This window comes from Zosterops lateralis (genome assembly GCF_965231275.1).
Source record: "Zosterops lateralis genome assembly, chromosome: 8".
NCBI classification, from domain to species: Eukaryota; Metazoa; Chordata; class Aves; order Passeriformes; family Zosteropidae; genus Zosterops; species Zosterops lateralis.
In genome coordinates this window covers 9,575,298-9,647,138 of record NC_139768.1, presented here as the reverse complement: position 1 = coordinate 9,647,138, position 71,841 = coordinate 9,575,298, and the positions used below count along the sequence as shown (strand labels likewise).

Here is a 71,841-nt window from a genome sequence, read left to right as displayed (position 1 = left end):
TGTGCATTTTATAGATTATTACTATTATATAAAAGTGCCCAGTGCTTTACGAGACACAAAATACAGATAATCTCTGTCATGAAGAGTGCACAATCTAAACAAAACAGACAACATAGACAGGGCTCCCTGAGAGGCACAGAGGAGTGAAGATTAGTCTTGTTTCGGTTTTATAAATATACTGCTAACATTATTGGACAAGAAATAGACATGTTTTCTTCTTCTTCTCCTTCCATCCTCCCATTTATTAATGCTTCCCTCTCATTCACACAATAGAATTATGATGCAACATGAAATAAAGCCTGGTTTAGGCTTCTGGCCCCAATTCAACAACCCTGAATCCCATCCTTGCTCCCTGGCGCTCACGTGCTTAAGATTTCTCTGGATTGGTGCCTTAGATCATGCAGTCTATTGACAGCTGCCCTTTTGCTTACAAATGAAACCGACCCTAGATCAATAAGAAAAAAGCGTTATTCTCTTCACCTGTTTAATGCCACGGCTGTGGGTTGCTGTGAGATTTGTAAACAAGCTGATGTCTACAGGGAAAGCTGTAAGACAAAGAACACCTTCCCTACCAAAGGGAGCGGGTGTTTTGTGTTTACATACAAATCACCTACTGGGGCTTTTTTCAGTGGGCTCCAGAAATTTGCTCTGTGGACTGACAAGCAGGGGCTGTTTATTGTCTGGTGGCCCTCTGCCTGATGCACAGACCCAGCACTTTAAAAGGGCACTTGCAGCTTGATCAGTTTTCATCAAGGCACATTTTGGAAAGAATCTGCATTTGAGGAAGGGGCATTTCTAAAATATTTTTATTATTCTCTCTCTCTTTTTTTTTTTTTTTGCCTCCTTCCTCCACACCCACAGTTACCTCTCCTCTTAATAATTTAAAGGATTTAGGCTTGTAAGAGCAATAGAATTCTATGATTCAGAGGAAATAACGTGTGCAGTCCTGGACAAAGACAGTGGAAGAGGGGTTAAAGTTGGTGCCCAACCACATCAGGTACAGGTCCCTGGAGTAGAACTGTCTGGATGCAGGGGGCTCACCTGGCAAGTGGCTGACAGATTTAATTGCATTGTGACCCAGGTCCAAGTCACTGGATATCTTCTATGGCTCAGGTCCCTATATGGAAGATAGAAATGCGTTGTGAAGTTAGGGAAGTTCATGTGCACAAAATAAAATCAAACATCAGTTGAGATGCTCTGCACGTGTTTCTCATCTCAGCATACTCAGTTACTCAGAATTACATTTCCTGGGTAGTGTCTGGCGGGATCTCCCCCCTAGGCATCAGTTACAGAGGTTTGGAGAACTGAAGAAGGTGCTAGGAGAGCCCCCATGGGTATCCCTCAGTGGAAGGAGGACACTTCAGGAAGGTGTCCTGCAAAAGGCAGAGATGAGGCCAGGATGTTTCCTCTTGAGCTCACCAAGCCAGACACAGCGAGGCTGAAGGGCTGACTGGGGAGGTGTGAATGGTGGCCACAACAGTGGTTCTGCACTGACCTTGGAGCAGTCTCTTATGCCTCTGTACCCTCTTTCCTTTTCGTTGCCTGCGCTGTTGGTCAGCATTCTGGGACAGGCAAGTCCTCTCCTTTGGCCATCTACAGTGCTTGATTGCTTCTGAAATAACTGGCGGCACATCTGTGGCCCAAGGTCCCCTCCCTCCTCCTCCAAGCAGAGCACAGTGGGTCACATTGCTGGCATGCCATGGCCATGATTCAAACCCTACAGATGACCCACATTTGCTTCTGCACTTAAGTTGTGTCCTGCATCAGACCAGTCACTTCGGCAGGGGGCTTTGGCTACTGCTCCAGAGAGTTAGATCGCAGACCCTGTTGGTCTGATGCTGAAGGGCCTTCTCCCTGGGGGTATCTACACTATCATGGCTAACCTGGCTGACTGTTGTTTTTACCAATGCACAGTTTCATTCCCAGCACATTCTTCTTCTGAAACCGATACATCAGTTTTAATTAGTTAGGTTTTCTTTTTCTGTCTAGAGGAGCCTCCTGCCTTCAAAGACCAACTTTCAAACATTAACTCATCTAAATGTTTCCCCCCCCACATGAACCCCTCCCTATCCTGCCTTGTAAATTATGTCCAGTCCTGTCCTTTTAGCAGGCAGGTACTTAATGTGATAAATTCAGCTTAGTGTCTGCTTAAGTGTATGTATGTGTGTGTTTATCTGTGTGTATGTGTGTGTGTGTGTGTGTGTGTGTAAAGAAGGAATAAAATAAAGTTGTATCAAGCTATAAATTACTCCTCTAGCCTCATAAATTGCCAAGGGAAAGCTCAATTTTTGGACTTTTCTTTCAACTAAATGAGATAATTAATGTAAGAGGAGAAAAAAATGGAGGAGACCTTCCTCCTCCCTAGAGCCCTTAGCCTTGATGTTTGGCTATGAAACGCCAAGGTTGCAGTGGGGTGGAGATCTCAGTTCTGGATTGGGGGGAAACAGTGAAGGAGACAGAGATCTGGGAGGGTGAGTGGGGGTCATGGGGACGGGCGAGTGTTTTCATTTTGCCAGGGCCGTGGGAGGGACTGTAATGCGGGCTGTGACCCTATTTAATAAAGTGGCTAGGAAAGCAAGGGGCCAGAAGGGGGGGCGAGAGGGAGACGCAGTGGCTGGGGCTGGCAGGAGACTGTCATGAGATGAAAGTGTCCCTTCGTCCATTCCTTTCCTCCCTCTCTGCTGTCAGCACTTTTTAATGTCAAACGGTGTGAGTGGTCGATGGGGCTAGTTTCTGTCTTCTCATATGTACTTTTTTTTCACTTTCCCCAGAACCTCAGCCAGATGAATTCAGTGCTTGGGAGCAACTAGAGAGCGGTGCGGGTGGCCCTGCAGGCGTCCTTTTCACTAGGACCTTGAGCTGAACTTTTTTCAAGTCTTTCTCTGAGGCAAAAGCTTGTCAGGGAATGTGTCCTTTCTGCCCTGCCACCCTCAAGTCCTAGACCACCCTGGGTGTAAAGCTGGTCTTACAAAGCTTCCCCTGAGACCAGTGTGGGCATCACAGAGTGAATACTGTCCATGTGATAATCCAGTCCCTTCACACTGTGCTGAAATTTAGCTTTGGTGTCTCTTTGGTCCCTGCCACCAGTCTGTTGGGAGACCCTGGGTCATGCATCATGCAATACCTCAGCTTCCCCGCCTTTCAAATGGCACTAATCACCACCACTTCATTTGTGATGAACCTGGAGGTGTATAAAATATACACAGTGAGAAACTGTTGCTTTTATCAGGTGTGATAATCCATAGGTGAGCTGGTACCACAGAGCCCAAAAAGGCCCTGTAACAAGGTGACTGGCCTTGCTGGGACTATGGCCACAGGGCTAGGTCATAAGCAATGCTACACCTGTGACATCAAGATCTGCATATCTCTGCTGTGCCTGTGGACCTTGCTCAGCAAGATGGGCAACTATGGGAGTAGGTTAAGTTTTGATTGTCTCAGGGTATTTCAGAAGGCCCAGAGGTGACAGTCCTTGTGAGTAAAGAAAATTCATCTTTGCAGTGAAGCTGAGCCACAAGACCCCCAAGAAAAGTGATTTCTGCAGTTTTGCTGATGGGAGCTACCTGATTAAAGTGTGACAAACTGATTGCTTATGTTCATGAGCCTGAGCTGTGCTTTGTTCTGCAGCTGCAGGTGAAGATACTTTCTGACACTGATGAAATGAAACTATCACCTTTTTTAAGTTTAAGCTCAGGTAACCCAGCAGAGACAATTGCACTGTCTGTCATTTGTCCCCATCCTCTCCATAATGTTTAACCTACCTGTCAATGTCAGCCATACCTGACACACGGACAGAGACCACGAAACTATTCTATGCCTACAAAATGTGTTTAAATTAATGATGGGGTAAAGAATCAAGGTTCACATTGATGCCAGCACCAGGACTACTCCATCTTCTCTGCTGCCCAACCACCTCTCCATGCCCAGTGACCAAACAGCACATGGCTTGGAGTCAGCACGCAAGCTGAGGGTCCCTCTGGGGCACTGGAGGAGAATTTGTCCTCTGCAGTTATTGCAGTGGTGATGGAGGGAGGACAAAGGAATCAAGACACAAAGCTACCAGAAAACAGGCTTCACTAGTCCTGTCAATCCCAAGACTTGCTTTGAATTCTCTTTTTTATATCTATGGAAAATCTTGTACCTCCTCTCTGGCCTAGCCATTGGGTTGTTTGATTGAGACAACCTAAAGCTGCAAGTCATTTTCTACCTGGAAGGGTGCAGATGGGAGGGGAGGGGAAGGGTTTGAGGTGGGCACCTCTTCTGGGGTAGTCAGAAGTCCAGGTGAGCATGGGTGGAAGCTTTGATGCCTTGGCCATGCTGTGGTGCTGTGGGGCAGAGGGGATGGTGCCCATCTCTCGGGTGTGCTGTGTGAGGGGCGGGGGGACTGGGCTGCCTCTCTGCAGCCCTTGGGCACTGCTGTGCTGCTCACAGCAGTCTATGTTTGGTGAGGAGCTTTGGCTGTCTTAAGCACCTTTCGAATACATTGGGCACAGCTCATTGAATCCTCTAACAATCCAGCTCCTGTCTCCTCTCCCCCCTCTTCCCAAGAGCCAGTGCCTTTTTTCAAGAAACAGCAACAATGCCTGTGCCCCACACTCCTATGGGCTCTGTCCCTACCCCTCCCATGCATGGACTATCTCCCCTTGCTGCCCCATGACACAGGGCACCCTGAAAGGAGGAATTTGTTGCTGGCAAATGGTTCCTTGCTGGTGAGGATTTTCCAGAATTCAGCATTTCTCAGGCCCTACTCCTGCATGGAGAGAGCTAGTTAATGAGCCATTAACCAGGGGAAGGGAACTCTCTGGTGGCTTCAAGCAACAATAGCAACAAAATAACCCAAAAACAACAAAGTACACCCAAGAAAAATGCACCAAACATCAGGAGGAGTTTCAGGAAAAGGAGAAGGAAAAAAACAAGATAAATTCAGAGAGATGTGATTGTAATAGCTTGGCTAGAAACCCAATCCTCAGTAAAGTAACAGCCTTCTCTGGTGGAGAGAAGGGTTTACACTTGACTCACACAGCCCCAGTGGCTACCCTTCCCCCTGACCTCTACAGCTCTGTCCTAAACCTCTCACTTTGGACTGGGCACACAGCAGGGTGAGAGTGAGGAATGGTGCCTTGGGACCCAGCATGTCTGCCCAGGGTAGTGGCCTGGGTCTAGGAAAGGTAGGAGGCTGTGTAGGAGGGATGAGGGAAGGAGCAGGTACAGGTTCCAGAATGTGGGTAGTTAGGGAGAGAGTCCTCTTTGGAGAATGCATGGATGTGTTAGAGCTTGGGGAGTGAGAAAATGGGGAGCAGGGGTGCTGAGGGTGTGCAGATGGCAGCTTTGCAGGGGTTTGAAAATGAAGCAATGCAGGAGCAGACTTGGTACATGCAATAGCCACAATGTCCCTGAGCTAGCTCATGGCAATGGCTTGTAAACCTTTAATGGCCTACCCGGAGAGCTGAGCTGCGCACCCAATAAAGCTCTCTGGGCAGGGAATAAGCACCCACTTGGGAATTTGACCCATGTTGCTAAACTGAGGCACTTATCTCACTAGCACATGCTGGGGAGAAGCTCTTTTGCAGTAGGATTGCAGTAGGAATGCCCAGGAGATCTCCAGGGTGCCTGCAACCTCCAGCACTGCTGCAACACCAACAGTGCAAGTCATTTTTTCCAGAACTGCATCCACATTTTCACTGTTCTCATCACAAACTTGCTTGCTTTGCTCTCCAGCTAAATACTTTGCACCTGGAAACATGCACGTGAATGCTATTTTGGTGGTGTTTGCTGGTTGGAAATCAATATTAATTTACTTGTGCGTGTAAATACAGAAATGTATTTATAAGTTTCAGATCAGTTGCAAACACATGCAAATTCTGTACATAAATTCTCACTCATTTATGTAATCTGTTCAGTAATATCATTAAAGAGAGCACATCTACTGCCTGACTAGAGTTACATTTGCAATGTGCTGAGATCAGCTGTGCCTATTCACGTACCACACTCCCTTGCCCATGCGGCTCCCAGCAGTGGGTGATGCTCTGGCTCCAGGTATCTTCTGCTGTTCCCCTCTGATGTGTTATTACTTTTTTCAAGGGCTCTGGGTTTTGGGGTTTTCGTGTGTGTGTGTGTGTGTGTGTGTGTGTGTGTGTGTGTGTGTGTGTCTTTTTAGCACATGCAGGTTTGAGTTATTCTGAGGTTTGTGGCATAGGGAGGGAAATGTGGTTTCTTTCAGACTATACACCTGCTGCAGAGTGATTGCAAATGCACTGGACTTGCTTGCATAGCTGGTCTCCTCCAGTCTTGTGTCTCTCCAGCTACAGATCACAGGAAGAGTAGGAATTATTTACAATTCTACAAAAAAGAAACATGGTCAAGCAAGACATCATTAAAATACACTTTTAACAAGACATGGTGTGTGTATTTCTCAGAGTTGTCATTTGAGAACTGCCCACTAAATTACTGCTCAAAGAAGTAACTCTGAGTGAAAGGAAAAATCATCTGGTTAAACATATTGTATGTCAGTGCTGAGAAAATCATTAACATATATATTCTGTTGAGAAGAGAATGCACCAGCTAAAGTCTATCAATAAAGATATACCACATTTTTATGATACTGGAATTAAAGAGACCTGATAGAAAAATATCACACTCGTTTTATTAAAAAATATGATCTTGTCAAAGCTGTTTCCTTTCCAGGATAAATGAAACTCAGCCATATCAATATTACTGATTTTAAATTGTCATTTTTAAGCTTAATGCTTTATTATTTATAATTATTTAATAATTCCAGAAGATGTGAATTGGTCAAACGCCTGATTTCTTGTTAAGCCATTCTGACTATTAAAAATACTACAAAAGCAATCCTGAAAAAAGGCATTGCATTTTAAAGGCACAACAATATATTCCATAACATTGCCACTTTTCACATCAGAATGTTTCTGAAGAAGGCCTTCAGTTCAGTGAATAGTCCTGCATTTAAAATTGTAAAATAAAGCACACAGGAACTAAGATTCTTCCTTGTATGTACCGAAAGTGTATGCCATGTTGAATTATTTGATAGGTAATATATGGTTATAGCAGCTGACAGTTTTACCCCAGGGCAGAATTAAGGCTAAATATTCACTTTTGGAATTTTTACTTCCTGTTGCATAGGAGTCCGCATTGCATGAACATAAATCTTTGCATTTGTTTCCTACAGTTTTAAAATAGGAAAAATGAAACAAAGATGAACAGAAGCAAATAAAATTCAAAGAAAAAGTACATGCTGATGGTAGCTGATTGCAACAAAAAGGAACTGCTTCAGTCAGTCTATATTAGATCTAGATACTCAAGCATGTATCTGTGGTAAAAACTTCAAGGTGATTACTTAGCCCAAGGAGATGTACCGACCCTCCCTGCTAACAGAAAGCTGGAGTTCTCTTTGCTTGCTGTGGTAGGTCCAAGATTGAGTTCAAGATAATGTATGTCTATATAGGGCATATTGGTATTAAAATAACTGTCTTGCAGGTATGTTTTATTGTGCAGTGGATACACAAGATCTTTGTTGCATACATGCTGGCTCAGTTTTTCTGAGCTGAGGACATGAATCATCCTCCAAACTGCCATCAGAGTTGATGAGAACTGGGTGGCTATTTGACTTAGATGTCTCAGTCGATGGAAGTAGATCACACTGGAAAACGTTGCGGAAGCACACTCACATGGCAGGCTGGGGTTTGGCATTGGCCTGTGGCTTTGCTCTGCAGCCAGAGGGAAGGCAGCCCTGGGCAGGATGGTGGAGAGGTGTGGGCAGCGTTTCTTTGCCCACACATTGCACTGAGGCTGCAGGGCTGCTGCAGGCACAGGGCTGTGTGTCGGATACACTCCGTACGCACGCACTTGTTAGTGGGTAATCTGATGGCACACGGCCGCCGTGGCTGGTGCAACCCAATGACTCCGCACCGGGGGCTGGGTATTAATTACACGCTTGAGAGCTGTGAGCCTGTGTGTGCAGCCGTGGGCCTGGGGAACACCCCGAGCTTGTCACGCACTCCGTGTGCTCGTGCAGGAGGTGCAGAGCCGTGACCCTGTACCTGCAACCTCCAGGTTTCGCTGCCCTGGCCAGGCGGCCCCTGTGTGTGCTGGTGCCACAGTGTGTGCAGCAGGGTGGGTTTGCTGCCCACTGGGTGGGTTTTATGGACTCTGTGTGTACCATCCTGAGCACAGCGCTGAGACTACAGCCAGCTGCTGAACTCTGGTGGTAACAAACAGCCCCATTAATGCAGTGTCACAGATTTCATTAGGGCGTCAGTCCCGACCAACATGGCCATAAATCAGGGAGATGGTACAAGGGCTTGCAGGCCCTGGTTTCAAGGGCCACATAGCCAGAGACTCATAACGCTCAAGAGGAAATGATCATGAATATTATTTAAAAAAATCAGAAATGTATATTAGAAAATCTCTGAGCTTATCAGATGGAGTGAGGTTGGGTAATAGCTGTTATTTATACTGCTTGTGCAGAGTGATAAAGTGGTGCTTTATGACCTGTGGTTTATCACTTAGAATAAGAGTCATGTGACTCCATTAAGGATCCTTCTGTAGAAATGAAAAAGGGTAAATTAATGTGGTTTTTTTATTGTTAAATATTTGCACTCTCCTAAACCCAGTTTTTATTTTCTCTACTTAAGAAGTAGCATATAAGCACAAATAAGTTTAAGTTTTGATTGATGAAGAGGTGGGGTGAAAACTCCCTTTATGTCAAAGGCTCTCTGGAGTGAGCCAGCCTCCCACCCACTAATGCCTATCAGCGGGGCTGGGTTCAGGGAGGAGGGAAAGGCAACACAGTCAGCGCTGTTACACCCTAAAAGTCGCTCCCTTGGCCTCTCTGACCCACCATCTTCTGCAGAAACACAGTGTAGTCCTGCTGCTGTCTCAGCCTCACTGCTGCTCTGGGAAAGGAAAAGGGGATCTGTGGAGACCAAGGGTGGGAGCAACCCTGGGCAACCTGGGCAAAGAGATGAGACACTCTCAGGAGAGGACAGGCTCTGCCTGAGAAAAGAGAAATTGAAATCCTTCGTGATGTTTTAAACACTAGAAACTGTCCTTACAGACCTCCATATGAGCCCTGCCATGGCAGTGAGCTCCATATAAACCATGGATAATCTGCAGGACAATGCTGTCACTGGAACTTGAATGGGGGAGCAAAATCACAGCAGTGCTATTCAAGATGTCATACAATTGCTGTGGGAATATGACCCACAAGACACGTGAGATGAAGCTACTGGAGAGGCAGTGGGCACACAGTACTGGTAGGCAATGGCCACGTTCACCAGGGCACAGGAAAGGAAAAGGAGACAGAGGAGACTAGCAAACTCCAAGGAGTTGCTGGAATGCCACAGGAGTCTCTCCCAAACCTTCCTGGCTTAGTCTGAGATGCTCAGAGATGGGGTTTCCAGAAAGAACCAAGACTGAGGTGCTCAGGAAGAAAGAAGGAGAGCAAGCAGATGCAGACAGGGACTTTGCTGAGGGACAATGATGGACACACTCCTCTATCACCTCTGGTGACTCCTGTGTTCACAGCTCTGCACCACCTACATGGTGCCTCAGGGCACTTGAAAGGTCTGTCAGCTTCTTAAGGGACTCCCTTTAGTGAGGTGACAAGTGTGGGTCAGCAGAGCAGTGGAAGTGTTGGGTTATTAACAGCACTTTACAGCCCCAGCTATACAAGTTGACCAGAGCACACTGTAGCTAGTTATGGGACTCTGCAGTAAGAAAGAAGATTTCTCAGGGAGGCAGAAGCACTATATTTGGTTTTATCGGTATCTGACTCAGTTTTCCTGCTTGGAAAGTGGGGTTTACCATATTTATCTTCATCAGAACATATGTGGAAAGGATTACTTAAAAATTACCTGTGGAGATAAAAAGGACTGCAAGCTTGCTAAAATTTTTGATAAAATTTTCTTGAATATTCACTCTCAAAATCTGGATCTTCTGGATTCTGTTTTGAAGAATAAAAATATTGTTGACTTATCAGACCTGGAGGAAAGAAGTTTCAGTAAGCTAAAAAAAAAAACTGTGAGAGAACTGTCAGCATATTTTTGCCATCCTTTTCCCTTCTGAGTTTGAAACAATGAGTTTGGATTCTTTGTTCTTATTTTAAAATCCAAGTCTGCAAGAGTGCTTGCAGGGCGGTAGCAGCCTGGAAGTGAGAGTGATGGCTTGGGAAAGAAAGCAATAGACAAACCTGAAAGAAAAGAGGAGGATTATCACTTTTTTTTTTTTTTTTTTTTTTTTTTTTTTTTTTTTTTTTTTTTTTTTTTTTTTCCCTCCAATTTGTTGCTTATGTTTCATCTAATAGTAAAACCTTCTGAAGCTGGAAGTCAAGTCTGTAGCCTTAAGGGCAGTTGCTATAACTCTTTCCCAGGCTGAGTTACAACTTGGGATCCTATTGTGTTAAGAGCACAGTGTCACAGTCACAAAAGGGCTCAGATTGGAAGAGACCCTTGCAGGTGTCTGGACTCACTTCCCCCTGAAGTGGGGTCAACTCCAAAAAGGCAAGCAGAAGAAGCTTTGAGGGCACACACAAAATCAGTGGCATAACATGCAGGAGGCTGGGGTCCCTTCCTCCTGGCCAGCTTTCCAGAGGACTCTGCATTCAAACTGCACCCCATGATCAGATGTGTCCCAGAGGTGGTTCAGTCCATTTTGTTGTGTGTTCTGCTCAGTGATGGAGGTGGCTTTTCTTCTCCAGGTAAGGAAAGCATGGGTAGTGGCTTTCAAGTGACCTTGTGTGTAAGCAGAATTCAGCCTAATGTCTAGCTCTCACAGCAGATTGCCTGTGTGTTCCTCACAGTCATTTCCCATCATGGTTATGTGCTAATTGTCTCTAGGGGAAGTGAGAAGAAGACTTATTAATCTGTGCACTCAGGAAAGGTTGTAAATCACTGTATGTTTCCAGTGATAAAATTGGTGAAATAAATTAAAACAAGCACTAATGACCCAAAGAGAGCTCTGATGTAGTGGGAGTGGGCTGGGGCATATAGCTGTGTTTGGGTATAGGGTACACCTCTGTCATATACTTTGTTCTGACAGCACTCTTGCATGTCTCCAAACACAGTCCCTTGGCCCCAGCCAGTGCATTATCAATATTGCATTTTGTTCTCTGCTGCAGTGATGGCCTTAGATTTTTAGCTCAGTTGTTCTATCCCCTTTGCTTTTCAGTCCAGCAGAGCTTAGAGTTACTATATGTGGTTCTCTGACACTTCTCAACATATGCAGTGAACTTTTCTTTAATACAGATACTCTGAGCAGCTTCAAAGCCAACAGAAACATATATCCATTAACAATTGTATAACTTTCCTTTTAGATATTAGTGTGAGAAGTCCATTCAGAAAGATTTCATGCAGAAAATAAAAAGGGAAGTTTGCAAACAGCCTTTCTGGTGATGAACAACCAGGGTGGAAAAGCCACCCCACAGTCCTGTTTCCCAATAACCTCTTTCATCTGGGAAGCCTGCAAAATCCTTCAGTGACTATTCATCAAATGCCACTGAAATGTCTGATCTCTCTCTCTAGAGGAGATGTTAGTACCAGACAGTTCTATGTTTTCTATGCAGCAACTGTCCCTACAAGAATTCTTCTGAGAATATTCTCCAGTATTTTCTGGGATGATTAAATACTACCTGATTTGCCTCACCATCCAGCTCCAGCCTCTGGATATTTACCAGGAATGACTCATTTTATACCCACCAATGTAAGAGCTACTTCTCAAACCAGGAGTAGTCTGCTACTGCTCAGGATTGCTCACCTGCTTGTAGATGTACCTTGCTACCTTCCTTGGAAACCATAAGGGATCACAAGGAAGAAGAATTTTCTTGGTTATGACCTTCACAGCGGATGCACTGAATCAGTGTATCCCTCAGCCCCCGTAACCTCACCAAGATGCAAATCTCTGGACTTTCCCTAACCAGCAGAGACTGAAGGAGTGCTCCTGCTGCAGTTGGCTGCCTCTGCTGGGATGTGCACAAATGTCAACACCAGAATTGTGCTAAAGAGGAATGTGAGGCACTGCCATGTGAAGTCATGGTTGTGAGCAGAGGCTCCTGCTCCACAGTGCACTCTATATATTCCAGAGTTGTCTGTTCCCAGGACCACTTCACACCAACTTCTCATTATTTCCTGCTGGATTTGGTCCTTCTAGACATCACAGACAGAGAGGCAAGACACTGGAACCAAGGGTGGCAGTGCCTGGGCTCCCTTGTCTGCCTGGACAGAACCACAAATTTCTCCAGGAGCCGAGTCCAGCAGCATAACTAGACACCGATTAAAAATGCTTGCAAGGAGCTCCCTAAACCAATGTGTGCCTCTGTCACACAGGAGGTGAGAGCACCAGCTGTCTACTAGCCTGAAGCTGTACTTGGGCAGCACCTTCAAATTAACATTTCTTTTCTTACATCAATTTCCTGAGTCCTGTGGCCTAAGCTCTGGTTTGTATTTGTATCTTATAAGAACTGTTAGGAAAAGTATTTTTGTAGTGGTCAAAACAATAAATTATGTCTTTCTTTCAGTTACACTTTCTGTGACAAGCATATAAATCGATGGCACCAACCCAGCCAAGCTCAGAAGTCTGAGAGGCTTTTAGTCCATGTGGTATCACCACTGCACCAGTCCATGGTAGACACCAGATCAGTCTCTTGGGCCTTGCTACAGCTCTTTTCTGTGTTTCCATACAGCAGGTTGGCTGAAAATTTGCTCTTGAAAACATAAACCTTTTTGTAAACAATTTTCCTCTTCAAGATTTTTCCATATCCTCAACTCAAAATACTTTCTCTTTTCATTAAATGTATTTATTTTTCTAATTTTTGCCTACTTAACAGTCTTGCCCCTTTTCCTAATTCAAATCAAAACCAGTAGTGCTGAAGGATGGTAAAGAGAAACAGAAGAGATAATCTCCTAAGGAAAAAAAAAAAAAAAAGATCCATTCAGAAAGCCAGGAAACAAAATCAACAAGGAGAGCTTTGAGTGTTCCGTTTTGCTCGGAAAATTGTCGATTCCTTTTGCCTCAAGTGCTGGACCTGATTCTTCTCCGACAGAGTGCAGCCAAGAATTACAAAGCGAGTCAACAGACAGTGGAACTGAGTTCATCTGAAAAGTAGCCAGAAAAAAAAACCCTCGGTCTGTGTTCGAAGTGTCCATTTTTAGAAGAAAATTTGCTTAGGCAGAGGAATACCAGCATATTCAGGGTGAGTGGCTCTGTGTGTGTATGTGTTTTGGATCTTAGCACAAGGAAGGGATGTCTTGCCACCCCCAGAGGTCGGGAATAGTGCATGCATGGGGAGGACCTATTATATTATTTTTCTTCCACCTTAATGAACTCCTCTCATGTCCACCTCTGATCAGTGGAGTATGACAGAGGGTGATTGAAGGCCAGTCTCCCAGGAAATGAAGTTTGTTCACACAGCCCAAGTATGCTGGCCCTACTCCTGCCTGCCTCTGATTTATAGGACCAAAAATTCCTTCCTCTGGTAACAATAACGCTCTTAAACTCCAGACCCCTCTCCCTCACAGAACCTCCAGACAGGGCAGCCTGAGCCCAGGAGAGACGGGAGGCACCCAGCAAATATATCCATCAACACAACTCAGGTTTCAAAGGAATATGAGACCCCACAGGGTTAGGCTCACAAAGGTGGAGAGCGGAGGAGTGTGGCCACCACCCTACAGCACCTCCTCCTGGGAAGGGGCAGCAACAGGAATGACTGTGCCATGGACAGGGGCAGAAGCCACAGCATGTCCAATAAGCCAGATGGCACAAGTGCAGGGTAGTGTTTCCAAAGGAAATTTAGGCCCTCTGGCTGATGCTGTTGATGCTTGATTCTAGGGCTGGGAACAAGTCTGTTCTCAGGTCTCCCAACATCAGAAGTTTCTTCCTGCAGTGTCTCCTCTGAGATGGAGTTGGCGACTTGTGTGCACTCCAAACACTTCATCTTTCATGTTGTACTTGGTTTTGAGAAGTTTTCTATGGGTTCTTTGTGTTTTGTAACTCTTAAAGACAGCAGTAATGGCTGGGACTCCTGGTTCTGCAGTACTGTGGCTCCTGTGTGGCACTGCATGGCTCATGCTGAGAAAAGGCATCACAGAAAAGTGCCACACTGCATCTCAGGAGCATTACAGCATGATGGGGCCCCGGGGTGTGGCAAGTAAGGGTGTGCAGGGGTGCAAGGCATGCTGGATGGTGCTGGAGGTTTTGTCTGTGCTGTCTAGTGGGGCTGGCTGGTGTCACAGGCTGTCGCCATGCACTGTCTGAGAGACAGAAACATCCCCCAGACAGGGAGCCTGTAGTTAAACAGTAGGAATGATCTGAGGGCATATTGTTTCCTGCTTTGTTTTGTTTAGTAACATAGACAAGGAGATACAGTGGGGCCATCAGGGCAGCCTCTAAACTGGCAAGACCTGTGCATACACACAAACACCCTTTTTGGAGCTGTGGATCACATGTTTGTGCTTAACTTTACTGTCAGAGTTTTGAGTCAAGGAGAGATAAAAAGAGCCCTTTTGCAACAGGACAGTTGTGGTTGCCAAACTGCAAGGCAAGTCCTGGAAAGAAACAAGTTCATTCTGTAACTTTTTTTTTTTTTTTTTTTATCATTTACTTATTAACAGCTCTCTCTGGCTCTCACCTGAAGCTGCTGACCTGTTCCTCCTAGACAGAGCAATTAACAGGGAGACAATGATCTGCAGAGGGCAAGGAGCAGCCTGTGCTGGGGAGGGGGCAGAGGTGGGAAAGGGCTGCGGGAGGCCGAGGGTCACAGAGGATAGAGCTATTTACGGCCTTAAGAGGGAGGATCAGTAAAGGGCCATCTAGCTTGACTTGACTTCCTCTTGACCTATCACTTCTGGGAGATACTGATGCAACTCTCTGCCCCCATGGGCTTCCAGTGTCCCCAGTGCTTAGGTACAGGGATAGACTGGTGAAGATGGTACTGGGCAGAGCAAAATGTGGTGGACCATGTATCAGCTCCATTAAACTTGTAAGGTGGTATTTTAAGCATGAAGGAAGAGATCTTGCTGATGTCTTGTACTCTTCTCCAATACAAGCCCCTGTAACTGCTTCTGGAAAGAGAGACAGGAAAGTTTTTTGCTCTGTCCGTTGGCAAAGCACAGTTTCCCCTGCCAATTTTTCCTGTGATTACTTGGACAGAAGGTCTATGGGACAGTAACTCTGTGTTCATGCCGGTAGGTAGCACAGAGGGCTCTGATCTCTATCTCACAGTCTGTGCTAAATACAGTGCAAGTAATTGCTTGACAAAGAGAGAGCAAGTCTGGCTCATACATTTGTATCTGACCTCCACATCTGGGCCAGTCCCTTGCCATCCTGCTACGAACACTGTTTTGGAACATACCCCTTGTTAATTATGAGTCTTTGAATATTTGTGTCCTTCAGACCACCTTTCCTTCTTTGCTGGAATGTGCCGAGACTGGTCACAATTGCATGGGGGATTCCCAGGCAACATTTTGGCAAGAAATTAGCTTTGTGTTGTAGCTGAGTGACATAAGAAGAACCCTTCCTCTAAATAACTGTCTCCAGAGAAAAGGGTTAAAGGCATGATATTATGTTAGATAACCACATTAAATTGCATCTAAAAAGGAAGTCGGTAATTCCTAATATATTTTTGATGAAACATGAGCTTTTTTAAAATGAAGAACATTTTTATGGAGCAATCCTATGAGATGCCAAATGTTTTGGCCCTGATCTAGCTAGATATTTAACCATGCACTTAATTTCTTAAGCTGCTCGTGTGCTTAAATATTTTGCTGGATCGAGTCCAAAGCTCTCAGCATTCTGTGGTGTGTCAAAGGACCAGGTCTGTGTTTGCAGCAGCATTGCTGAGCTCAGCCTATAATGAAGTAAATCTTCACACAGAATGCATTTTCAGTTAGTGCACTATCCAACAAAAGAACTTAAATTTTCTTGGAATCTCTCTCTTAGGTATGTGTTTTCTGATTGTGTTCTAGTAGCCAAGTTTACTAGCCAGAGTATTGGTGGAACAAGGCACTTTTAAGTAAAATTTAGTGGGATCTAATGGAAAATTATTTTGTCCTAAAAATTCCAGGATTGTCACCCAAGACCTGACTTTAAAAGGGACTGAAGACTCATGAGGAAAGAAATGGAGTGTGTAACCACTTGGTCAAAGCTGACCAAGATAGTTGGAATCATTCACAGAAATGATTTAGAAAATAATTTCAAACAACAGATGGGGAGGAATTATCACCTGATGGCAGTCAACCGGTGAGCAGAGACCAAGTTCTTGAGTAAAGTAGTTCTCTGCAGATGGCTGGGTTCAATAAGAAAGAATAAAAAATGAACCTGACCATTAACAAAAAAAGTGAAATGAACAAGTGGGTTTCATTGGTCCTACTGAAGGGAGTACAAAGAACAAGAAGAAAACAGTCCTAGACGGGAAAAGGTGATTCTGATTTCTAATCTTGTGTGCTGTAATTATGGTGTTAAATGTGCAAGTGCAAAGTGAATAGATGAGATGGCATAACTAGAAAGAATTTGTGGAAGAGAGCTGAGCAGAAAAAGGCTCTGTCAAAGCCAAAAAGGATGCATGCCAACGTTGTTTCTCTTGGCATAGGTCAAAAAGCAGACTGTGTGACAAGAGAGAAATTTGAGAAGACTGAGATAATGCCCAATTAGATCATGCAGTTCACCTCCCTGGGGCCTGTGACAGACTGGTAAGGAATTTTTTTTTAATTTTTTTTTTTTTCTGAGGAGGGAAAAAGTTGTTAGACATTTGAATGTTTTTTTCATCCTTTCTCCCAAAAGCTTAACTCAAACCAAAACATCACTAAAAATATCCCTTTCACCTTAATATGTTCACTTCCCTCTACTGTCTTATATAAAAAAGAAAATCAAATACCTACTGTGAAAAAATGCTTAGTAAGTTCATGCTGCAATTTCCTGCAACAGCAAAATTTTAGGAAGACCTAATCATCCCTTTTGTTATCACTGAAATCCTTCTCAGTCACCTGTAATCGTGAGTGCCACTGTGTCAGACCATCACAGATATGTCATTCCGTAGAGTGCACAGCCAGAGCAGAGCCTGACTCACCAGTTCCTGGGTTAACCCAAGCTGGGATGATCCATTCACCCCACAAAATTTCATTTTGCCACAAGTTGCTTCATTCTTGTGGCTCCTTTGCATATATTTAAAGACTGCCAGGCACTCTTGCAGCTCTGGAGGGAGGCTGACCACCTCCATGGCAGCTTTCACATGAATTGTGAGCCTGCCTCAATTTTGAGAAGACTTTGTGGAATTAGCATTCTCCTGAGCCCAGAAATCATGATGCTTAGGTTACCTCTAACCAAAAGCCTGACTGGCAGTGCTAAATTTGGCAAGTGACTTCTGTATGTTGGCAGTTGGAGAGATGAGTGAATTATCTGAACATGTGCCAAATTTAATGTGGTGAGGCTGTACTACAAACTGGTATGGAGACCAAGAATAAAACTGTGATCCCTCAAAGCTCTGTGTTGTACCACAATATCCACTCAGGCTCTTCTGGCACCCCTGTTGCCCTTTTCCTCAGTGCAATTCTCTTAGAGCTTTAAATAGTGAAGATTCCTAGTGACTTTCATTGTCAGGAAGTTTCTCCCTTAATTTTATTCTGCTTCATTTTTATTTCCTTATCATTAGAGAGAAGTTCTCATACTACCTAACTCTGGTTTTGTTATTATCTTCCACCCAAACTTACTAGGTTTGTCTCCATCTTTAGCAATGTTTTTAACACTCCTGGAATCTAGGACTGGAATTCTGCACTGTGGTGTGCTGGTGGGGATGTAAATTCAGCTAACCAGACAGTAACAATTGGAACTATAATTTATTTTGGAAAACATGAGTATGAAGTATTTTCTCAGCATTACCGAATTTCCTTTCTACCATAGGTTCTGTAGTAGGTTAAGTTCAAGACACCTTCGGCAGGAAGTGCCTGGCTTATACATAGATGGATCTTCCCTCAGAAGAGGAGGGATCCTACTCTTCATTATACTCTCTCAATGGGCTAATTGTAGATTAGATCATCTACTGTAGATACTGGTACCAGTATCTACAGTACAACTGGCGGATTTGAACCTGAGCTGCTCAGATAGCATGTGCAGTGAGAGGGAAAACACTGAGGTTTGTGACTGTAGCTTCCAACAGATGGAAGCAGGAGAAGTGCAAAATCACAGCAGCATTACACGTTTGTTAGGAGGTGGTTGCAGCTGACTGACCTCTGACTCATCCCTCCAGCTAAGTGTTGAGGAGGACTCCCAGGTGTGGGAATGGCCACCCTCTGGGACAGAGACCTTGGTCCCTCCTGCATGTGTGGTACCAGAGGGGGCTGCTCTGACATTTCCTCTCCCATTGAGGAGGGAACCTTGTCCTTGCGGGGCTGTCGACAGCCAGCTCAGCCCTGTGTGACCAACAACCGCCGCTCCTGCATCCTTTCCCCCCAGGTGCCGTGTTCATTAGCTGAGGCCTTGGTTTTATGGGAACCCTCCCACCCAGCTTCCTCCTGCTTAATGACAGGCCCATTAAAGAGAAGCCAATAAAGCCACGGTGCAAGAATAGCGTGAGGGACGGCTGCCTGCTCGTTCTGTTCATGGGTGAGCCAGGTCCGAGGGCAGGAGGAGGCAGAGATGCTCCTGCCTTGCGTAGAGGTGACCCCTGGGAGCGGGCAGAGGCCGCAGCTTCCAGGCCAGCTTTCATGCTCCGCTTTGGGGCTCTCTTGCGTAAACTTTTCCCAGTGTGGGGTTGAGGGTTTTTTTGTGGGTTGGTTTTTTTTTTCATCTCTGAGGAGGGAGGAACAAGGTCTTTTAATGAGGGAAGGATTAACAGGCCATAAGACTCTGCCCTGAAAGAGCCAGTCTGTCTGTGGGGCCGCTCAGCAGGACGCAGGGTAATTGGATTGGATCCCGAAGAGCACCTTGAATCGGTTCTGAGGCGGCCACAGCGGGTTGCTCCAAAGGGGGCCGGGGGCAAGGGAGGAGGGGAGCGTGTGGCTCTTTAGAGTAGCCAGAGCCAAGATGGGGGATCAGCCGGCTCATTAAGGGATTAGAGTGTTTGTTCTTCTCAAGACTTTTGTTGCTAAAACACTTTGCACAGCATTTTCTGGAGCCTGGGGAGCTTAAAGAGCTTGTCAGAGCCCTGCTCCTGTCCCCACACAGGAGCAGAGACGCTCTTTCCTCTGGCCTTCCTGCCAATGCTTGCAGCAGCTATTGCTGGTGACAGCTCCTCTCTCCCAGCCCTTCCCATCTCTGGTCATAGTGCCTCTGTCTCCCGTGGGGTTTGAAGTAAAAGGGGAGGATGACAAAGAGGATGAAGCAAAAGATTCACATCAGAAATGAGTCCTCTGACAGTGAGGGACAATTTAAATTACACTTTTTCCTTGGTATTTGTAGCATGGACAATGAAAGACTTTGCACACTCTGTGGTTCTTTGCAACCTTTTACCTCCCCATGGGCTATGTTCTTGGTCTCTAGCACTTGTGGTAGCAAATTTGGGACACAAACTACTTTGTGTATCTGGCCTTCATATGAATACTATGGCTAGAAATTATTGCATAGACTAATTTCCCTAACAGCATCATCTGAAGTGGGCTGGCTGTTGAGATGCAGCACCAGAAGAGACTGGGCAGGGAAGGAATAGTGCAGTGAGACTTTGACTGAGAGCTCAGCTGGCCAGGAAGCTTGGTTCTCCTCTGGACCAGGGACAGAAACTAAATCTCTAAAGTCCAAATCAAGAAGCAGTGCAGGCTATTAGAAAATGTCAATGGAGTGTCAACTGGATAAAGCGCAGTTGTCATCAGTTCATCCATCCTCATGGCCCACACAGAGACTTCTCATCCAACTGTCCCTTACTTGAGCTGCCCTGAGGCACATGGCTCTGGGCATGAACAAACCCTGTCCTGGCTGGCCAGAGGTGGAAATCCCAAGCCACTGGCAGAGAAAATACTAGAGATGTTACAGGGACTATACATCAGTGGGGATTATTCAGGTTTTTAGCTTTGGAGTGAATTTGGCCTCCACTTCCAGAAAAATATGGGGGCTGGGCATAATGTGGTTTAATCTGTGGTGTGGAGCAGCAAATGGAAGGGACTTCAGCAGGACGTCTTCAGCTCCCAGTCTAAACTGCACTCCTACCTTCTGTCTCTGCTGAGCATGAGTTTCAGCAGGGGAAGGAGGGAGGGGGGAAGAAGGAGACAGGCAGGCAGGGGAGGGGTAGTGGGGAAGAGAGTTACAGGGAAAATAAATGAGACTCCCCTATAATTAATTGTTTGAAGGGAGTGCCCCACTCGGCTGTGAATTCTGAAATGATTATTGGATTTGCAGGCAGACGGGGAACAGAACGGGTCGGGTGCACGATTAATATCTTATTGATAGCGGATTAAGAGAGCGAGATCAAATCTTTAACTGAGTGGAGATGCAGTTTATCAATTTGTCACAAAAAATGTAGCAATCAGAAGTGGAGAACATCAGGGGCGGCTTACGGATCGATTCATGTCAGTGCCTCACAGTGTGGCTCCACAAGGAGACCAGTTTCCCTCCAGATTCCCAGAGAGCTGGGCGAGACTGGCTTGGTGCTGGCCCTGCTGAGAAGGGTGGGCCCAGAGACAGAAGGGCCCCCAGGTGCAGAGGCACCACCAGGAGAGCTGCAGGCAGGTGATGTCATGCTCAATGGATGCTGCACAGCACCGCTCTGGTGTGGGTTGCAAGCACAACAGTGGTGCCCAGGGAGCACTGGCTTCCTGAGGTGGTTTCAGTGGGACATGTGAAGGCTCAGCCCTTAGTATGGCAGTAGACGGGCTTGCAATCAGCCAGAGGTCACTATGCTTCAGGGCAACATGAGGAATCTGCTAAATAAACTTTTCAAACTACTTGAGCTGCAGCTGAATGGTTCTAGCATCACTGTTAGCTCACGTGCTGTTGGGCCATATAATGCAAAGTGGTGGGTGCTGCCTGGCTTGCTGGCTGCAAGCTTCCCACTCCTGCTAGAGACCTCATGTGCTGCTAACATTGGGATGTTGGTACTCCTGAATTCCGTTCACAACTCTGCTGTTGGTATTCTGCTGATGAGAGCTTTCCTCTGAGCAGCCTGGCATTGATGAGCATTCTGTGTTTTAGTAGTCCAGTTTGTTGACCAGTTCCTCAGCTTTGATCTGCCAGTATTCACGGCTCATGTATTGGAGTTATTCGCAGCTATTGAAAGCATCTCCATAGCTGGGAAAAAAGGCAGGAACTCCACCAAAAATACCTCGGAAAAGTCCTTTCTGCATCATGACATAGTTCTGTGATATGAAACCTCTTTTGCTAGCTCTGAAAAAAAGTGCATTGGTTACTTGATGCTTTCTCTAAAGCCTGATCTCTTAGTTCAAAGTCGAGACTTCTCAATTAGAAAATAAAAATCACTTCTAGTTCCTGTGGCCTTAAGCTTTTCCAAATAGCTCCTAAAGGCTAAGAGCAGGAGCCAAAAGAAGAAGAGCCTAGAGTCAGATGGCTGGTAATATTTGTTTTTATTAAATCAAACTTTTGATTTGCAGCTCTCTGTCATAGATCTTTGTTGCGAATGTTTGCTTTTAGCAAACAGGGAAAACAAACCTAAGGCAAATGTTTAATGAGCACCTCTTTCCGAGCAGGCACTGTAAGCAGCTGTGATGTCTCTGCAGCAGAGCCTGGCACCAGACTTCAGTCACCAGTTGGACTCCAGCATTTTTTATTTTTTATTGCTAATGTTAAACTTCCTGCTATTCCAACAGATGGGGGATGGCCTGTAGAAGCCAGCAGCCTCCTTGGTGGGCTATGGAGTCGACAGGAGTCTCTGATAGCAATTTCCCTTCTCTTAGGGCCTTACAGAGCTGTTGAGTCCCTTGGGCCTTTGCAAAAGATGTTGTGCACCTGGGTGACGCGTGTGATTGTGGAAAGGCTGTACCAAAGGCAGCTTCTCCTGCCAGCACTGCTAGCTTTGGAGGCAATTACATTCTCGCTAGGGTTGTTGGATTTCTGTATGAGGCCTCCTGGCTCTTTGCAGTTGTTCTCAGGGTCCTGGGGTACAATGCAGGCCTCTGGGGCTTAAGGGGTGTATGTGGAGGGGTGCAGGTGAGAAAGCAGCCCCTTTGAGGGTGAGAAAGCTGGAAGCCCTTACCTTTGGAAACTGGATAGAGAAAGAAGGGGAAGGGAAGGAGGAAAATCAAAGATGAGCTGGTTAATCCATGGCCTTGGTTTACTGCCTGCTGTTTACTCCTCCATACTACACTGCTTTTTCCTTACCAGTATGTCAGAGCCTCTGAAAGGCTACTTCCAGGTTTTTGGGATGCTTGAAGATCCAGAGAGGGACACCACACTGCTGTGAGGGCTCTGAGCACCATGACGGAGGGTCTTGGAGCTGATGAATCCTTGAACTTGATAGCACACTCAGCTAAATCAGGTGATTTGGCTTGTTCTGTGTTGCCATCAAGACAAAAGGCTGTATGTCAGCCTGCTTTAACTGGTATGTGTTGGATGAGTAAGACCAGTGCACACTCACTGCAAGGATGTGAGAGATCTTGGGGTCTGTGACGGTGCAGATCCCAAATGTGAAGGGAAAGAGAAGTGTGACACAAAAGTGCAGGTGTGCATTGAAACACCCTCTGTCCCAGCTGGTTCATGATGGAGACCATGGGAGGACAAAGCTGCTGGCCACCACCTTTGGGCTTGTGTGGGGAATCAGGTGGGACAGGGATGGGGAAGAATTCATCACACAGCCACCTGCCTTGGTCTCCATGTGTAACCTCCCTCTCCCCTGCCTTTTCCCTGATCCTACCACTGTCACTTGGGTCTCATATAGCTGATGGCCTTCTTCCATCTTTTTGTAGAAACTGCTTTTGTACATGTGATAAAGTGGCCTCTGCTGAGGCTTGAGTTGGATGTTGTTCAAGTCCAGGGGAAGTCAAGTCAAGTCCAGGGTGGACTCTTCCCTTTGCCAGCAGCAGCTTCCTAATGTGTGGCTGCTGTATTAGGTCTCCCATAGCCATGAGCTTTCCATGCTGTGTATCCCCAACTGGTGGCATGTGGAGCATCACAGCCATGGATGCCTCACAGTGGAGCCCTGGGAAGTCTGCAGAAAGCAAAGCACGTGTGGCATGCTAAAAATGAACGAGGAGTGGTAAAAATAAAAAAGTGAATTTGTAGCAAGAAGTGTCTGAAGAGGAGACAGTGCTGAAGATGTGCTGAATGTGTGGGCAGGGAAGGCAAAGAGGCAACAAGGGAAGGGGCCCTTGAGATGATGACACTTCACTGCTATTTCTGTCCACTATTGTGCACACACGTTGACATCCAGAGAAAGCCTTTGTTTTGGAAAGAGCCCTGAATTAATTGTGATGTACTGCTGCCCTCAGACAAGAGTTCTGGGCCTCTTGTTCATTTCTCCCCACAGCCTTTCAGAACATCACCTTGACAGCCCCCTCCACCTCCAGGGCCGGCACCTTCTCCGAGCGCTGCTCCAGGGGTGCCCTCCCTCACACAGGGACACCTCGGGGGTGGCACCTGCACCCAGCCCTGCTTCCCCCGCCATGTCCCACCCTGCGGGGAGGGCCGGGCACGGCGATGGGCCCCCAGGCCCCTCGTGGCGGTCATATGAGCGGCGTGGCCTTTCCAGGCACCGGGCTCGGGGGGCTAATTAGCGCATTCAGGGGCGCTGCTGGAGTGGAAAGGCGCTCGTCTGGCGGCGGGGGCCGCGAGGTGACCTGGAGGGCCGGAGCTGCCCGCTCTCCTTCTCCAGGCCCCCGGCCGGGCCTGCCCTGGGCCTGCCCTGGGCCGTGCGGGGCGCGGGTGCTGCGGGCGGCCGGGTCAGGGCCGCTCCGGCCGGGTCTCTGCGCTGTGTCTGAGGGCGGGCAAGGGGCCCTCCCGCGCTGCTTTCAGTGCCGGCCGGTTCTGCTCCACAGACCCTCCTTTTGTCCGCCCTCTGAATGGAGCCCTGCCTGCCCGCGGCCCCGCTTCTAATTAGGGCTTCCGCTGCCCCGCCGCCGCCCGGGCCCGGCTGCTGCTCCCCCCGCCGCCTCCAAACCCACGGGCACAACTCGGGGCTCGGCCTGGCCGCCGGCCGGGGCGGGAGGAAGGCGAGGGGAAACCAGCCGGCACGTCCGGATCCCCCGGGGCTGCAGGAGCGGGCACGGGGCCGGGAGCGAGCGGCCACAGGCCCACGGCCCGAGGGTCGGGATTCCTCCGGGAACCCCCAGGCACCCCTGGCCGCGCCGGCTCTGGGATGGGATGGATAGATCTGGGGTTATAACGCTCGTGAAACGTGGCCGAGACGTGATTTTGGGGGGTTTTTTTTGTGAAATTTGAATCATACTTCTCGTGCCACAAGTTCTTGGGAAGACCTTGCTGGAAAACAGTTTAACGTTTGTGGGGCAAATGCAAGGGAGCCCCTGTGTTGTTGCGGGTTCTGTCTTATGGTGTTACAAGATGGCAATTCAGGAGTTGATGGGCAGCCAGGATTTTCACAGTTGTGGTTTCACAGTTTACAGAAGCCTCCAGACTTCTCTACATCTCAGGCATATTTGTACCCAAGGCAAAGATTTGCATCTCTATCTACACAGAACATGTTTTTAAGTCCCACAAAGATGCATCTTCAAGAGAACTTGAGTGGTTATGAATAGTCTCTTATGGGGAACACTGATTCACTGTTTATGCAGGTAAATTCAGGGAAGGGAAACAGCTCTAGGTAATATTTACAGATCCTTCCCTAACTGGATCACAACTGTTGGCTCCTCCTTGGGGTGCTTGGTCCAGAAGCCTCCAAAAGCCTTTGGCTTTTGCTTGTCACTTTTGCCATTAAGGCTCTTACTTCCTTCAGGGGTGACCTTCCATTTGGTTGAAATGCAGTTGTCTCCTCACCAGCAGCAGGTCATGCCTCTGTAACAAGGGGGCCCTGTTGCTCCTTGTGTTGTCCCTGTCCAAGGGGCCACTGAGCCTCAGGGCTCTGGAATGGGATGCCCTGCATGGGTCCTTTGTCTCCATCCCCTGCCATGGGTGGGCAGACAGGAGCTTGGATGTCATAGAGTCCTCACACCAATTGCTGCCCCATCTGCTGCTGGGTGGGTTTCTGGGTGACCATGGAGAGTCTGCAGAACAGAAACCTCTCCAGACTGGGAGGGTGTTAGGGGATGAAGAGAAGTTCCTCTTTTTATCACAATTGCCCCTCTCCTCTATCAGCAGCTGTGGGTAGGCATGAGTTACAGCTCAGCCATGCACCATGAGCTCTGTCTCTATGGCTCCAGCTGCAGGAGCCCCCCAGCCACCTCCCCCCGAGCACGAGGCAGCCCAAGACCACCACGGTGCCAGCAGCACTTGGTGAGAACAGCACGGCTGCTCCCTGGGCTGCCCGTACCTGCGCAGCCGAGCCCGGCTGCGGCCAGCCCTGCGCCAGCTGGGTTTGCGCCACGGCGGCAGCGCCCGGCAGGCGGGAGCTGAGCAGATGCTGAGGTGCGAGCCAGGGTGGGTGGTACGGTTTGGATGTTTCTACCTCATCTGATACAATCAGCATTGCTGTGCACATGTGAGGAAAGTTGTTCGATAGGAATGACCCATGATGCTGGGTTAATTCTGTTTACAAAAGAATAAATATTATAGCAGTGTCTTATAAAAGAGAATCAATAGCTTCCCTTTGCTGGGTGATCCCTTCATGTCTTCGAAAATCGATTCCCCCCCCTGTTCCCCTCCTCCTTGCTGCACAGCTATCTGTTTTTCGGGGTGACGGGGGGGTCAGGCGATTATTGAAGTATATGTGAATTTACAATATTAACGACTCACGACGGTGTGTCCGCAGGTTCACGGTGAATTAATTATCTGTTTAAGAAGCCATGAAGAAATCAATCAATGAAAATTTCTCACTCTTTTGAGAGTGAGGGAGCTTGTCAATTTTTTTTTTTTTTAACATGCAACACTTTTAAAGGAGCAGTACTTTTTTTTTTCTTTAAATCGGAGGAAGATCAGGAGGAAGCTGGTTTGGGGCTGAGGGAGGCCTGTTTAGTTTTGTGCATCAGTATTGGCAGGAGCAGCAGATCCTTTGCTGGTCTCCTCAAAGCGCAGAAAACACTGAGGATACATGCTGAGGTGGTTTTGGCCTAGAGTTAAGCCAGTGGTGGCCTTCTCTGGAGGGGAAGGCGTGGTGTTTGATAGTGTGTGCTAGCAGACACTGTTTTGGGGGGTCTGTCACACACATGACCTTTTCCCAGCTCACCAGGTCAGCTGCACCTCTCCTGGAGACCCATTTGCCATTGCTGAGCTGGCAGAGGACAACACATGGCTGGGCCTCAGCTGCTCCAGCCTGCAGGCAGTGGGACATGCTCCCATGAGACAGAGAATAGCAAACAAAGAAGAGAAGCTGAAAGCAGCGATCTCTCAAATCACCTCAAGATGTGCTGGAAGAAGTCTGGCAGAGTGCATTGTCTCAGCCTTCAGCATTGACTGCCATGTCTAAACTTGGGATAGGCACTGACTAGCATGCAGCCTTGAGGCATAGGCTTGACACTCCTGGACACAGCCCCTCTGGGCCTCTCTGCAGAGGCAAAGTCAGGCAGCTCTGGGCAGCCAATGGCCCAGGACTGCTTGTCTGTCCACCTGATGCTGAAGCTACAGCTAAGGCTAGGAGCCTTTTATTCATACAGACCTGATAATTCATTGCACCACATCCCCAGGGGTCTTGGGATCACCCAGGGCATTCAGGAGGACATGGGGATGGCGGTGTGAATCGTTTACAGTGTCTGGCTGAGGTCTTTATGTCACCTTGATGAAGTTTTTGTTTGGATAGAGTTCGATGACATTTGAATACTGGATGTGTTTTTGCTGCATTTCAGCCTTTGGCAGGCAAAAACACTGACTTTGATGCTAGTTGAAAAGCTGGCAGAAGATGGCTCTCAGAACTGCTCAGAGGGTCAAGGGGTTTATCTGTAATTCCTTACAGCTGTCCTGATCCTCCTAAAATCTGTGCCATCTCACCTCTCTTCTGTCTATGAAGGGTGTAATTTCTTGGCACTTGTGTAATGACCAATATCCCAGTTACAAGGGGAACAATTGAGGCAGGGTGAGACAAGAAGAAACTGAAAGGAGGAGGATGCATGAGGGATGTAGAGCCTTTGACAGAAATGAATTGGTCAGTGCCTCTTTCTCTCATCTCTAATCTCCAAACAGGCAACAAGGGAGGGATGTCGCAGAGAGAAAGGTACAGTAGTGGGTAGCAGAGGACAGAGGGAAGAGTGTGGGGATGGCAGGCAGCTGAAGATCCTGATAAAAAGGCTGGAAGAGGGGAGGGAGCAGGGACAACCTCTGAGTCTGCTTCTGCTCTTGCAAGCCCAGGCAGTCATGGCCCCTTCCCAGCCCCATAATCCTACTGGCCTGTGCTGAGAGGAGTCCTCGCCAGGCACACCCATTGCTGTAACCAGAATGGAGAGAAGAGCCCATATTGACACAGGAGCATCTGTGTCAGTAATTGTCATGCAGCCTGGCAAATTGCTTCAATGTGCCATCCCCTTCAGCCGCACAGCTCGGCGGTGGCAACAGGCCTGGGGGTCTGTGCTGCTGCCAGAGACACAGGAAGAGGCCTGGACGTGGTGGTGGTAGGGATCAGGACCCACAGGGACCCCCTGGGTCCTAGCCCAGGTCCCTGTATCTTGATGCAGTCTTGCCTGATGGCTGCTTGGCAGCTGCTCTGGCTGCAGTGCTCTTACTCAGTTTCATCAGCCTCCATGGAATATTCCCAATCCAACCACAGTGAGAGATGGGGGGAAAGTTCCTGTCAGCCTTTAGGCTGCCATTTGTACCAACCAAAGGAAGGGTGAAAGTGTGTCATGCTCTCCCACCCTCCCAGCTCTTACTTGGCTGCTGGGAGCAGGGGATCCTTACCTATTTACTCCAGATAAGCACTCAGCTTTCTTCTGTCTATATATGCAGCTGCTTTCTGAGTCTAGACAAAGCCAAAACAGAAACAAAAGGTGAGGTTTCCCTAAAAAATTAGGTATTCAGTTTGAGGCTGCATAAACCACAGCTTTCAAGATGATGTCGCAAATTGGAGCTACTCAGTGCTCTCTCCAGGTTGACCAGAGGTGCCTGTTTTCATTCCCATCTGTTCTTTTTCAATAATCTCTAGTTCTGTGTTCCTGTGTTTTTTAATGGCAGTGTAGTTCCAGCAGAGATCATTGAGTTTGCCTACACGAATCCAGGCATATAATTTTGACAGAAGATGGCTGGCCTAATCATGAAATTCTGAGATAAGCAAGGTCTAGAATTTGGTTTAGTGTAGGACACCATTTAAAAATGCAGTTATTTGTAAAATGTCATAAAGCCAGCCTCCTGATTGATTGCCACTGGATACATGCTTCTTCACCTAACAGATGTCCTGTTCCTCTTACACTCTTAAGTTCTTCAGTGATTAGATAACCCAGCCACCAATGTAAAAAAAAACAAAAAACCAAACAATAAACACCCCCAAGCCTAAGCATATTTTATATAATGATTTTACCAACACTCCTTTAATGGCTATGGATTTGCCTATCTATGGGAAAATATCTCTGAGACGAAGAGTCCGTAGTCTGTCTTCCAGAGGAGAAAGTACTACTGATCAGAATTGTTCCCAAGGCATGATATGATGTAGAACTGGAAGGTCTTCTGGGCTTTCCCAATACAGTCTAGTTTGGGGTGCAATTAGTGTTGTGATAGGGGAGGTGGGTACAGACATCCATTGTGGAGCCTGTGGGGAGTTAAGAAGCAAAGTGTTAATGCCTTGCTTTCTACTATGGGTCAGCATTGGTCCAATGCTTTGATTTCCTGCAGGTGCATCTCTAGCCCTGGCATGATCAGCATGGGAATTTTGAGTGTCTGGGTCTCTCCACTGCTCACAGTTAGATATAATGTCCCAGATGCCAAATGGGTGGAAGTGAAGGGATCCATGGATTTCAACTCAGTTGGCTACTGACACCAATATACTTAATTTCTCTGCAGACCTCCCAAGGATCCATAAGCTTGCTAATGGGACAGTTTTGTCCCATTTTAGAATCTCTGTATTAGAGAGGCAGATGAAATGACTTCATAAATACAGGAATTTCCATGTGTTTTCCTGTACCTACACAAGCAAATCAACTGTGTAAGATAGTCCTGTTACACTCTTGGAGAATGATTCTGATGGTGCTGTGCTATGAAAAGCAAATGGATATCACGTGCACAAAGGGTGTCATCCCTGTGGGAGGTATGTGTCAGATGAACCACACTTTGCCCTGGGTTTACTAGGAAGGAAAGCTCCAGCTGCCCTTTTGCCACATTCCTAGCAGGTCAGAAATGCCATGGGAGCAATCAATGGAAAAGCCAAGCACCACAGCTAGAGCATTGATTGAGAAGACCTGAATCAAAGGTGGAACGTGATGGTTCAAAGCAGGGCTTCTGTGTTTCATAGTACTGAACAATATTATGCAAAAGGCGTGGAGAAGGGTTAGATCCTAATGCACTGCTAGAAAATCAAAACAGCTGTTCTCATGGAATGTAACTATGGTCCTCACATTGCAACTACTGCCGGAGTGAGTGAGTACCAAACAGGATAGCTGGGGAATTCATGAACTTGTCCAGTGTGTGAGTATCTGATATAGGGTAGATGTTCATTTTGAGGCCTACAATGGCCTTGTGTTACAAGAAAAAGGTTTTTCTGCAAGTGCTTCAGAGCCTGAAGACTTTTTAAATGGAATGTCTCTTTCTGAGATCTGATTTCTGCCACTTCCTTCCCTGCAAGAGACAAACTTCCATGTGTTTGACTCCTACAGTCCAGGTAATAACTAGGAGGTTCCAATCAAAGTTACATCCATCACTAATCCATTGAGATACAAGCCCATGTTTGGGGCATCTCTGCCCTGCAGAAGAGCCCAACCAGAGGTCTGCAAGGAGAGAGGTTCAGCCTGTGCCAGCATTATGTGTCTGGGCACATTCTTCCCGGGCTATGCATGAACAAATAAGCCATGCCTCTTGAATCCAGCCAATTCCAACCCCTCCTGCATACTGCCATGCTTCAGAGCTCTGTTCGGAGTGTGCCTGCCAGCCCAGGCACACCCAGAGAGAGACAGTGCCTTCTGTCAGCTGCTGATGCTCAGTGGTGAGAGTTGGCCAAGGACACAGAGGAAAGGAGATGAAGAGTGAGGGCTTGAACCTGGATCCCAACCAAGCACACTCTGTTTATGACTGAAAGCTTGAATAACAACAACAAAAGTTGTTTTTTTACCAGAGAAAGCTCTGTGACTGCAGACTTGCTGTGGCCTTTCTGGCCTGTTGGAAGAGGATGTTCTGCCAGGCAGCCAGCCTGACTCCTTCAGTTTTGCATGAGGCAAGGAAGGAAAGTCCACTTCAGCCTCTGAGCTGGTACTCTGCAGCAAATGCAGTCTCAGCTATACTGGTTGATTCTTTCCTGGGAAATTTTCCAGACCCACACCTAAAGGAGGAGTTTCCAGAAAACGAACTTTCAACTGGTCAGCTGGTGGTAAGAACTTGGCCTCTGCTGTGAGTCAAGGCGTCAGGGAGGGGGCTACATATCCAGTGTATTACTTACATGTGTTTTGATCTCAAATTGCTCCTACATCAGCTGGCATTCCTACCAGCAAGAATCTCTATTTTTGTCTTTTCTATTCCTTTTTAATACTTAAATCTCAAAGGCTGGATTCCTCTCTTGACTATGCCAATTGGAGTGAAAATCACCTGCAAGAAAAATCTTCCAGAATCACACTTGAGTGATGACAATCAAAATCATTAAGACAGAGGAGGTTAATTTACAATTTACAAGTTATTTAATATGGCTTAAGGAAACCCAGTGAAACCCTAGGCTTCCTTCTTGATAATTTGCAAGTTGAATCCAATGTGTCCATCACCAAGTGTCGCCCGTCTGCATGTCCCCATGCCTCACTGTGGTAATATGACAAGAAATCTTAAAGATATCTACTTGCACAGACTTTACCACTCTTCAGATTCTCAGATGTCAGCTTTCTCAAGGCAATGATGTAATGGTGACAGCAGAGACATCAGCCATTGTGTCTTGTGATGAGAATGGGCTGTGGTGCTGAAAAGGATTGGTTTTGGAGGTCTGCATGGAGCATAAATGCCCCTGTATGTCTTTTGTATGTCTTTTGCCCTGCTACAGAGTGCCCAAGTCTCCTCCTTATCACTGCTTATGAACCCCTCTGCAGCCCTGCAGCTTAGGGGTGTGTCTGAGTGCCTGCACAAGGGCCAAACAGAGGGATAACAGGTTGTGCAGAATTCTAGCCCAGTTGCTGTGAGCTGCGAGGAAGTCAGCACCTGCAGGGGTGGTCTTCTAGGCTTGTGAGATGCTGCACCCTGTGGTGTCTTTGCAAAGAGATGCTGCATCTTTATATTAAACCAAGTATTAAACCACAAATCACTGGAGAAAAATTAAACAGGTTTGGCTTCCTCAGGGTGGCTGCAGGAGTGACCTTAATGGGAGAACTGCTGTGTCCATAACTAGGGGAAGAGTTGGTCATTTTCTCTACCCCCCTGCCACACCTCAGATTTTCCATCATCTTGCCCCCTTGATCTGCTAGTAGTGCTTGGAAGAGAAGGCTTTGCAGCTTCCTGCTGCCCAGGTGTCCAGAGCTGGAGAATCAGGGGCTGCCAGTCCCATGCTGTCACTCCCCTGTGGGTCTTTGGGAAACCTGTGTGAGTGTACAAGTGAGGCACACGTGTCTGGGAAGGGGCGTTGTGTACACACTTCTCCATACATAGTGGCTTAGCTCAAGTGCCCCCCTCCCTCTCCAAAGCATCCCTGACACTCTAGGTGAATATTTGAAAGACAGGATCGGGGCTTTGGTTCGAGAGCCTCTTTGTACAGTGCTAACTGGTTTCAGGGCTGTAATTATCTCTCCAAGAGAAGCTGTAAATTGGATTAAGGCACTGAGTTGCAGCTGAGTGCGCTCCCTCCATTGCCCCACCTGGTGGGCTGCTGAGCGATAACAAAAAATGCCGAGAAATCGGATTTGGATTCTGCTTCACACTCATGGCTTCCTTCTGGAAAAAATGAAATTTTTCCGGCAGAAAGGGCTGGCATGGGTTTGCTGGCAGTATCAGTCCTGGGTTCGTATCATCTGCTGGCACTCTTCCGGAAACACGATCCCCTCCGTTATCAGAGAGAAATAAATAAATAAACAGCAGGAGATGTTTTGGCAAGGAAGGAGGAATCGCACCAAGAGGCGTGCACATGCACACACACACACACACGCACACACACACACACACACTCACCTCAGCACCATGTCTTCACAGCCCGAGCTGTCTGTTGCAAGCAGAGGTGGCAGCACAAGCACAAGATGTTTTCTACAATTTTTTTTTTTAATTCCTGGCCTCTGGGGTGAAGGAAAAGCCCGTTTTTAACAGCTTATGTTCAAGGCATAAAGTATCTGGGCCTTGTATTGCTCATGGTGCAAATCATCACCTCCCCCTCATAGGATCTCTCCTTGTGCCCTTGAATAAAGTGCTGTTCCTTCCCCATGAGTGTTTGCAACCCAATATGGGAGGCACCAAAACTTACATGGAGAGGCAGTACAAGTTCCATGGCTGATTTTAGCATCTTGTCCAGGACAGACTAACATGAAACTCATCAGACTTGATTCTCCCTTTTTGATGTAGGAGAAGATTCATATCTGGGTTCCTTTTCATTCAGAGGTGTGTATTTCCTTTTGCAGATACAGGTGCACTGCACTGCAGGTACCTTTGCAGGGTTCAGTATGAAACACTGCAGGAATGGGCAGGAGCAATGAAAGCCCTTGAGCAAAACCATCAGGTTACACCCTGAGCTTGTGGGACCCGTGCAAAGTAACATGGCAGACAAAGTTTATGATGGAACATTTCTGTCCATGGAAGAACCACATAAACCCAGGTTTGGACGCAGTCTAAAGCACTGCCTTTTCTACACAAGTAGAGATTCCGGGACCATCTTTTCAGGTGAGGCCAATCAGTAATTTTTCCATAATCAAATTTATTCTGGCTCTTACATTTATTGATGGAGCTTATGTTTGCAGTCTTTTTCACACTGCTGTCTGCAGGGTTTCCTCTGGCTCCTGGGCATCTCCCACCAACCAGCAGCTTCCCACCTCTCCTGGCCACAGGGGACACTGCAAAAGGTGTCCCTTGTGTCTGTGGTGGTGTCACCTGTCTGTGATTGCATCTCCAGCTGCTTCTGCCCATCAGCTGCTCCTGCCAGCAGGCAAGGAAGCACCACTAGCAGGGACAGCCAAGGTCTTCCCCAGGCCGCATGACTGCTGAGGGAGGAGGGGTGCCTCTCATAGGAGACACTTTTTGCACTCCAAATGACCTAAAGACAAGTGACAAGCCAAGGGAAGTGAGCACTCAGTCAACTGGCATCTCCCATGTAATCCACCATACGGCTCCACTGTATCCAAACCATTCAAATGCTGTGGAGATGTTCTCCAAACTGCCTCCCAATATAGTTTCCAACCACTTGTGTCCCCAGACATCCAGATCTCAGCTGAGTCTCTGTATTTCCCCTTGTCCTGCAGTCTGAGGGCAGCCACTGGATCACATCCATGTGGGCTGATGCACACTGGGGAGGGCAGCCCCGGCCCTGAGGCCGAAGGATGCTCTGCCAAGAAAAGCCACCCTGGACCTGTGCAGAGGAGGCCTTCTGCAGCCCTGCTCCTCATCACAGATGGTTCTTGCCTTATGTTCCTTTTCTCTGGTCCTGATGTCACACCACAATGCAGTATTACAGCAGCATGCCTAGAACAGCCTGTTGGTCTCTCTTTTCTCCCCCCAGCCACCAGGAAACCTACTTTCTCCTCTGCTGTGTTCTTAGGAAGTGAAGGAAATATCCCAGTGCTCAGCACTTGCAACTGAGTTCAACTTGGATGTATGCCCTGAAAATAGAAAGGCCACATCCCTTATCAGGACCCAGATCTCCTGAGGATACATGTAGCCACACTTTCAAAAATGTTCCAGCAATTGCCATATAGCCTACAAATTCCCCCCAAATCACAATGGGGCAGCGAGCAATTTCCTACTGGAAATTCTGCCTTCCTTTGGGTGCCATCTAATGCAGATCTTTATGTTTCTGTCAGCTTAACTTATTATTTGGTATTCAATTTGGCAATAAAATTTTTATATACCAGGCTCTGTGTATTACAGATACACAGATAGATACATGTTTATGTGTGTGTGTTCCTGTAAATTATAATAAGAATTTTCTTATTTTGTTCATCAGGCTTAGCTCCATTTTTCATGACTATAAAGCTTTTGTAAATCCTAACATGGAGGCAACAAATACATCTATTCTTATCACTGTTGAAACTTCTTCGGTGATAATGTTTTTGGTTTCTTTTGCATTTAAATGTTGAAAGACACTGAGAGCTGCATGTTTAACTCCAGTCTTCCAAGGAAGGACTGAACATTTGTAAATTATATTTTATTTCATTAGTCATGGACTTTACCATTCCTGAAACAGGTAAGGATTTAAGCATGTGCTAAGAGTTCAGGATATACTTAAGTGTAAAGTATCTAATGAGGAGTTTTAATTGCTGAGTGCCACTGGTAAGTAAGATGCTGAATTTTTCTCCAGAATTGACTATAGTTCAGTGATGAGACTTAGGTAGTCCTTTAATGCATTTTGCCAACTTCTTTTAGAGTCCCTGAGGTCATGAAGTTTCCATGGCTGTACTGATCATCCCTTCTTGGCTACTCTCTCTAGGAGACAGCTATATGTCATTTATACAGTTTTGGAAATTATCTTTATTTTATACCTAGAATGTTGTCTTTGCCAACATTTTCCCTCACTGTATGGATCTGTGTGTCTTTCATACCTTTTACTGTGTGTTTTATTGTCCTTGCCATTTTAAAAGCAGGAACATGATTTATAGATTAAATTAATGAACAAATCACTTGATGGTGAACTGATCCTGGATGTTGCAGTGATTTACACCTGATGCTGGTGCAAAAAGAACAAGATATCTGGGCTGTTCCAGATACCCAGTCCTCCAAATGATATGGCCTTAGGCTCAGTACAGCTAAGGCTCTTGCTCCTGCATGTTTTCCTTTCTTTGGGATAGAAGACTGCATGATTCTGGTAATAGCTTATTTTCTGCTAATCAGGCTGCAGTTGGGTTTGTGACTACAATTAAAACATCAGGCCCAATCCCTCTGCAATTTAACAACCCTGAAGTCAGTGGAGTTGCTCCAGTGATGAATTTGGCCTGAAAACTTCTGTTCTGGTTTTAGGTGGCTGCCCATAAGCCCAGATCTAAGATATGTCTTGGTTGGATTTATATTTATTTTTGAGAAAGAGGAGACAGCCAAAGAGTAAGATGCCTTTCACATTCAATGCAAATCATTAAAGGTTGCAGTTTTCTGCATAGAAATAGGTTTATTTACTTCTGTCATTCTATCAGGTTGTTTTTGTCTCTCCATGACTCTCTTACTTTACACACAAGATATGGGACACGGCAGGTAGGATGCCTCAATTGTACCAGTGTCTAACAGGATGACTTTGGCAGAGCCTTTTAATCTCTCTTCCCTTGAGTCCAGCTGCTGGGTTTTTTTTGACCTATGTTGTTAAAGTGCAGCTTCCTTTTCATGCCCTAGACAGCTGTAAAGAGCCAAGTGAAAACCTCCCAGGATTTCTGTTGGAGCAGTACAGGTAGTCTCTGCACCCAAAAGCTTGTAAATTAAATAGCCAGGAGGGACAGGTGTGGGGACTAAATGAGCCAGCAGTCCAGCTTTTAAATGGAGGATTACACGTTCCCCAGAGTAGTCTCTGTTTTCCTGCAGTTTCAGCCTCCCTGGTTCTTCTTTCCTACACAGTAAATTTATCACAAATATCTGTTTTTCTTTTTGCTAAATTTTAATGTGGGATTATTTTTTTTTTTTTTTTCCCAACAAAATTCAGGCTTATTCCTGATCTTAAAGCAAGCAAACAGGAAAGGCTGAGCTGGAAGGAAAAAGAGTCCCATTGCTGCTCAGAGATGTGCACCATTCTCCCCTTGCCCATGCTTGCCATTGCAGAGGGGTTGGGCTCAGGGCTCATCCATCCTCATGGGGCTCCACAGGAAGACAGAACTGTCCCTTAGTGAGAGATTTAAGCATAGATTCCAAGGTGCCCCACAAACATGTTTGCTGGGAATTTCTAGAGAGAAGTAAAAGGCTGACACGAATGGGGCTGAAGGGATGAGGAAGGGAAGGGGAAGAAATGGTGAATGGTCAGGAGTCTCATTTTGCCTTTATCTGTATAAGAAAATTTAATTGTGACAGCAGGGTAAACACAGTACATTTCCCTCTAGCTTTTACACTGATACAAATAGGCTTTTTAACAGTTTAACTTTATTCTCTTGTAGGCATGAAATTAAGCTACACAGGTATTAGGTACACAGATACCAGTGTAACTGTGCTTACAGTCTGAAGGGTTTATACTGATTTAGCCGCAGGGGGTTTTAAGCAGATTAAAGAAGTTAAAAGATGGTATTTACACCATCACTAGTAACGTACATCAATTCCTAGCTGCAATCTTTCTATTATCCATTTTCACATTTTCTGTACTGACATACATACAGACATGAGTTTTTGCAACCCAAACATGCTAATTGTTCTCTTTCTTTTCCCCATTTTGTTCTTTTAATCAACAAGTGAATAGTGTGTGCAGTCTGGAGTTTAATTTTGTTCTTCCCTTCTTTATAATTTGAAGTTGGTTTTCTAGCTTCAGAGAACCATAGGGATGACTGAAGGAAGGAAAATAAAGATTTGCTATTGCTCTGCTTTTTCAAACTCCCACAATTTTAGACTAATTGCAGTATAACTAAAGGAAAAAAAGAAAAGTTGAAAAGCAAACAACCAATGAAAAAAGACAGCATTTTCTGCAATAGAGTCAGCACCAAGTGTGAGTTGGGAAAATTCTACTGTCTTCTCAATAGCCCCACTTTGGTAACTAAGCAGTTTTTCAATATTTCTAATTCCAGGGTTGTTTTTATATATATATATAAAGAAGGGGAAATTTAGGATGAGAACAAGGAAATGAGGACAAGTAGAGAAAAATATAGTTTGACAGCAAGAGGGAAAAAGAAAGCAAGAACATAACAAATGTGGAACAAGGGAGTCGGGAGTAGGAAAGTGAAGTTTTGTGTGAAAAGATAGTCAAAGTGCAAGGGAGAAGCCTTTGTAGCCCATTTACACCTGCATCACAAGCACAGTATATTAAAAAATATTTTATGTATCTCATGACAATGTGTGCTTCTGTGCATGCATAAGGCAACAGATTGGACTGGCTGCTGGCTTAAACCCTCTCCTACAGCCAGTGGTTTAATTCTGACTGAGGCTGAAGCATCAAGTATTGGTTGTAGCTAGTGAAGTCCCATCAGCCATAATGACTAGCAAACCTTAGACATGGCCATGAAAAATATGATAAAAACCTTACTATGTTGTGACAGTGCTATTAAAATTATTGCCTCCCTGTGAAGTCCCACTACCATCCCCACTCACCTTCTTCCTCACAGAATTAAAAATAAACAATAAACTAAAACAATAAGGTTTTGAGGGATTCGTAATTCACTGGAGAAAGCCCCACTTTTATGAAAGATCCCAATTTAAATAAACCTATTTGGTTTCCTCTGCAAATCTCATTAAATGCAGAATGGATGGAGCAGCCATGAAGAAAGGCTGAGGGCTGGATGTTCAAAGGGCTGGATGTTCAAAAGTGGGAAGCAGACTTGACTGGAGCACAGGTATGTGGGGCTGGCGTATGGATAGGTGTGTGACAGGTGTGTGGAGGAGTGGCTGAATGTGAAGGTGACAGAAATCTACCCTTGTGTGACTGGGCTGACAGGCAGGAAGGATACTTTAGAAGTGCAGAAAACTTCTAGTACAACTCTGTGTTGTGATCACTTTTCAGGTGGCCCTGGGTAAAATCAGTCAGTCTTTCATATGTGGCAGACAGTGTCAGTGGAAATCCTTCAGAGAATAAGAGATGCTCATATTCTGCAGTGAGAGAGGGCTCAGACAAACATTTCAGAGATGATATGGACATGGACAGTGGCCAGGATACTCTGGAAAATCTGTGCAGTGATGTAAGTTTCCCTCCTAGTCTGCTACCTCACATGCTACCCTGGTGATCTTTATCAGAGCCAAGCTCCAAACAAGTTATCCCAGTGTGCTGGAGTGTTGTCATGTTTTGGAAGCTTCGGACCTGATATTGCCTTATTGTTCTTATTGCTTCAGTAAAGGTGGTTTAAAACACCACCTAGGGCAGTTGGTCAATGCTGGTAATTCAGACTGAGTAAGAGTCCAGAGTCTGAACTGCTTTTCTTGGATGGAGTCTGTAGACAAGCTCCCCAACACCCACATCAAAGTGAACATGTCTCAGCAGAAAACCAGTGGGATGAATAGCAAACCATCTGCACCTTCAGTCACTAATAGCTGAAATGATGCTAGGAGAATTCAGCAAGTGTTTTAGTCTACAGAGATTGATAAACGTTTTCAATTTCAGTCTACTGACAAAGTGCAGGTTTAGCTTTATCTCTCAGTGGCATCTGGACTATGAGGAGAGCCATAAAAACGGGGCATTTGAATGATCTTGCAAGAACATCTTGCTGGTTCAGCAAAGCTCCAAGGATTTTTCTCAAGTGACACCATTCCCAGTTGGAGCATATTTACGTTATTGTGGAAAAGACTTCTGCTCCTGATAATTGCCATGGTTGATTCTGAGGCAAGGTTGCATGAAGCCTTTTAGATAATGCTGCAGTAAGTCCATCATAAACACCAAGGACAGGTTAGATCAAAACCTACTGGTGTAGTCATGGCACAGAACCCTCTGAATTTAGGGCAGCTATTCTCGCTGGGGTTTTTTTGTCTGGTGAATCTGTCTGGCACCACTTGTCTTGGCTCTTTGGTAGCTAAATAGGTAACAGTGAACTTCTTTTTGCCAGGGGCTTCTATTTGAGATGTCCATCTCCAGTGGTCATCTGTGGGTCATGAAAGAATGGGATTTCCAGATAGGAGAGATGTTCATCCAAAACCTCCAGTTATGCCTGTTCACATGTACTCTGACTGGCTCTGTCAGCCTATATGAAGACACTGACTTCCAGGCCCGGTCTGAACACATTTGGATTTGATTTCCTTCCCTTTTCTTTTCTCCATGGGTTCTACCGAACTCTCTCCCCAGTCCCGGATCCAAAAGCATAATGGCTTTATGTAGCTTGTAAAATTCTATTATCTCTGTATTCAAAACTCAACAACTGGGAAATGGCTGTAATAAGCGTGTTATTAAGCGTGTAAATACACTTTAACTTCAGACCTCCAAAGGAAGTCTCTTACTGTCTTCCTCACTTTGCCCTCCATGTTTTCACCACGTGTTTGGATTTCATGGATATGGCTACTTTTCCCCCTCTTCCCAACTGGTGTGCTGTCCCATTTGATTGTGTTGAGGACAATGGTCCCCTCTGCTGAGCCTGCCATTGAGTCTTTTGGAGAACCCAAGGTCTTTGAGGGAAGACAGGTTCTTGGTGAGGATGGGGGTTTTGGGCAAGGAGGGAGGAGGGTGAGGGTAGGGAGGGGAGGAAAACATTAAAAAAAAGAAAGAAGCCAAGTGCATTCTTTCTGCAACACTCAGGAAAAAGAATGTTGCACAGGGGATTGGAAAGGCGAAATTTTTTCACATCCAAATGGATTGCAATTTCCCTCCATTTAGCACCTGAAGGTAATTAGCTCGAAGAGACTGTCGGCTGAGAAACACGTTCATGGAACATTAACTCTCATACATTCTCCAGTTGCAGGGAATTAATAGGAAAGATTAAAGTTTAAAGAGAGCAAAATGCCATTACCTCGCAAGCCACCTCTCTCAGCGGCAGTAACTAGCCCTCACTAACCTAAAAGCACCATTGGAGTCCCTGGCTCCTGCTTCAGGCAACCACAGATGAGACGGGCCCCCGCTCTGCCCCGAGCTGCCTGTCCGCGGGCTCCGCTGCCCTGCCCGCGGTGGTGATGGCAGCGGGGCTCATGGCTCTGGTGAGGATGCCTTTGCTGGCTGCTGTACAGGTGCACACCTGCACCACCTCACCTTGGGGCCAGCACACTGGTGCAAGTGCCCCAGATGTGTGCTCATAGGTGTCTTCTTAGTGAGGCGTGAGCTATGGGCACCCCAGGAATGAAGCAGGCAGCAGTGGTCTCCGCTTGCTCTCACCAATGCCTCAGGTTGGCATGTGGGGTGGTGGGGAGGGATCCTCCATGCAGCCCTGGGTAGCCCTGCATAGTCTCCATCCTGTTCCTGTTCCCTGCTGGCACACCAGAACCCTTGCAGGGTTGCTGGCAGCCTCCTGGACTCATGCAAAGTCCAAACTGCAACGCTGCAACACCAAAACGCCTCACAGCTGAACTGACTCTGTGAATGGTACCAAACCACTCCTGATGAGGGATTGTGCCTTTTCCCCAGATGCAAGACAAAAAGAAAGGATTAAAGGAGCAGGGCACTATTTTGGGGTTTTGGGGGTAAAGTTTATATAAGCTTCTGCACTTTAAAGATTTCCATGTTGCTTTAGCATTTCAGGGAGAGAGCATGAGAGAGAGAGAGAGAGAGAGAGAGGGAGAGGGAGAGGGAGAGAGAGCGAGAGCGAGATGAAATTGAGACATGGAAGAATTTATTGCCCAGAAAATTCCATTCTGCTATCTGATTCGAAAAGTCCAGTCCCCCCAGCTTCGGAAAATCTATTTTCCACATTTTAATACCCTGCAGAACAGTCCTCATAACTCATCCGAGTGTGTTAAGCACAGTTTTATTAGATCTGAAACAAATTTTGGTGGGGAGATACTATAGGTCATTAACCATGGAGTAATTTTATCCTTGTTTCCCTAATGATGCCATAATGGCGAGCGAATTTCTTAACTAAAGACCAAAGAACATTTTGAAGGTCAGTTTCATCTGTGAGCTCCTTCAAGCGCTTCTCGGAGAAGATTGGAAAACTCGCCGATTTTTTGAAGAGTCATTAATAATGTGAAAGCTGAAAGAGCTCTCTCCCATTTGCGTTCCTGCTTTTTACCTTTTAATTTTATATCGCTTTAGTCCCTTTCTTTTTCTCCCTCACTCTCTCTCTTTTTAACTCTCTTCTGGAGTGGCCCCTCATGCAGCTGAAAAATGAAATGGGCCATTCCTGAGGGCGTCCTGAGCTGAGCCGAGGCAGGGCAAAAATCCAGGAGGGGGAAAGGGCAGCCTTGGCACTTGGTATCCACCACTGCAGCCCTGCACCTGCTGCCATAAATGTCCCCCCCAGCAGCCCTGGGTGCCTGGCTGAGGGGCATCCTGCTCCACCCTTGCTCATGTATATCAGGAAAGGGGTTGTTTGAGCCTACAGTACTGCATCCCTGCTAAAGAAGGGAGAGGGACAAAGCTGTCCCCTCCCTGCCTAGCAGGGCATGTGTGTTTTTACTTGAACAAGCTCACATCTGGACCACTGAGGGTTGTGCTGGCAGAGTGACCTCTGCACTGGGAATGAGTGTGCCTGGAGGTGCACATGCCTGTGAGTGTGTGTGTGGGTGAGCTCCATGTGTTGTTGGCCATGAGATGTTGCACGGGGTTGTGCAGTACTGATACATTTTTTTTTTTAATGGATATATATACACACCTGTGTGTGAATTGCCATTATGGATATATAGATACCTTGCAAATGGATGAAATTGTTCAAAAAATAAAATAGCAATAAGCTCTATAAGGATTATATGTAGCCTGCCTACACACATGTTCTGGGACTGCAGGTGCTTGGGAGGCACATGTAGTAGGAATTAGGGTGTGCAATATTCAGTTTTTGTGGATTACTGTGCTCAAGATTAGAGTCTATATGAATGCTTATACATGTTTGGGGGAACATGTAGGGGCTCTGATAGTATGTTGATTTATAACCCTCTGTCTGTGTGTGTCTAGTGAAGAGGTAACAGGCTCACACTCTGTGTTTGTGTGAGGGGTGTGTGGTGGGGTTTCTGACTGTACCACAGACATCAGTGGGCACATGGAATCTCCTGGTATGTGTGTGGTGCACTGGAGGCTTGGCTCTGAGCATGAGTGTGTGCCTGTGTGTGTACATGTGGGCAGGGGGTGTATGCCCCAGAGAAGGGTTTGTCTGTGCCTTCATTAGAGAGCGCCTGGCAGTGAGCAGGCCTCTGTGTTTATGGGTTTTCCTCTCCCTGGGTGTGTACGCTTCAGGCGCCTGCATGTGTTGCATTTGCAGATGATGTGGGCTACATCCTCAGCTGATGTAAAGCAGCACCAGACACTGTGAAGCAATTTACACCCACTGCTACACCAACACAGCCTTAGGCTGGAGGCAGTGGGTCCAGGGGGTGTGGGCTGAGATGCTTTTCCATACCATGGGAATGGATGACTTCCAACCTGGAACAAGACCTTCTCTCATCCCCCTCCACCCCCTGTCCCCCAGCCTATCACTCACATTTGAGGCAAAAACTATGGGGGGATGTGTGTGTGCCTATTTGGGGAGGGAGCGCTTCGAGGGGAGGGGGGCAGTGTGGTGACACACTCTGCTCCCAGATGTGATACCAGCGATAATTTCAATTTTATGCCTTTGTTATGGCTTTAATCACTTTCTTTATGCGTTTTGTTCCAGCGATCAGGGAGAGACACCTGATAGGCAAAAAGGATATCAGGGGAACAATTTTTATTTGGAATGTGGTGAGAAGTCTAATTAGAATTTGAATTCTGCTGAGCCTTGAAATGGTCGGTACTTTATCCTGATCGCCTTAGATATTGTTTCGAGTCAATCATCTGTCATAGTGCGGCACGCTGGAGAGAAAGGCTCTCCATCCAGCCTGGTCTCTCTGTCGGGCTGGGGGCTGCTGGTGGGGAAAGGAAGGGTGACAAGAGGGAGGGCAGTGGACTTTGCTCTGCCAGATAGGCTCCCCAGGAGCAAGCACAAAGGGAGAAAAGCCTTGGCACAGAGGTTTATCTTGCTGGGTACTCCTAGCCATGCTGTGGGGTGCTGTCTGCTGGCCCCTTTCTCATCACTGCAGGGCTGTCCCCTTCAAACAGGAGATGAGGAGGACTGTGGGTCAACGTAAATATCCCACCAGCTGCTGCCTGGGAGAGGAGCACCTTCTCATGGCTAGTGAGCTCCACATGACTCAAGGATTTTGCCACTATCTTTGCTGTGCTGATTAAACACTCTGGAAATTCAGTTCTCACAGACAGACAGACAGACAACTAGGCTAAGATGGATGGATGAACAAGTGTGGGTGGGAATGGCCATTCAGATGGATTTGTATGGGACAGAGGCAGAGGTGGTGAACCAGAGACACATAAGGTTGGATGTGGTACTTAAGAAAGGTGGGAATGAAGATGGACATGCCTCATCAGACTAAGTAAGCACACTCATGAAGGTTTTTTTCCAGACTCAGGTTGGTCTTATTTCATTTGTGCTACCAGAACACAAGAAAAAGAGGGAACCTGGGGATGTGACAAGACACACAGCAGCTTTTGCAATCCTTCTGGCTTTAAACTCTGTTCTTAATAGTTAAAAAAAACCCCAAAAAACAACCAAACAAAACACACCCCACCAGTCAAACCCATTATGAGTCCTAGCATTTCAAAGCTAAAAGCCACTCCAAAGGTCACCAGAATCCTTTCTCCTTGTCTCCAATCCGCAGTGCCTCCCCTTGGTGAGACCACAGCTTTCAGTCCTGATCAAACAGCTGCAGTACTGAGTTTGAGATGAACTGCACAATGGTGTGATCCCTGCTACTGAGGAAAAGGAGGCACACAGGCAGAACTGCAGCATGATCTGTGTATGAGGAGAGATGAACTGAGGAGAATCATAAACAATAGAATCATTCCAAGATTCCTAAACTTATGGAAATTGATGGTAAAGTCTTTATTCTGTGCCATTCCTACATTTTGAGATGGTGCCTCATTCTGAATGCAACATAAATGTCTGTGACATGAAAGATACAGGTTAGTTTGGCTGTTGAAGGAAAGACCGTTGAATGTTTTGCCTTCTTGAGAGAAGCAGAAAATGACCTGGGACTGGGGGCTAATTAAGAGAATTGCAGGCATCCGCAAAAATTTGCAGATAGGAAAGCCATTTGAGTAGTTCTTTCTAAAGTGTCAGCATTAGGTTTCAGAACTGACACACTGAGATGGGTGTAGGCAGCTCATGCCTTTCTCAGCTACAGTCCAGCCTGTCTGCAGACTCAGGCAGACATCACTGTACGTTTTTATGTTCAATTCCCTCTTTAAGAACTCAGCAGGGTAATACTTTTTTTCTTACCCCCATATTTTATTTTTTTTAAATTGAGAAAGTGGATAGTGTCAAAGCTTAGTTCTAAGGACTCATCTACAAATCCTTTAATAGTCATGCTTACCACCTTGGAATGTCTGACACAAAAGTCAGTCTTTCATTTACACCTCAAAAATGCATCTAGGGTTGCAAACAGAGAGCAGCAGACATTAAAGAAACTTGCATATTTGTAATTAGATCGTTTGGTAGTGGCAGTGTTAGGTTTAACATTGGACTCAGTGATCTTAAAGGTGTTTCCCATCTATATGGTTCCATGATTCTATGATGTGCTGTCATTCCAAGTATACTCAGATGCAATTCTGGTAAAGCAGGAATGTGCTAAGTAAAAATCCCATGCTGCCACACAAGCTGTACAGTCCAGCCATTAAGCCAACATATTCATGTGAGGCAGAAGATTACTGAGCCCCCAAGTCTCTTTGCTCTGGTTGTGCTTGGTCCCAGGTGTGGGGTTGTCACATGGCAGGAGAAGTGCCACCAATCCAGACTGCACTGGGAGAATGGGCCTTGTCATGGGGCTGGTTTGACTGCAGGACCTTGCTGATGTAGACTCCCATTCTGGCATCTCCTCTGCCTGGATCAGCAAGACACTACAGCAATAAGTCCCTCATTCTGGTCCAGTTTATGGTTCTTATCTCAGATCAGGAGGATCTAAACACAAAGCACTGAAGCCCCCTTCCATTGCCCCGTTCCTGGCTCCAAAACTATATACCACTATATCCTTCCTAGCGTTGTGGATGTTTCTCTGTGTGTGTGTGAAACAATAGCTGATCTGTGTTCCTTGCCTTAAGCTTTCAAGCTTAAGTAGAATGAAGAAGGAAATAATAATAATTTGTATTCTAATGGACCTACCTAAAACAAAAGAATCCCCTCCAAATCCTTGTGAACACTGAGCTACAGATTTGGGGTCGATCCTCCTTATCTTCACTGGAGCCATAATCCTTAGGGTTGTGTACAGCTCTTTTGACTCAGGGAGGTCTGGAGGGAAGACTGGGTTGGAGGATGGCTTGCAAGGACCTGGATTTTTGTGCCATTCCAGAAGACAGAGTGCTAATTCTGAGCCTTGATTATCATTGAACTCTGGCTTCATGGAGTAATCTTTACTGTGCCAAATGGGTCTTTATGCATCATATGCTTTGTTCATGCTCAAATGTCAACTGATGGATGTTCAGTAGTTCTTGATGGCCTCCTGGTTTCTGCAGCCTGCTTTACAGCCCACAGCAACACAGGAAAGGGCCAGGAACTGAAACCAGTGAAGATTGGGTGGGGAGAACTGCTGTAGGCACTGTCAGCACAGGATGGGAAAGGGCTCAGATGTGCAGAAGGATTAGAAAAAAAATCCAATAAACAGGTCTCACTGATTTAAATCTCAGTTGACTCTACTTGTTCTTATGTTGTGATACTCTGAATGGCTGCTTTCTTTTTCTTCACAGGTATTGGGTATAGAACTGTTTATATGAAGAATACCAAGCAGCTCAGCCCATATTATCACTACTGTTATCACTATTATTATTATTATTATTATTATTACTATTTGCCTCCTAGCACCACTGAGAACAAAGATCCTTATTGTGCTGAGCACTGTACAAATGCACTGGGAGAAAATAAAGAAATGGATGTTTGACTTGCCTGAGTTTCCATACTGTGACAATGTCAGAGCCAGGAATATAAACTAAACCTCCAAGTTCCTCTTGCTAAGCCAGGGATGGCCATTTTGTGCCTTCAAGCACTTTGAGCAGGACTTTTGGGTCATGACTATACCATGCAGCTGTCTGTGGGCCCAGGACTTCTGGCTAGTGCCACACCACCAGCACTGCTAATCACAAAGCCAGCAGGAACAGATTTAACTGTATCTTCTGGGGCTCCTGCTGCAATTTCAGTCCAGCTCCAGTTGGGGCATCCCTGTGAAATGCTTCCAGAGTTCCCATCCTCTCAGGTTTTGGCCAAAGAGATTTTGATGTATTCCTTGCTGGCTCAGGAAGGTTGGATAACCCTGCAAAGTCTGCCCACACTAGCTGGAGCCAGGAGATTTGTTTTAGACTATTTCACTGACCTTCTCACTGTTTCCTTCCCTGTTCTCTTCTGTCTTTAGACTTTTTCAAGTGAAGTGCTGATTTTTTCCCCCCTCACTGTTCCTGAACACTCAAATCAATGCACAGTCTCACCTAGCTTGCCAACTCTTGCTGAGGCAAATTCTGGCAAAATGGCCTTGGCCTTTCCAGAAGGCAAAGCTGAGACAGAGGATTGTATCCAACTCCCTGTAAAGGCAGAGCATTAAGTTGGTCATTCCCCAGGACCAGTCTCAGCCTAACCAATCCAGATAAGGGGACCTGATTTTTGGGTTCAAGCAAGGGAGCTCAAAAGAGGTTGAAGATTGGAGAAGGTCTTTCTGGGAGAGAAGCAAAGCAAAGAGCACTGTACACTTTGTGGGTTCTTTAGGGTCTATGGTATGGACCCACACCCCAGTGAAGTGCCTGCTCTGGGGACTCAGAGAGTGCTGCATGGGTCCCTTCCCCACTGGCAGCAGCCCTGTGTCTATGGCTCAGCTCTGTCCTCTCTTCCAAAATGCAGACATCCCTGGAGCTCCAAACTCTTCCCTAATCAGCCCATTTCCCCTGGCATGGTCCCGGGACAATGGTGCTTGCAGGCTCTGAGGTGTCTCTATCATTTGCTGTCAGGTGAAGCCCTCCCTAAGCAATCCAGCAAGCCCTTTATTTATTTTTAAAATTCCCCTGAGCCTACGAAGGTCATTTGAACAAATTGGAGCTGACAGACATTAACTTGGAAAAAAGCCCATTGCACCATGATAAACTCCGTTTAAAGAGAAGCAAAAGTGCCAGGCAAGGGAGGAACAAATGATGAGAGATTTGTCACTGTTACCATAAGTTTAGGAGTTGAGAATGTCAGCTCTGGCCTCACTTTCTCCCATTATGCATTATTACACATTCCAGCTTTGCTATTTACACTGCAGTAGCTCCTGACAGAGCAAATGGGCTGAACTGGGATGTTGTGCAATGCTAAGGGACAGCCATTCCCAGTGCCAAGAAGATCATGAGGGCAGATTTAATTGGTGGGCCATACACCTAGTGAAGAAGGAGGGAACCAAACCCCAAAGATGAGGTGCTTCAGTCCAGGTCCCACAGAGAATCACCATCTGAGCTGCAAACCAACCTCAGACCATAAGTGTCTCCCTTTCAGTCCCCAATCCTTGAGCCTGGTTTGCTCCTCTTTATGATCTCAAGAATCCGTGCAGGAGTGGGGAGATGAGTGGGGTTTCATACCTCAGTGTGTACCCAGCTGGGGAGCACAGCACTGCCACAGCTCTGAGCCCACCCTCCACTAAGGACACTGAGGTGTATCCTTCAGGGAACTGCATTGCAGAGGTAACCTCAACAAGACATGGACACTGCCAGCTCTTCTCTGAGGGACTGGGGATGGTTCTTTCCCTTCAACTGGCAGCCAGAAGAGCCAGCTGAGGGGTGGAGGAAGATGGAGAGGGAGAAATCAGATGTATCAGTCTTAGTCAGTATGACTGCTGATGAAACCTGTGCTCTGTCCAAAGATATATCCTAATGCCTCCCATTCAATTTGCACATAGTTTCTTTATGCTTTGCTTAGTGTCCTTGAAGCAAAGGCAATTGGTTTCTCCTCTCCTCTGGGCATCATGTGGGATCCAAGTGGCTCCAGACCCCTGTGGAGCTGCAGCAGCTGCCAATTGTTCTGACAAGCCAGGATCAAATCTCAGAGAGGAGCAGGCCTGGGACTGTCACGCTTACCTGGCCAAGTTCAGGCCAGGGCTCCCTCTACCCCACAGCAGATGAGAAACTAACTTCTCCAACTGCAGATCAGTGCAGTCAGAAGTGGCAAGAAGTGACTGATGCGCCTTACAGACAGGAACCAGGCCATGCTTTTTCTCATGTTTCTTTGAGATTTCTGCAAAAATGAATAGTAGTCTTTGTGCTCACATCTTGTCTGGTAGTTACTAGGGATCCAATGCAGTGAGCCCAGACTCAACACTGAAGCCCCTCTGCAACCAACAGAGTTATAAATAGCATCTGGCTAACCAGGCTGAGAATTTAGAAGTGTCTCAACGTGGTCACTGCAGCTACTGTCACCATCTAGGCAAAACTGTCAGCTGCAGGAGACTTGTTCCTGATCAATACCCCTCCAGATCAAGAGTGGTCTCAAGCCCTGGCAGGGCTGGGTGCTTGGGAGGAAAGCCCTATCCACATATCCAGCTCTGGAGAGCACCAAGAAGGTCTCTGCTGCTCTCATATGGCCCTGTGCCCACCGATCCCTGTCAGGAAGATGGAAGGCAAGGCTCTTCCCTGGGTTCTTGTCCAGGATGCAGCTGCAGCTTAGCAAACTCTCCTCCAGCCCTGGGTGCACTGTCCCTCTGCAGCACTGGCATAAGTGGGATGGCCAATCTGCTACGCATGAGAGGTTTCCAGTCTTGGCTGAATGTTCCTGATCCACAATGACCTTTGTTCCAACAGTGAATGGTGTTAACCTCAACTTTCTGTGTTTGGGCTCCCTGCCCAGCTTTATGGTTAAGCGTTACAGCAGTGTCTTTCCCGCTGCCCAGTTTCTCTCTTGGAAAAGAAGATCTCATTTCTGCAATGCTGCAGTTAGACCTGTTTGACCTTTCCCTCTCATATGGATGCCCAAACAAGTCAGAAGAGGCTGGGCAAAGATGGGCAATGTCCTCACACCACAGAAACAGACAATTTACCTGATAGCTTGTATGACTTCCTCAAAGCTTGCTCTTCAGTTCTGTCTGTACCCACAGACAAGGTCAAGTAATGTTTTCCCTCCAACTCACAGTGCAAACACCAGTACTCAACCCTGAATGACCCATTCAGCTGGTCCCTGCTGATCTCTGGCCATGAGACGTGGCTCACCCCACACTGACCTTCAGAGCCACCTCCCTCCGCTTTGTTGTGGCTTTAGAAATCACTTGAGCATGAAAGCCTGGGGCACAGGAAGTCCATCAGGGCAATTGTGCCCCAAATCCCACGTTTCTCATCTCTTACCCTATTTCAGCCCCTTTTTTCTGAACCATTCTGTTGGGGTTATGCACCTCAGTCCTGCATACAAGACATCTAATTCTCCATGTGAGTCCATGCCCTGCATCTCAGTTAGGAGGATAAGCCTGGCCCTGTTGGTTTTCAGCTATTTTGGTTTAATGGCTGTCTTTCACTAGGTGTATGAGACAGAGTCTTGATCTTGCTTAGGGCTGATATTTCTGATCTGTAGGTAAAAGCAGCAATAAATAGTGACTCTATTACTGCACCTAAACCTTAGCTACAAAACAGTCACAGCTGCAAGCAGAACTAGTGGAAGCATTGAGAAAATGTTGTAGAAATGTTTCAGTTTCAATATAATTTCTGTATAGTAGGGTTGCAATGGGATTTCCTGAAGAATGTGTGTAGAAATTAAAAGCTCTTTTTACAAAATATTCTTTCAGCCTTCTGAAGCATGTTTTTATTGGCATTATTTTAGAAGAATTTTTCTCCCCCTATATGAATTCTTTTCAGTCAACTTCGGTTACAGATAGGGGTTTTAAAACTGGGGTTAAATATGATGGAAAACAGAGTACATTTCTAGTGATGGCAATTCTTCATGCAGATTTGACCTTTGGGGGGAGAGGAAGGTTGTTTTGTTACCAAAAAATTCTCTTGCCAAAAATGTTGCCCTGGTAACTGATGCTGTGGAGAGCAGCCTGGATCCTTATGCTATCCATTAAAGAGAATCTGACTCAGGAGAGCAAGAGGTGGACCATGGAGAGCTGTCTGGTGGTGGCTGAGAGGGGCTGGAGATGCCAGAGATGCCTGTGTGGGGAAGAGGGAGGAGGTGTGTGAGATGAAGAGGCCAAGAGCAATGAGTGCAGGATGAGACCCACAGGGGCTCAGGTGGTTTGAAACACTGATAGGGGCAGAGATGATGTTGGAGGCTGTAGGGGCTTGGCAACATCCGTGTGCATGGAGGGTCTCATGCAATGCCGCAATCTTTTGAGATTCCCTCCCTGCAAGTCCCTTCTGCACCCTGCTGCAGCTAAGATCGTTTTCTGGGCATCCCCTTCCCTTACCCCCAGCTGTAGTAATTCCACACCAGCCTCAGCCCCACCTTCCTGGCCCCATCAGCCCCCACCTCACCAGTAATGAGGGGGGATGTGTGGTCTGCCTTTCCTGTGCTCCTGCGCTTCCCTCTGGATCCCAGCAACAAGTTTAATTGGAAAAAACCAAGGCTGACTTGGAGCAAGGCAAGGAGGCAGGGAGAGCCTGTGCCAGCTGACACCATGATCGATTACCTGGAACTCCACCTGACACTGAAATTAGGGTTTTTTAATGATAGGCCGACTCTCCCTGGATGTGAAATTCAAATGATCTCCAAAGCTTCCCTGTGACCATCAGTCGCTGCACGCAGTGGTACACGCCACATGCAGGTACTTTGTCTCTGTCACTGCTGAAAGGACATTGTTATTACCAACAACTCTTTGTATTAACCAGTCTCCTACCTAATAGACAACACTTTACGTTCTGCACCGTTACCCAGTCAGGGCTGCTGTGTGCCTGAGAGACACACGCTTCCCCTCAGCTCCCCCGGGGCAATGGAAAGCCAGTGCTTAAAAAGAGACACCAAAATGGAGGATGCACACACACACCTTGCTCCCCTGCTGTCTCTTGTGTTGGGGGGTGATTTTCATTTCTTCTCAACTGCAGGCCCAGAGCACAAACTGGTGGGGCAGGGGCTGGCTGTACTGGGATGTGCCAAGGTGCCTGAGTAGGCAAGTAGATAATTGCCTGAGTTTATTTTGGATGAGAGAGGGGAGCTTTTCCTCCCACTGACATCTTTCCCATCCCAGAGCAAAACTGGGGAGGCAATACTCCAGGAAGATTTTTTTTCCCATCTTTATTGTGCCTGATGAGCCATTAAGGAAGTGCTTGGTGCACTGGTAGCCTCACATGCCTGGACAGGGTGAAAGAAAAGTCATCCCACCCAGGAGTCCACAGTGTTGCTGAGCCCTGGTGTATCTAGAATCTTTGGCACCTGTGTGGGGGGATTATCACTTCTGGTCACTTGTCTCCCAAGATGTTGTCCCCATGTTTCTTCCTCATCTCTTGACCACTTTTGCCTGGCCCTCTGGAAGGCAGAAGGAAGGTAACTGCTGTAAAGAGGGAGAGACCAGGAGGTATTCTGTGGTCATGACCTGAGCATTGACTGTCTTTTGTCACAGGAGATGGCAGAAGGACCACTTTCTCTTCCTTATGGGCAAGGATGGAAAGGAAGAGAGGATAAAAAGAGAAGGAGATAAAAAAGGTTAAATAATGTAAATATAGAATAGAGAGCAGTAGCCTGTAAGCCACCATGCACAAGCAGGATTTCCTACATCTTGCTTTACTGAATGAAGATTTGGAAATTCACATGGAGGAAAGATGTCCTAACAGAGAGTGTGCTGTGGTTATAGTGGAAGGCATCATCACCAAAGAGGGTCTTTGACTGTATCATAAAAGTGTCAACAGGGAGGGAACACATATTCTGAATAGTGGAGATGTTGGAGGAAAAGGGAAAGATCCTACCTCCAAAACTGTTCACTGCAAATCCAGATTTCTCCCATGGGAGGCACAGTGAGAAGGTTAGATGGGGACACCAAATGTTTCCAGCTCCAGCAGGAATTGCTTTGGGCTGTGTTGAATGAGAAAAGCTGGACACACATGGGTCTGGACAGGACTGCAGGAAGCTATAATTCACACCTTCTGGTTTGCCTCAGCAAGTTGAAACGCTGGGTGATGATGCTGACATTTTTTCAAAGGCTGACCTCTACAGTGCCCATTTCTTCCTTCAGTTAGGTACCAGCATTGGCATACTTTACAATATACTCTATGCAGACTCAGTTTCCCCCTGGTTAAGAGATGTTTCTTGTATTTGATAACTTTTGGACATCTTTGATGTGGAAATGCTCTATGAGTTGCCATGGAAAAACCAAATGTTCTCTCAGTGCTTTCAACTCTCCCTCCCCATTTTACCTATATTGTCGAAGGTTGCCTTTTGTTCAGTGAATGCTCAGCAGCAAGCACCCCTTGGCTGCAACCTCAGCTCTCCTCTCTGGTCATGCCCTGGGGCAGCTCAGACACCTTCAGTCTGGGGAGGGGGATCAGTGGCAGAGCTGTACTTGTCATTCAAGGTGGTGTGGTGCTATGGGAGGGCAGTGCTGAGCTTTGGTGGCATATGGGATGCCTCTGTGCCCTGTACTACCCCCAGCCAGCTCAGTGCAGCCACTGGTGCCCTCGGCAGCCTGTGCTGATTGTCCTCCAAGCGAGGTTCCTGTGGGAGCTGAGCAGTAAAGGGGATGCATGCAGACAATGTTCCCTGCTTTCCTCCATCGCCCGGTGAGCAGCCCCTAATCTGAGGGGCGTGCCAGTATTAATGCCTTTAATAACGACGGATCAGATCGTATGAAGAGTTTTAATTGATGTCTATATCCCTGGAAACATAAAAACAGCCATGCGAGAGTCTTACCACTATTATTTTATCAAAGGTTTTGACGTGGCTGCTGCATAGGAGATGTCAGGGAAAAAATTCATGTCTGCAAGGCACAAACAGGCGAAGTAATGGGATATAAATCAAAAACAGTGAAAGGGGAAAGTGGTTAGTCACAAGATCATAGAGTTTTCACTAAAAGGGAGAGCAGTGAATTCTCAATACAAGCAGCAGAATGCATTCATTCTATGGTGCCGTCAGCCCTTTTTCCTTCCCCATCCCCAGTACCTCAACGCCCTGCCCTGAGGACACACAGTCCTGGGCCAGGGCTGGCCATCTTGGATCTGCCTGTCTGGTCAGAATGGTACATAACATTTCTCTTCTTTGTCCCTTCCTTCTCGCACAGAAGACATGAAAATGTAGCCCAAAATCAGGGTTAAAAATAGCAGCCCCTTCTCTTTGGCTGGTCAGGAGTGTAGGTAACCTTTTGGTAGGTTTGCTTACCTTGCATCAAGTGGTGGTCTCTGAACACAAAAATGGTTCCCATTACAGAGGGGACAAACCAAAGGTGGGAGACAAAAGGGGCTGATAGATTATTCCAGGTTGGTGCAAAAAGTAGAAAGGAAAGCATTAATTCAGTTCACCTTGTTTACCTTGGGGAAATTTTAGGATACCACCATGCAATGATAGGGGGAGATCAGTTGCAGATCTGGTGCTTTTCAGTGACTAGTTCTGACTTTCAGAACACAGGAGTGGCTGAGACCCTTTTGATGGCTCATGACACTATTTGACCATGTTGTCCCCTTTCCACAGCCAGAGCCCCACAGAGCTGATCCAGTGGGCCAGGGCAACCAAGAACCACCTGTGAGATCTTCACAAATTGATCCTACACTGATACCTTGCAAACTAATTGTTTCTTCTAGCCAAAGTGTCCCATGGGATGTTGTTCTGTCATGGGAAGATGTTCAAACTGGCCAACAGCTGGGAAGCCATGAGTACAGTGTGAGAAGTGACTGACTTTTCTAGGGCACTGCTGAGAGGAGGCTTGTAGCATGGCTTCCTTGTCCAATTGCTTGGGTTGCAAAAATGTAAAAACCTGAAGAGGGGGGTAAAAGGGGAAGGAGGAGAGGAAGGGAGGAGAGAATGAAAAGGAGGAGAAACTGGTGGATAAAAAGAAATTTGAAAAAAAGTAAGTGAAATATTCAAACTGGAAAGTGATATTATAAAAAACTGCAGGGAACACGCTTGAGTGCATTCAAATTTATTCAAACTCTGCATCTGACATTGATGAATGCAACAGCTTTTTCCACAATATGTAGAGCGCACAGGGCATTTAGGATTGCAGCATCCCTTTCACTGCAGCTGTCTGGGGGCCTGTTCTGAGCGCTGTGGAGACCCCTACTCTGGGCCCTGGCATGCCCCCTTATAGAAGAGGCCAGGAAGCCATTTGGGAAGGAACAGAAAAACAAACATAGAAGAAGGATTTCAGCAAAAGATCATGGAGGAGAGATTTCAAGGCTAATCCAACCTTACTGTGTGTGAGGTCTTTATCTTTGTGGCAAGACCCAGCTTCTCCTCTTGCTGTGGTGAAAAGTTCTTTCCAACATGCATGAATCCATAGGATGGGGGTTGTATTTTGTATTGGGATGCACAAAGTCACTGTCTTTCTGTAGATCCTATAAAAAATTACCTTATTGTCTGCCAAAAATGCCTCCGTACAAATATACTTTGCAAGCAGGGACTTCAAGATCCTATTCTCTGGCACCCAGTAGCAAAAAGATCTTGTGGCTCTGGCCCAACATTAGGCCATGAACTAGTCATCTTCCTGCAGGGAGCACTCTTGCACCCTCTTTGCACGCCTCAGTGGCAGGCTGGCACCCCAAGCGATGCCTTCTACACTTCCCTCCAATTTCTCCTCCCCTTGCCTGGGAAGCATAGCAGCTTTTAGGAATAACAGGGTACAGAAGAGCTTGAGTCAACAACCACCTGCGAATGTTTATCTATAGATTTCATGCTTGCCGGGTTTTTTGGGAAGAGGATGGATGGAGTTATCTTTCCGATGGATGCTCATGGAAAGAGGTGCAAACCTGCCAATGTGCCAAGTAGGCACTGAACTCCCACTTTCTCTTCCACCTCTGTATGTGGACAGAGCTCATCTCTGCAGACTCACAGCACAGCAAGAATTTCCATGCACATGCCTTGTGGTACTGAAGCTGGCAGAAAGCTGGGAGGCAGTCTGGAAGACCTGGCACCCTCAGCAGAATGCAGATACTCATGGAGAGGCTAGGATTCCTTCCTTCCTTCCTTCCTTCCTTCCTTCCTTCCTTCCTTCCTTCCTTCCTTCCTTCCTTCCTTCCTTCCTTCCTTCCTTCCTTCCTTCCTTCCTTCCTTCCTTCCTTCCTTCCTTCCTTCCTTCCTTCCTTCCTTCCTTCCTTCCTTCCTTCCTTCCTTCCCTCCTTCCCTCCCTCCCTCCCTCCCTCCCTCCCTTACTCTCTTCCCATAGACACTTGAGACAATCTCTGGTATTTTTTTTTTCTGTGTCCAAGGGTTTTATATCTTCATGTTAGAAAGAATCTGATGTGTAGGACATAGGAGACCTGAGTTCAATTCCCAGATCCACAGCAAACTCCCTGTGTGGTTTGGGTCAGGTCACATCAACATTGAAAGTTAAATTCCCCACGTGTGATGTAAGAGCAAGTATATAGCAGCCTGGTGTTTTTTTAAACAAGAGATGCTTTTATAGTGCCATCATTGCAGACTGTCATGTTTTCCACAGTGTCTTTCTGCTACTGTACTATATATAAAACTCATAATTCCTGAGTTTTGTCTTTCCTTTCCTTCTCCTTTCCTTTTCAAATCTTATCTCCTCTATGCTAGTGTGGCTCCACCTTTTGCTCTGATGGAGACCACTGTGTCTGACACATGAAGAAATTCTGTTCATTATCCATGATCTGAGTGGGGACCTATGAAACATGGATTTCCTGCTGTTTGCTCTCCAGTGCTCTGTACATCTCCTATCTGAAGGAGCAGAATGCAGATATGACTTGGCTCTGGCAGTCTCCCTACCAGAGCAGCCACCTGGGAGAAGAGTGGGTGGGTCACTCTGTGGGGCAGCACCAAATGGTGGGGCCCATCCTGGTGTGTGCTGAGATACTGTTGTACCCCAGAATCATGGCTGGACCAACCTGGAGGCAGTGTGAGCAAGGCCAGATCCCTACCAGAGGTTAGTGCATGTGGTCCTCACCTGAGTCCTGTCATAGAGATAGGCTGGATAGGAAGGGAAGTGGTAGGGAAATGCTTCAGGAACACAGGCATGATGGGTTTTGAAGAGGGACCTTGATTTGTGCAAGGTAATAAGAGAGTCCAAATTTGAGCCTATTTCCTCCAAGTTCAGCTTTTCTGTGGCCCATTGCTTCTAGCAAGGATGATTTCTCAGTCTTTAGGAAGACCTTTGGTGACTGTTCATTGTGGTCTTAGAAGGCCACTTAGGTGAGGACTGGACAGTCAAAAAGACCAAGTAAGAAGCAAGAAAGTCCATTGTGTCCTGAGACAGGACATCCTCATAATGTCTCTCTTAGGGTGGCCTTGGGAAATGACACTGTCTTGCCCATGTCCTCAGAAGGACAACATCAGAGAAGCCACCTCTCCCCCTCCCACTGTTGAACTGTCTCTGCAGATGGGCAGGGAAGGCACTGCCAGCCTGGCATCCTGCTCGTGAGGTCCAATAAATGGTTTGGGGATATGTGCTGTGGCCTGACAGGGGAACCGCCAGCTTCTCCCTCTTGCTGTCTCTCATTTTCTCTTTAGATCGTCGTCATGGTGTAAACAAACAAGCTAAACTCTGTGAGATTTACAGTGCCCAGCTTCGGTGGCTTCCAGTGCGGCGCAGTGAGATATTTCTGTACAGGCAGGCTAAGCACTTTCCATTTTATACCTCAGCGGCTTTATAGCATCTTAAGGATTTCTGTGCATGCCTGGCTTCACTCAGAGGGAAAAAAATCAAGCTTGTAAATAAATACTAAATATATATGAACAAAAAAGACAGAAGGGAAGCGAGAGGGACACACGCACACACACACACGCACGCACACTTACCCACACTGGCAGAGGGAAGCAAAGAGGAGATGCAAAGATAGAGGGGGCTGCACGAGAGATGGAGAGACAAGAGATAAAAAAGAAAGAGCCAGCTGAGCAGCAAGCTGAGGGCAGGCTCTCCTCCACCACAGCCAGATGGAAAGAAAATAAGCCAGAGTGAGCAGCTTTCTGGCAATTTGGGGAATATTAATTTCCCATCGGGTCAGATGAATGGCTGTGCCTGAGGTTAAGCCGAAACAGCAGGTGAAGGCTCTCTGCTCCATTGCAGCCCTCAGCCCAAATTTAGGCACCCCCATTGGGCTGCCACCCCTGCACTCTGCCCCCTTTTCTCCCCCTTCATATTCTGCCTCTCTGCCATTTGACAAGTCCTTCCTGCAGTCAGATCTGCTCCTGACCCCAGATCAGGTGCAAGCTCCCAGAAGCAGAAGCTGCACCTGGCTCTGCAGGGCTCTGGCACTGGTGGCTCCTGGGCTGAGCCACCCTCCTGTGCTCAGTTCCAGTGGGATGAGAGTGGCAGTGTCCTTTCCTCCCTTTTTTGTCAGTAACCAGATTTTCTCTCTCATCTTTGGCAGAAAGACAAAAATACAGCCCTTAGCCTGAAGCAGGATCCCAGTGGGGGTCCAGTATCCCCAGATTTCAGTGCTAGTGTAGGTAAGGCATCCCCAGAACCCCACTATATAGTTTCTCTGTCTTTGATATCAGCAGCTTTTTCCTTGGACACTTGCTGCCTTAGTGAACTCCTAGAAATTAGCTCCAAGGCAAGCTTTTTGTTCTTTGTGTTTTGTTTTGATGTTAACGTGTTTAATCCACAGTCAGGATCTTTCACCTGCACCTATAATATGGAAAACAAGCTCAAGGGCCAGCTGCATATGGCAGGATACAGCAGCAGGACATGTTTCCTGTAGGATCCTTTGTCACTCCCAGCACTTAGCACCAGCTCCACAGCCCTGATACATGAACATAAACCTCCTCCATGCTTCCCAGTGCCAGATCTCACTGCACCATATTGTCCCACCACTCAGTTTGGGGCAGTGAAAGAAGTGACTTCACAGTGGTGACACAAGGAAGCATTGCCAGAGATGGGACTCAAAGTTTGATTTCTGTATCCCTGCTAATGTATCATCCAGGGGGACCACACCACACACTGGGTGACATGCAAGCTGACAGCTAGCAGGTTTAGCAGAGCTGTTGCAGCTCTGCATGGCAAATGACAGCCTGCATCCAAATCTAAATGTGATCACCCTTACATCCTGGCCAAGCTGAGCTGAAGGAGCCCTGGGAATAATGCCTGTGGCCAGAGGTTTTCCGTACAAACAAGGGCCAGTGTGAGGATAGTATACCTGCCATGGCTTTTCTGTCATTTGCCTCATGTGGTTTCCCTTCTTTATTCCTGGCACATGCTGACCTTTCCAGATGTTGGGCTGGCTTATCACAGCAGGAGGTCTTCGTGCTCCAGCTTTTAACCAGGCTGCTGCTCATGTGAGCATCCAGCACAGACTAAATATGTACCTTTGGGTAGCAAAAATCTCTGTCCACAATGCACAGAGGGTGTACTGCCCTGCTGACCTGGAGGTGACACGGATGCCAAGGAGATATCAATTCACACCTCTCCAGGGAAAAGACTGCATGCCATGCAGCAAATGCAGGCAAATGCCTGCAGCTCCCTAGCTTTCCCTTGAATGACCTGTGCCATGAAACGTAGCTTATGAGGCTACCTGAAGTAGCTGGGCCAAATTTTGGTCTTTGCATGGTGTGAAAATGCTTGTGCAAGGCTCTGCTGGTGGAGCAACCCCAGGCTTCAGTGTGGCTGGCTCCATCTCCAGGTGTGAGCCCACCTTGCTCTGCTCCCAGTGCTGGCTGCTTGCTGCTGGCCTCCTGCCCAGAGCAGAGGGGCTCGTGGGCTGGGGGAAGGGACTGTCTCCCCTTGGGTCGCTGACAATTTCTCACCATTCTCTCCGTGCCCGGGACTCGCTTCCCCTTCTCAGATATTAAGTATTCAAACCTCATTTACATCCTTATTTTTCAATTTGCTGCCACAGTAGTTTAATTTATTCTATATAATTTCTTTTTCTGAGGGGACATTAATCATTGCCCTGTGCTTTTTGGCGCCTGTGGGATATGTGTGTGTTTTTTTTTTTAAATCAATAAAATAAAGCAACCTTCCTTCCCTCTACCCACCCCCCCCACTCCTTCCCACCCCCAACATGCCCGTTTGCCGGAGGAGAGAAATATCATTTCTCCATCCATTTTTTTACCCCCATTGTTTCCTTCATTTTCAGCCCAAACAGATTAACTTGTCTTTTTTATTTCTAACGAAATGCTGTGTGAATAGGGTGTCTGGGTGGGGAGAGCTTCTGGCTGGTACTGCCCGTTGTGTCACTCGAAGGGCGGGTTTAGCATGACGTCCCTGCTGAAGTGCTGAAGCCCAGAGCCTCTGGAAGGGGAAATCTGGAATTTCCAAAGCCTGGCCTTGGAAGGAACAAGCCCACTTTTGGGGAAGGGATGACTGGTCAGGTGGGGAGGATGCAAAATCACTCAGTCCAAAGAACTGCAAACATGCAGCCTTGAAGACAAGGCAATGTCTGCCATGACATTCTAAGGAAAAAGAGAGATAATCATGGGTAAAAAAGAAGAAGGAGAGAGTTTGAAGGAGGACGAGAGAAAGAAAAGCAAAAACCAATAAAAAGGGAAGACAAAATAATTTGGAGAAAAGCGAAATACCAGAGTGCCAGGGCTTAATGGCTGTTCCATTTGACTCTAGCTGATTCAGACACAAGGAAGAGTGGTTTGTTCTCCAGGCTTAGCCCAGTGTGCAGCTCACAGGGCACAGGCTGCTCTGCCATGGGGTGTGTGACACAGTGGTGCTGCAGCATTGTGGGGACACGTGTGGGGACCCCCAGGCTGCACAGCACAGGCCTCCTGCAGGGCACAGCATCACAGCCTCCCTCGCCACACACTCCAGGTTTTTGCCCATTATAGCTGCTTTCTTTTGTTGTTATGTAATCTCCGATAATGAAAGTCCAGTTTGAAGAGGATGCTTAATGTGATATTAGTCAGTTGAAATATAAGTGTAAATTACATGCCTGCAGCTAGAAAAAAACGGTTACAGCAGAAAACATTCCTCTTTAGTTGCATAGTATAATCAAGAGAGCTGATCAAAAAAGAATTTTGATGAACCAGTATTCCACTGAAAAATGCAGAATCCTCCAAATTGAACCATTTTCTGGAAATGTTAAATGTTGACTGGAATTCTTGGCAGAAGTTTGAACTGACCCAAAATGCAATGGATTAGTTGGTTTTGCTTTTCTCATTATATTTATAAGCTATTTTGTTTTTTCAGTGCTAGCAAAACAGAAACTTTAACATTATTTTCATGCCTCTGCATTGAATTTCCCTCAGAATTAACATTTGTTCTGCCCCATTCTGTCTACTTCATTTTTCATTTCACTTCATGATGAAAATAAATGTAGAAATAACAGAATTTCCTGTAAGCTGGAATTTCTATTTTTCTATCCATTTCTAGAGATCAGCAATTCTAGGAGGCAATGGAACACTTTCCCCAACATTATGACAAGGCAGAAGATGTTACTTGGAAATTTTTACCTCTATCAAAAAGTGTCTAGTTATTGTAGAATAGGCAAAGTTCCAAACCATCTCCAAAAAAATTAGGGTTAAACCCAGTGGGTTTGTCTACACTGATTTCCAGAGCCACCCATGCAGTGCAGGGAACTTCAGGTAAGTGTATGGCTTCAGTCACATCATTTGGCAAGCTGCAATCAATGGTGCTGATTGAAGGAGGGGAGAGGCTGCAGCCCTCATGCCCCACCAGCACAGGCATTGCTGTGTGAAACAAGTAGATTTCTGGGAGTTGTGTCTGTATTGTTGGTTTGCTGCCTGTGTTTTTCTGCAAATGTCTATCTGTAACATATTTGAAAGGTTTTTATGGAGGCAAATGGAAGTGTTTTGGACATGTAACAGAGGAAAAATGAATTCATCCTTGGCTTGTAAGAAGCATGAGCTCCATCACCCACCCATGAGCAGGCCTGCACTCTAGAGCAAGTCTAGAGCTCCCATTTGCCTCTCTGAGGCCTGGGTTCAAGCTGGCAGTGCAGGATTCTGCTGTGGGGTATCAGAGATGGGCACCCACTGACTAGGGTGTGCACCAGCCACCCTGAAACCCTGAGGGCCTGAGGGTGGCACGGACAGACAGACGCTGTGAGCTGGTTTTGATGCATGTGTGATGACTCCAGTCTGAACCCCAGGTCCCTCCTGGATCCAGGTGATGCTGAAAGAGCAGCATGTAAACGACAGTGAGCTTGTCCCCACCTCTCTTGTGCCCCCTGGAAGAGGGATTGCTTCCAGTCATGGGCTGTGAACTTGCAAACACTCACACAGTCCTGTTCCTGCAGTTTGGATTGGGCTCAACACTCTGTCCCCCAAATTCAAGGTGGACCTCTTGCAGGACACTCACCCCAGCCAGGGTGGTCAAAGCATCTGGCCACAATTCCTCTGAGGAAGGGACTCTTGGAATTCAGCACTTGCATCTGTGTTGCAAGCATTTTCTGTGCCTTTGTAGCTGTGCTTATGTTTCTCGCCGGTGCCTCAGGGAGCACTCTGTGAAGCTGAAATAATGTAAGATCTGTTCTGCTCAGGGTGTTTCACTCCCTGGATGGTAGGAATACTACAAGAAGACCAGATCTTGCAGTATTTCAGCCCCATAAGTGGCTCCTTGAGGCAAAGAAAGACTCATGAAGAAGAAACACAAATACAAACACCAAGATATTTGGTTTCCCAGTGTGATCTTTCCTCCTCTTCTGCTGTTCACGTACTCACTGGTACCCATGCAAAAAATAAAATAAAAAGAACCACCCTACTCACAAACCAACTATATGTGAAGTGGATATTACAGGATATGGCTTATGATTTCATAAAATACTTTCCCATACACATACAGTAGAGGCATAGATGGGACAAAATAAATATCAAAATTTGTTGGTGATTTTGCCATAAGATATGTGTGGGGTGGGGCCCAAATGCATAATATCATAGACAAAAGCCAACTCATGTATATGCAAACATGGAACCACCATGGAGTACTTTCATATGTGTGTCCTGAACTGCAGCCATGAGCATGGCCAAATCAGACTGGAACACCAGCTTGGGAGTTTGGACATGTACATGTTGGAATGTGTCTTGCAAAACGTGCACAGGGACATGACAAAATGTAAAATAATCATGCTATACAGGACATGTGTGTCAGAAATCTTATGTCCACATGTGTGCTGCTGAGCAGAGGAGGGAGCAGCCAGCAGGGGTGCTGGAGGCCAAGATTTGCAAAGCTACTTAATGTTAACTTCAGAATTTGCAACTTGTACGTGGAAAAAAACCCCCATCTTGTTGCCTCCTGTTCTGCTCTGGAGCTGTCTGTGACAGCCCAGCTGCATTTGGGACATCCAAAGCACCAGCATGGGTGGATACGGAGGATAGTCAGTAGGCCAGTTGTTTGGTACAAGGTAAACCCAAATCACATGTTTCTCAGTAGCCTAGGTCCTTTTTCTGGAACTTGCTTCCCTGTGTTGGGCTGGCCAGAGCAAAACACAAGCAGGATTTTGGGGCAGGTACAAGACTGGAGCATGAATGTACAAGCCTGTATCTGGGAAATGGTTCTTCTATGGACATTTCTGAGAAAATGAGTGTTCAGAGACAGGAAGGGACTGGACCTTCTATGAAAAGAAAAGAATGGTGTAAAGTGCTAGAAAAAAAGGACACCCTTTTTTGGAAAACCCACATTTCTCAGCCAGAATTTCTGTTCAGAGGGATGGTTGGCTTTTTGCCTGCCAGTTTGGCATGCAGAACTACGGTGGTGAGTTGTGTGTAAGGTACTATTTTCCAGCCAGGTTTGTTCCTGGATGTGCTTCACTTTCATTTGTTCTTTATCATTTGTTCTTCTCCTCTTTGAAATATTTTAATTGCCTAATCAGTTTGCAGAGTCATCAGTGAGTGAGGTAGCACTCTCTCTCACACCTACACAGGTCTTCTTCCCTGAGCATGAATCTGTGAGTGGCTGGGGTGAGCAGTGGCACCTCCACTGAGGCATGGAGGCAAAGACCAGGCTGCACAGCAGCCAGAGAAGGCAGTGGTGCCCATCCAGACATCAGACAAGTTGTGGATGTGGAGCTGATTTGTGTCATGGTGGTGGCACATCGAGCAGTGGGGGCACCGCTGTCCGTGGCTGTGTGGAGCTGCACACCCTGGACACACCACAGGGCTGAACAAGATGCCCTGGTATCTTGGTGCCTCCTTGCAGCTTGGATAGGCAGTGTGGATGTGTAGATGCCATTCTGGAAGGAGAAGGAGGGGCTCTGATAGAGAAGCTCCACACCAGTCTGTGATAGTGATTTAAACTTCACAGGATGACTGTGTTGGTGGGGCACAGCCCTCTGTTTGCACAGGGCTGGATGGTGCATACAGTTTGATGCTTGCTGCTGCTGCTGTCCAGAGACAACCTTGGAAATTTCCTGGAATTCCAGGGCTGGAGCCAGCCCCTGCTCTGGGGAAGGTGGATGCTCTGTCTCAGTCCATAAAGTCCCCAGAATGGGAGAAAGGGGCGAGAGACACACAAAGTCAGTAGTAAAAAGAAATGAAAGTCGGCAGCTTGCCACAGCGGAGTGCAGACTCTGCAGAGCTGCCTCTTTTATTGGCGCCCAGACTGGAGGGAGGTTTATGCTCTTGAACAAGCCAAATTGGAAATAGAGTACGGGCCAGAGCCCTGAAAAGCAGGCTGCTGCCCCTGGTGCCAGGAAGTGTATGTGGACACCTGAAATTCTCTCCTTTCCCTCACCTTTCTCTTCTCCATCCTTTCTCCTTTCCACTCCTTTTTCACTGTCTTTCTTCATGTCTCAAACCTTCCCCTTCCCATGGCTGGGCTTGTGCCCCAGTGCTGACTTCCCCAACAGCTCCTGCCATCAACTAATACTGAGAACCCCTTTTGGTGGTGGGTATAGGCCAGTTTTCTCAAAGGCAGCCAGTCTGGGTTGCCTAGTGAGGTTGGGAGGAGGTATTGGTGGCCCTCTCTTTCTATTGCTTTTCTGCTAAATGTAGAGGAGCAATTTGCATTACAGTGACAATGTGTTGCATGTCTGTCCTCACATTTCTGTCATCCTGCTATTAGGAAAAGAGGAAGTGTGCAAGATGTGGAAGAATCAGAGCAAACAGCAGACATGATATTGAAGGAGAGGAGACTCCTTGCCCAAGGATCTGGCACATAATCTAGCATGGCAAGTGCTGTTAGCAGCTGGATGCCAGATATGACATGAAAGTAATTTGCTCATTAATGCAAAGCTTAAAGTCATAAAGACAATAGGTGGGGAGAATTGGGTGTTCATTCCTCAGCAAGTTCCCCAAGTCTGTGCTGAGCAGGGCATGGAGACCACCGTGATGCTCCAGGATCCAGCTCTGACATGTTGAGTCTGTTCTGTGACATCCAGGTGTGTCAAAAGAGCACTAGAGACTGAAGATGAGAGATCAGACACTAGCTACTCTGGGGACCTGAGGTCTCTTCTCCTCTCCAGCTGATTTTTTTTCATGTCATTTCATTTATCCAATGCCTCAGTTTGCTGCCTGCAAAAAGCCCAAAGGGATTATGACATCTGTTGTCACATTAAAGTGTGGTGTTGACTATGAGGAGGTCAGGTATCATGGTGGGACCGTTTACAGTCTGAAACAATGCTCCCATCCCACATGGTGCTCTACAGCATTGTTTCCTCTACTGGGAAAAGGTCCTGCTAAAGTCAGCTCAGTGCTCATGGACTGTGTTCCAGCCAGCACACGGGGAAATTGTTTGCTCTCTTTCTTTCCTCCAGTTTTGGCTGTTGAAGCAAAAACACATAATAAAGTAAAGAGGGTTTTAATGACAATCTGCCGGCATGTTTAATATTCCAGCTTGAGGAATGATCCAGTTATGTACTGGAGCCAAGGGAAAGGATGTCATTACTTCCAGTGCACACTGAATCAGTGTCTTTGCAAAGAGAAGCAAACGTCACAAAGGACCTGGCTGCTCACCACTGACCCACAAAACAAAGCCATTGCTCCAACAGAATACTGGGCTTTAAATTTGGGGCTTGCTCTCCTGTAGTCACTGTGTTACAGATCCATGAAGAAGGGATAACCTGGGTGCTCTATGCAGCTGTATTGAGTATTTTTTTTCCCCCTCAATGCTCAGTAAGGTTTTTTCTGCTCAGGGAAAGGTACAGGAAGATTTTTACAAAACCTTGGCATTCCCCAATTCAGGTCTGAGAGAGAGATTCAGATGTGTGCTTTTGTTGCACTTCTTTGTAGCTGAGACTCTCACCACATCTGCTGGATTTATGGCCCCAAATTGGCTCTGTCATCCAGTAAACCTTCCTGTGCACACAAATATTTGGATAATTCTCATTGTTTCAGAAGCAGACTAGTCTGTGCGGCTCCACTGACATTACCTACTCTGCCAGGCAGGTGGCTGCAGAGAAAACAGCTTATTTATACAGTGCACTGGAATGACAGAAGTGAATTCTTGATGGCAAAGAGGATGAGGGACCTCTGGATACAAGGATCAGTTGCCCTGTTCAGTGGAATCTAGTCTGCATCTGCCATCAAATCAACACTGCATCTGCCTGAGGCAGAGCTGGATTTTGAACTGACTGGAGGTTGAATCCAGGGTACTTGTAAGGATTCCACTGCTTCCAAATACATGGGGTGAGGGAGAAAATCAGATAAAGAACCTAAGGGTTGTAATAGAGTCACAGAGTGCAAGTAGAGCTAGCTCCTCAAGAATTGAAGCTGCTGGTGGGGCAGAGCCAGAGACTTCTGGCAGCTGAAAACTTACTGACTGTTTAAAGTTTCCCAGCTTTTTGAAGTCAGGATTTGAGAGATAGTGTGCAGTAAAGTTAGCAAAATCACAGCAGGAATGTAACTGATTCATAGCATTGAATCCTTCTCCGGATGGAAACAGGTCCACAAGGGCAGATGCTTGGGCTCCAAATGGTATCAGGGTTTATAGCTAGGTTGGAGAAAGGAAAAGTCAGCTTGGGGGGCAATGCCAAGTGAACATCTGCTTTCTTTGTACTTGTGGGTCAGAGGCAAAAATATCTAAGAAAGGTGGAAAGAAAGGGTCTAGCTTATGATGCCAGTGAAGAGAGGCCCACTCTCTTTCACTTTAAGACAAAGTTGAGCATCTACTTTTCCCCAAGTGCTCACATCAGACTCTGTCCTTTGCAGGGGCCAAGCAGTCTGGTGTAAAACAACGTGGCCTGGCTCCCTGCTGTAGCCCTGCCATCCTGTGCTAGGGATGCAGCCCAGCAGATCTCAGGGAGAGGCAAAGCTCGTTTCTCTCCTAATAGAGCAGGTGGTAGTAACCTGGTATTTCAGGCGTGCTACCTCCATTCCCAACCACAGCTGAACTCCTGATGCAAGGAGACTTTACAAGACCCATGAGAGATACCAAAGGCTGACCCTTGCTGTCATTGGGAGGGAGGAACTTTCTGGTTACCTCTAAGCAAAAAAGACAAAGCATTATAAGATATATTTAATAAAACAAAACACACACACACACACAGAGGGGAAAGAAAAAAAAAAGGAAAAGAGGCCAATGCGCAGGAAGGTAATGTGTTCATTTGAATAATGGGCAAAATCAAATTAATTCTACATTAAATAGTTCTGAATAAAGGGTTTAAGTCAGCAGTTTCAAACTTGTTTTCCTTAATTACTTTCCGTGTTTAATGTCATTAAGAAGATTAAAAATTCATTAACAAGAGTAGTAAAGTGGCAAATCAGTAAAGCTATCACTCCAGGTTAAAAACTACGCTGAGGTTGACACTTTGTACACTTCCACAGGCGTTGTGTGGAACGCTTCTGGGGAGCTGGGGTGGCTGTGGGGAGTCCTGCCAGCCCCCTCCTGCTAGGCCAGCCAGGGAGGTAGCCAAAGGGCCAGCCTTGGCAGGAGGTGGCAACCAGTTTAACCATTAACTAAGCAAGACAGAAGGCAGCATTTAGCAGAAGGGCAGCATGGACTATGAAAAGTGCAGCAGTATAACCCCTGAATATGGCTAGCATCACAAACAGACTCAACCATGGAGAATGGCAGGTATTATAGAGCAGTAAGGCATGCTAAGGCAATCCAACTGCTTGATTGGCCTCACGTCCTGAGCCCTCTGAGTGTGAAGACGCAGAGGGCACAGGGAACCACCAGGCTGGCCTGTGGGGATCAGGCAGGATGGGGAGAGAGATCTGGGGTATTTTTTCGTACTTTAGCCTTAAAGGATGCAAATATTCCTGGTCCCTAGGAGTGGATACACAACTTGAGAGCATAATAAGGCTGCTTGTTTAGGGAGTGCAACCAAAGCAGACAACTACATCAGCTTTGGGAATCCTGCCCATTGCTGCACTCTCAAAGAGCCTCAAGGTGCCAGGTGACACCCAGATCCCACTGCAGCCCATCCCAGGCAAATGAGAGATCATCTTCACATTCATCTTCATCTTCCAGCAGCTCTGATTTAGATAAGCCAAGCAGGTGAAGGGCTCATGGAGACATGAACCCCAAATCAGCCAGCAGGGCTGTGCCAGGGGCAGAAAGGCTCTGATCTCTCCCTAGTCCAGTGCAGCAGTCAGCTGGTGTCACCCCACAGCAGCCCTGCAAAACTGGTGATGCTAGCCTTACAAAACCAATCTCCAGGAGTCATGACACCAGCTGTTTTTAAATGGTCTCATTGCATCACTTCTGTTTTGTATTTCTTGAGCTCTTGAGGGATTTTTATTTATCTTTACCTTGACAAAGCTCCAGTCTGGCAGACAGGAGCGCAGAGCAATGAGCTGCCTGCAGCCCCACACTTGGATCATGGTGTCTCCCAGCCACCTGTATTTGGCTGTGTGTCCTATCTCTGCTGTGCAACACATAGTGTGAAGGTTCTGGTCTCTTGGGTTTTGAGGTGTAAAAGCTGGGCTGGGATTGCAGAGCTGTGCCTGGGAATGGAGAGGGAATCTGAAAGCCACAGAGGTGTGGTGCCATATGACAGAGCAGCATCTATGCAGCATCCCTGTCACCTGATAAAGCACACAACTGGCAAGAGTGCTCTGCACATTGTTAGTGCCTGTCAGCAAAGAGCTGGTTCCTACAAAGACTGCCCAGACCCCGAGAGCATATTATCCCCAGTTATTAGGTGAAGAAACTGAGGCACAGAAGAGCAACTGATATGCACTGCTCAATGCCATGGGGGGAAATTGTAAGTCACACCTTTCTGCCTTAACTTCCACGTGCTTGTTTGCAGCCCAGGCTTCAACAGCATCACTCTTATTTGGAAAATAGCAGAATCCACTTGGGAAAAGCCACTATTTGAGGTCTGAAGCTGTAAGAAATAGTAGAAGCAGTAGAGGGAGTGAAAAAAAACCCCAAATCCTTGGATACAAAGGTGTTACTAAACCTAGGGACATATACGAGGTCCCAAGATACGGAACAGCAAAAAGGGTATCCTCAGCTGAAGGCAGTGGGAAGTCTTTTACATGTCATGCACCAATCCCTTTTGCCTGCCCCCACAGAGCTCCTGGGAGCCACCCCACACACTCCCCAGACCCCTGCTGTGTTGCAGAAACAAATCCCAAACTGTGCTGAGTTTATATGCATTTCTTAAGATACTCTGATCAGCCAAACCAGGGCAATCGGGGCCTGTGGTTTGCCCAGTGGCTGAATTTTCTTCTTTTGCTTAGCAGAAACCCACAAAGGTCTGACTTCTTTCTGCTCAGTTTTGGAATGGAAATGTTTTTGTCTTTAGTTTCCAAATTTTCCTTGGATCAGGAAGTCCTAGTCCTGCTCTGATGATCAGTGAAACAGAAAAACACATTTCCCCTCTCTTTTTCCCCAGCTTTGATGAGGGGTTCCCATCTGCAGGGCCACACGTTTGTCCCGCTGCTCCCTCCCAGACACTGCAGGATCAAGCAAAAGCCCATTCTCACCACATCCCTTTGTTCCCCGGGGAAGTCACAGCAGCCCTGTTTTAGGAGCAGGTGGGAGGAGGGAAGGACCTTTTTATTTATTTTTTTGCCCTCCCCTTTTATTCTTTTGCAAGCTTTAATTATCGAAGGACTGAATTTGAGCTGTTCCTGTCTTCTTCCTTCCTTCCCGGACAGCATCTCTAACAAAGGCCTGTGGTTTGAGTTTGAGGGGCTTTTTTTTTCCCGTTTTCTTTTCCCCTCCAGAGATCTAAGGCCTGTAATGAGATACCAACACCCTCTCCTTCTTACAGCCCCCAAAACAAACCCTCCGCCCCGCCAGCCCCTCCCTGTGCAAAGGCTCCAGCATCCCCTCCCATGCTCCCAGGGGAGGGAGGGCACCCGACACCAGTGCAGGGCTGCCGGCCCTTGCAGTCCATCCTGGGAGGTGAACGCGATAGAGTTACAAGGGAGAGCAGCTTGCAAACTGCCTCTGCTTTGATGAAGCACCATTTCATTATCTTTCTCTCCCCCAAGTCCTTCCACAGTGAAAAAGATCTTCTATTGTCTAGGCTAATTTGTCCCTTTAATCCCTTAACCTGTGTGGAAAGCTCTGGTCACATTCCTCTATCACCCATCTCTCCCAGCCTTCTCCCAGTGCTGTGAAATGCAAGGGCAGGAGTCCCTGGGTGCCCTTCTTGCTCCCTATGCCTGGAGTAAAACCCTGAAATGTGAAGGCAGAGGGACTTGAAGCGTACAGCACCCTCAGCCCCCACTGATCAGCCTTTGTCAAGGAGCCAAGGTGCCTAAAAATGACTGGAGGTTTGGCTCCCATGGCTCCATGGCTACCTGAGAGAGATGCCAGGAGCGGTGTCTGTGCTCCTCACCACCCCAAGTGTGGTTACACAACCTGGGAGAGGATTTCTCATTCCAACATCTCTGCCTTCCTCTCAAAGTCACCTGTCTCCAGGTCTCTCTCTTTACCTGGAGGGACTTGGTGGTTGCTGAAATCTTGTTTCAGTTTTGGACTGGGAAGAGAGGGAAGGAGCAGAAACCTGTAAGCTGTTTTATTTGGATATATTCCTTGTAGCAGAGGAGTGCTGCCTGGTGCCAGATGGCTGCATATCCTAGGGCACTGGGAAAGAGCTGTGCCTGGTGCCTGGGTGTGGCCTGATGCCTGAGTTGCCTGTGCTCCCACCCTCCTCTGAGAAGCAGAGGCTCGGAGTAATCACAGAAGGAAGCTGGGATAGGGAGGGTGTAAGACAGGGGAGCATCCCTGCTCTGGCTCCGGCTCTGCAGCCCGAGCATGGCTCTGTAGGGGAACAGCCACAACTGCCCCACTGCAGGTCCCCTGCCAGGAGCCCAGTGCTTCAGAACAGCTCAGTGTAGAGCACAGTCCAGTGTGCCCTGGAGGTGAGATAGGATTCTGGTGATCTGCAGCTGCCCTGGCCATGGACTGGGACTTGAGGATAAAACCAAACAGGGAAGCCAAGCCTTTCCCCCTCACCTTCCTCCATGAGGAGGAGGGCACTGGAAAAAGGCGTTGAGCAAGGGGCTGTTGTGCAGCAAGGAAGGGCTGGGGAAAAAGAGCTGAAGAGGGGAGGAGAGCAGAGCAGTTGCCAGGCTGCCTTGAGCCAGAGCCTTTCATGGAGGTGCAAGGGGATGGGAACATGGAGGATCAACATTGTCTTCTCCAAAGAAGAAAATTTTTTAAAAAAAGAGAAAATGCAGAAGAAAGACAAAGGGAAACAGGACTTGTTGGGAGGAAAATGGGGATGCTCAGGGATTGAAGCAGGCTGGGGTCCAACTTAATAAGAAGCGAACCAAAACAAAACCCAAACAAAAAGTGACTGGAATTGGCGGTGGGCACCCCCTCCCCCAGGCAGCCATCCCCAGAAGGCAGTGAAGCTGCCTTTTCAAACAGCCGCCTCACAATAAATTCATGGCAGCCAGGGCCGGGAAACAGGCTGCTGCAATTTAAAGGAAGCGTGGATTTGCATATTGAATTAAAATTAAGAGCTAATTATGCAAATAAATTATGACATTTGGCAGGAGAATTTGCTTCAAGATCATTTATTACGTTCTTTTTATAACAGTGCGAGCGTTTAACGGTCAAAGACAATATTTTAAAGGAAAATTAACGCAAGATTATTAACCTAAAAACAATTCCACATTAATGAGATGTATTTCTCTTCAACTTCTCACACCTGGCTGCCTATTGATGCCCAGCCAGGACTGTCTCTTAATAATTGGCATTCTTTTTGCAGGCAAATATTGAATGAGGTGGTGAATGTTGCTTTGGACAAACTCAGGAAAATTCCTTCAGGGTTTTAGCTTGCTGGTCTGTAAAGGAAAGTTGTGAAGGTCAAACATGTCTCATGTTGTTCTGTGCAGTTGTACTGACCAGGTCTGGATGTGCTTGAGAAAAGACACTGTGCTGTCTACCCCATCTGCATGAGAATAAGAGCTCCCCAGCTAAAATGTGCATAATTGCTTTTTGGAAGAGATATAAGGCAAAAGTCTTGGTCATTTGTGGTCATTAAAGATCCTGTGCCTTTTTTTCCCTCAAGATCAGGGTTGTTAACCCTGGTGTTTTGGCTCCCCTCCAGCCCAGGTACTGCCACCTTTCCCCAGCCCTGCTCTGGGACTCTCAGGTGGGGCAGTCACTGCTCTTCCCCTCCTGGGACACTGGTGTGCCAGCCACACACTCTCACAGTGGTCAGGATCCTCCTATGAGGAGAATGGCTTTGGGAAGGCCCCACACTGGGACCTTGGAAGATTTGCTGGAACACTGAGGGATTCAGGTGCCTCCAGAACCCAAAAGCTGCCCATTCTTAGCCATCACCTGTTACAAACCTCTGGCCCAGGTCCATCACACACAACTGAGCTGGTTGTCTACAGTCAGGTGAGCAGTTGTCCTTCTAGAGGATTGACTTGTTCAACTAGGAAAGATGCCCAACCATTTGTTTTTTTATATGAAAGTATCTTTACAAAAAAATTCTCAGGAAAG

At 46.8% G+C, this 71,841-nt stretch overlaps 1 long non-coding RNA gene across 1 annotated transcript; it reads left to right on the top strand.

Moving 5' to 3' along the window:
- The first annotated feature begins 12,687 nt into the window (after positions 1 to 12,687).
- Positions 12,688 to 43,947, top strand: LOC310912350. Its single transcript, XR_014590661.1, has 3 exons — positions 12,688 to 13,201; positions 16,595 to 16,694; positions 43,651 to 43,947. It is a non-coding gene; the product is annotated as an uncharacterized lncRNA (long non-coding RNA).
- Positions 43,948 to 71,841: the final 27,894 nt, after the last annotated feature.